Raw genomic sequence first — 72,089 nt, forward strand, 5'->3', positions numbered from 1 at the left:
TTGCATCCATCTCCCCTCCCACACGCGGATCCTGTATGACCTTATTCTGTTCCCGCACCTCCTCCTTTTCCTCGAACAGATACAGATCCTCTACACCTCCCGTAAACTCGATCCTCCTCACCCGCTTGTCTCTTCCATCCTCTCCAGCCCCTGTCTGCTGCCGCACCTGTATTTCCACATCCCACCTGCTCTCCATCCCTCCACTCTCCATACCCTCTCCCAAGGTGGATTCCGCCAGCTCCCCCTCCCTGATGATGCCCCCCTCCCCTCCTACCAACTTTGATCCTCCCTCCCTCTTCAAGTGTTTGTTCCTATGGGCACCCTCTCCCCCTTCTCTCCCCTTCTGTCCCTCCTCCCTTTCTCCCTCCTCCTCCTCCGGGCATCCCCTACCTCCATACATTCATTCCTCCTACCATCTCCTCTGCCATTGACATCTTTTCTCTCCCCTCTCCCTCCCCTCTCCCTCCCCCCTCCCTTCTTCCCCTCTCGGCAGGTCCCCAGACTCGCACACGGTAAGTGGACATTCGCGTGCCAGAGATCATCGCCATCAGTTTCGCGTGTGTGTGCCATCGTGTTTGTGGTTTAGTGTTCTTCGCCGACACGCTCTTTCGTTCACCTGTACCGTCTAAGTCGTCAGTGTTTGTGCCCAGTGCCGACAGTTTTTAGTGTTTTTTCGTCGAGTGTGAACGGCTTCGTGTTATTTGTTTCTGTGTCTACTGTTTTTTGCCCCCCATTTTGTTCAGTATCTTGTGTGTCTCCTTTGTATTTTCATTGTAAAACTTGTGGCTGAAGAGTAGCGTAGTATGCTGCTGCCAGCCCACCTTCTGTAAGGTGTTTAAATAACAATAAAGGAAAAAAAAGAGCAGAGCTGTCATAGTATGCCTGTCCTGTGTAGCGATATGCATAGTATGCCTGCACTGTGTGGGGATATGCAGCCAAGACGCACATAACGTGGCTGCAAAGAACACAAAATATGGCACTGCGACGGGCATTACACGTCCCCTGCCGATTACCCACGGCAGACACACACGAAGCCGCAGGAATATAACTGCTGACACAAATATTTAGAGAAATCGCGGCCGCATTCTACCGAAACGCGAGCAACTCCGAAAACCCACTCATAAACACACTAGAGAACTACCCAAACAACCCAACAAAATTCAGGAGACCCAAAGCAATCCTGGACTAAGCAAAACACGACATCAAAAACCTCTGCATAAAAAGTTAGGCCATAACATAAAGTTACACGCATGCCACATAATTCCACAGTCAACTAGAAGGAAATGTCAGACGATAAAACCCTTCACCACAGGCATTCTCACATATATGAGAAAACCATATATGCAAGGAGAGGAGAGCTGTGATTTGTACTTGGGTGGTTCGTGTGAAAAGGTTTCCGACGTGATTGTGACGTACGACTGAAATTAACAGACCATTAAAGCGGAATGGTAACTGGAGCTAGACGGATGGAAAATTTCAATTCGGAATTCGTTACGGAATTCAATATTTCAAGATAAACAGTGTCAAGAGTGTGCTGAGAACACTATTTTTCAGGTATTACCTCTCATCACGGATGATGCAGTGGCCGACGGCTTTCTTCGAACAACCGAGAGCAGCGACAATTGCGTAGAAACGTCATTGCTGACAGACAAGCAACACTGCGTGAAATAACCGCAAAAATCATTGAGAGACGTACGACGAATGTATCCGCTTCGACATTGCGGCGATATTTGGCGTTAATAGGCTATGGCGGTAGACGACCGACGCCAATGCCTTTGCTAACAGCACGACATCGTCTGCAGCATCTTTCCTGGCCTCGTGACCGTATCAGTTGTGCCCTAAACAGCTGGAAAACCATGGCCTAGTCAAATTAGATCCTATTTCTGCTGGTAAAAAACGAGATGTGGTAGGGTTTGAGTGCGGTGGAGACCCCCACGAAGCTATGGACCAAAGATGTCAACAAGAAACTATGCAATCTGATGCCGGCTCCAAAATAAAATGGGCTGTGTTTACATGGAATTGAGTGGGTCCTCTGGTCCAACTGAACCGATAACTGACTGGAAATGGTTATGTTCGGTTACTTGGATACGATTTGCAGCCATTCATGGACTTCATGTAACAAAACAACAATGAATTTTTTGAATATCTTAATGCACCCTATCACTGAATCACAATAATTTGTGACTGTTTCGAAAAACTTTCGGGGTATGAGTCTCATCGAACATTTATGGCCGGCCGCGGTGGTCTCGCGGTTCTAGGCGCTCAGTCCGGAACCGCGCGACTGCTACGGTCGCAGGTTCGAATCCTGCCTCGGGCATGGATGTGTGTGTTGTCCTTAGGTTAGTTACGTTTAAGTAGTTCTAAGTTCTAGGGGACTGATAACCACAGAAGTTAATTCCCATAGTGCTCAGAGCCATTTGAACCATTTGAACATTTATGGGACATAATCGACTGGCCAGTTCTTGCACAAAATTTTGTACCGGCAACATTTTGGCAGTTATGGACGGCTATAGAAGCAGCATGGCTAAATGTTTATGCAGAACGTGTTGCGTCCATGCCACGTCGAGCTGCTGCACTACGCCGTTCAAAAGAAGGTCCGACAGAAAATTAAGAGGTGGAAACACCGGTTCCCGTGAGATCACCGAAGTTAAGCACTGTCCGGTGTGGCCAGCACTTGGATGGGTGATCATCCAGGCCGCCACGCGCTGTTGCCATTTTTCGGGGTGTACTCAGCCTCGTGATGCCAATTGAGGAGCTACTCGACCGAATAGTAGCGGCTCCGGTCAAAGAAAACTATCGTAACGACCGGGAGACTGGTGTGCTGACCACAAGCCCCTTCTATCTGCATCCTCAACTAAGGATGGCACGGCGGTCGGATGGTCCAGATGGGCCACTTGTGGCCTGAAGACGGAGTGCCATGACTTTAGTCATCATCAGTGAATGATCACTAATTCAGGAGATATCTGTTAAAGAAAGTGATATAGAATTGTGTCTTCCTGTAGTTTTAATCTAACATGCCAAGACGAATTGTTTTCCCAACTATTTACTATAGTAGTTGACAATGTTTCAACATACCACATACACTCCTGGAAATTGAAATAAGAACACCGTGAATTCATTGTCCCAGGAAGGGGAAACTTTATTGACACATTCCTGGGGTCAGATACATCACATGATCACACTGACAGAACCACAGGCACATAGACACAGGCAACAGAGCATGCACAATGTCGGCACTAGTACAGTGTATATCCACCTTTCGCAGCAATGCAGGCTGCTATTCTCCCATGGAGACGATCGAAGAGATGCTGGATGTAGTCCTGTGGAACGGCTTGCCATGCCATTTCCACCTGGCGCCTCAGTTGGACCAGCGTTCGTGCTGGACGTGCAGACCGCGTGAGACGACGCTTCATCCAATCCCAAACATGCTCAATGGGGGACAGATCCGGAGATCTTGCTGGCCAGGGTAGTTGACTTACACCTTCTAGAGCACGTTGGGTGGCACGGGATACATGTGGACGTGCATTGTCCTGTTGGAACAGCAAGTTCCCTTGCCGGTCTAGGAATGGTAGAACGATGGGTTCGATGACGGTTTGGATGTACCGTGCACTATTCAGTGTCCCCTTGACGATCACCAGTGGTGTACGGCCAGTGTAGGAGATCGCTCCCCACACCATGATGCCGGGTGTTGGCCCTGTGTGCCTCGGTCGTATGCAGTCCTGATTGTGGCGCTCACCTGCACGGCGCCAAACACGCATACGACCATCATTGGCACCAAGGCAGAAGCGACTCTCATCGCTGAAGACGACACGTCTCCATTCGTCCCTCCATTCACGCCTGTCGCGACACCACTGGAGGCTGGCTGCACGATGTTGGGGCGTGAGCGGAAGACGGCCTAACGGTGTGCGGGACCGTAGCCCAGCTTCATGGAGACGGTTGCGAATGGTCCTCGCCGATACCCCAGGAGCAGCAGTGTCCCTAATTTGCTGGGAAGTGGCGGTGCGGTCCCCTAAGGCACTGCGTAGGATCCTACGGTCTTGGCGTGCATCCGTGCGTCGCTGCGGTCCGGTCCCAGGTCGACGGGCACGTGCACCTTCCGCCGACCACTGGCGACAACATCGATGTACTGTGGAGACCTCACGCCCCACGTGTTGAGAAATTCGGCGGTACGTCCACCCGGCCTCCCGCATGCCCACTATACGCCCTCGCTCAAAGTCCGTCAACTGCACATACGGTCCACGTCCACGCTGTCGCGGCATGCTACCAGTGTTAAAGACTGCGATGGAGCTCCGTATGCCACGGCAAACTGGCTGACACTGACGGCGGCGGTGCACAAATGCTGCGCAGCTAGCGCCATTCGACGGCCAACACCGCGGTTCCTGGTGTGTCCGCTGTGCCGTGCGTGTGATCATTGCTTGTACAGCCCTCTCGCAGTGCCCGGAGCAAGTATGGTGGGTCTTACACACCGGTGTCAATGTGTTCTTTTTTCCATTTCCAGGAGTGTATATTGACGAGCATTTGACTGTAGGAATAACACGCAAACGAAGCTGTGAGAGGGTCTGGTGAGGGCACAGTTAACCGAGTGACCAACTAGTCATTTAAGTTTTCACTGTCATTTAGCTGTCAGTACGTAGGAGTATGCAGTTGTTAGACCGCACTCTTGGTTGTTAGTGTCGGTCTCGACTAGCAGAGCCACTTCCGCCACTGTAGCCAGCCCATCCAGTTGACCCCACGAGGTATTGTGACACCATTCCAGAGCTTCTATCGTGAGAAATCATTGACGGTAACGGAAATCGAAAGCGGATTCTCCATGTGCCATCCAGCTTCAGTGGTTGACATAGAGAGGATACTACTCACAGTGGTAATTCAATCCAGGCTGGCAGAAATAATGTTTCTAGATTCATGTATTGGTACAGGGAAACATTAGGCATAGACCAATTTTAAATATGGTAGCGGAAATAAGTCTATCTTAACATGCGAGAAAAGTAGAGACTTCCGAAAAATGATGCCGTTGACCACTCTCAAAGGAGAGCGTTCACTGTGATACATGAGATGCTGTAGTGTACATACAGCCCTATAATATCACGTTAGCGGTTACTTTAGAAGCCACGAAGGACGTGGCTCAGCGTCCCATCTGAGTAATAAACGGAAAAAGAAAAGATTTCCACCACTTTATTTGACTTAAATGACGGAACATAACAGTTGTAACAGAGGAAAACAATTTATTTCTCATATCACTACAAGTTCTTTGGGTGCAAATGCTTTCTTCGAAATCAACATTTAATTTAAAACGTTGTAACCCTTTTTATTATGCAATGTTGCAACCTGCCTTGTGGTTCATTACGAATGATTATAAAATTGTGGCCACCAGATATTGGCAATAGAAGTTCAAAACTGGTTCCTGAATAAAGATAAATTATTAGAAAGTGTCTTTTTATTGCGATCGGTTATCATAATGCGTCAAAAAGATTCTCAAAATTAATTAACCATTAAAGGTGTGTAAAACTGTTTTATAAAACCTGTTTGTGGTTTCTGTTGACAGCGGATACCTCACAGTGAGGGAAAAACGTCAAAAAATGGAACGCCAGTAAAAAAAAAACACTTTCAAATAGTTGTGCACCAAAATAAAAAGCATTTGGTTCATTTAAACTGTCTAAGTTAGAAGTCCCCTTGCAAAAGACACAAGGTATTGACTTGCTACTTCAACAATTAGTTACTTAGTTGGTTACTTTAATGTTTCATGCATAATTTGCAAATATATCGTAATGATGAGGAACGAGTCATTTTACATTCATATTATAAATTGTTACTGTAAATATTATGGCATCCACACCATTTGCAGGTCTTCTTTCTGTTTGTTCGATTCCTATGCACCAGCCGGCCGGGGTGGCCGAACGGTTCTACAGTCTGGAACTGCGCGACCGCTACGATCGCAGGTTCGAATCCTGCCTCGGGCATAAATGTGTGTGATGTCCTTAGGTTAGTCACGTTTCAGTAGTTCTAAGTTCTAGGGGGCAGATGACCTCAGAAGTTAAGTCCTATAGTGCTCAGAGCTATTTGAACCTGTGCACCACCTTTTAAACGTCACAATAATAGAAATTGTCCTATGAAATACAAGGAGCTGTCAAGGAAAATCTTTTTCAGTATTTTTGAAATTCAACTTTGTTATCTGTCAGACGTGTTATTTCACTGGGTTAGTGAGCGAAAACTGTGGTGGCAGCATTATGCATCCGTTTCTGTACTAAACGCAACCTTAACAGGTGGAATCAGTGTCATTTTTTTCTGTTATTGTAATTTCGTAAATAATTGCTCCTTCTGAAGTGCAGTGATTATTTACTACAAACTTCATTAGGGATTAAATATTCTGTGAAGCAGTAGTCAAAACGCCAAACTTCGTAAACAGATGGCTCCAAGATAATCGAGTGTGAACAACGCATATTATTCTTATAGCACGTTTTTGAACAATATAGATTTACTTCCTTAAAGATGAAGTCTTATTAAATAAAAATATGCAAAATATCTCAGCTTACTGATTTCTCTCTCCCCAAGATTTGTATTGATTATCAGGGAAAATGTGGCTGAACTAAGAAGTTTTAGGAGCAGCAAAGTGTGGCATTTAGTTTTAATTCTCTCCAATGAGGGACAGCTAAAGATTTTGAAGTTCCCACCCTATTTATTATTTCCACCCTACATGTTACAGTTATGATTGGCGAAGTACCTCTAGATTACAGAACAGAATGCTTTTTGAAATTAAGTGTGTGACCATCAGCAGCATTTCTTCTGTTCCTGTATGAGCTCATAGGCTTCAATTGAATATTAGCGTCGTCCCAAGAAGAGCTAACTCCACTTGTATATTAGACGGACTGTAGTTTACATACATGAGTAACATAAGTGACTTCTCCCCGTTCAAAAAAATCTCCCCTGATTATATTGGTTTCATTAGTTAGTACTATTTCATCGCTAATGAGCCGCCTCGAGTGAGTAGGATCTGTAGCAACAGACAGTCATTTGGCAACTGCCAGGAACTTTCCAGAGAAAGCTCTATAGTCCACGAGATGTTAATAAGATGCGTACTGCTAACATCCCGCGGCCTGATAAGAGTAGCTCTGACGTAGGGCGGCTGGTCAGAAAGTCAGAAGAATCAGTCTATCAACAACTGAGTAAGGAGAGAGACTGTTTAAGGTCGGGAATCTGCCAGGTAAGCCCTTTAGCTGCTCGGCGCGTCGACATGTTGCCTGTGTAGTTCAGAACTTAGAATAGCGAACAGCCATTACCAAGCTTAACGTAGCGTCAGTTTTAGGTAGACATAGATAATTGTATTTAATCTTATTTCAAGCTCTTAACTCTCAAGGGGACAACGCCTACTCGTCATCACAAATTTAGACTTAATTTATGGCATACGCGTGGCTTGGCTAGAAATGAAATTGACAGTATTGGGGGCTCCAGACGGCCAAGCGTTTAAAAAAGTTCGCACGGATTGTGCAAGGCACGAATCATTTATCTTAACGTACCATGCAGGAAACGGTTGGCGTAACGGAAATATACTCCTGGAAATTGAAATAAGAACACCGTGAATTCATTGTCCCAGGAAGGGTAAACTTTATTGACACATTCCTGGGGTCAGATACATCACATGATCACACTGACAGAACCACAGGCACATAGACACAGGCAACAGAGCATGCACAATGTCGGCACTAGTACAGTGTATATCCACCTTTCGCAGCAATGCAGGCTGCTATTCTCCCATGGAGACGATCGTAGAGATGCTGGATGTAGTCCTGTGGAACGGCTTGCCATGCCATTTCCACCTGGCGCCTCAGTTGGACCAGCGTTCGTGCTGGACGTGCAGACCGCGTGAGACGACGCTTCATCCAGTCCCAAACATGCTCAATGGGGGACAGATCCGGAGATCTTGCTGGCCAGGGTAGTTGACTTACACCTTCTAGAGCACGTTGGGTGGCACGGGATACATGCGGACGTGCATTGTCCTGCTGGAACAGCAAGTTCCCTTGCCGGTCTAGGAATGGTAGAACGATGGGTTCGATGACGGTTTGGATGTACCGTGCACTATTCAGTGTCCCCTCGACGATCACCAGTGGTGTACGGCCAGTGTAGGAGATCGCTCCCCACACCATGATGCCGGGTGTTGGCCCTGTGTGCCTCAGTCGTATGCAGTCCTGATTGTGGCGCTCACCTGCACGGCGCCAAACACGCATACGACCATCATTGGCACCAAGGCAGAAGCGACTCTCATCGCTGAAGACGACACGTCTCCATTCGTCCCTCCATTCACGCCTGTCGCGACACCACTGGAGGCGGGCTGCACGATGTTGGGGCGTGAGCGGAAGACGGCCTAACGGTGTGCGGGACCGTAGCCCAGCTTCATGGAGACGGTTGCGAATGGTCCTCGCCGATACCCCAGGAGCAACAGTGTCCCTAATTTGCTGGGAAGTGGCGGTGCGGTCCCCTACGGCACTGCGTAGGATCCTACGGTCTTGGCGTGCATCCGTGCGTCGCTGAGGTCCGGTCCCAGGTCGACGGGCACGTGCACCTTCCGCCGACCATTGGCGACAACATCGATGTACTGTGGAGACCCCACGCCCCACGTGTTGAGCAATTCGGCGGTACGTCCACCCGGCCTCCCGCATGCCCACTATACGCCCTCGCTCAAAGTCCGTCAACTGCACATACGGTTCACGTCCACGCTGTCGCGGCATGCTACCAGTGTTAAAGACTGCGATGGAGCTCCGTATGCCACGGCAAACTGGCTGACACTGACGGCGGCGGTGCACAAATGCTGCGCAGCTAGCGCCATTCGACGGCCAACACCGCGGTTCCTGGTGTGTCCGCTGTGCCGTGCGTGTGATCATTGCTTGTACAGCCCTCTCGCAGTGTCCGGAGCAAGTATGGTGGGTCTGACACACCGGTGTCAATGTGTTCTTTTTTCCATTTCCAGGAGTGTAGTACATAAAGGTAGTCTGAGGATCGTGTGATAAGAGTCCTCACATCGAATATTTTTGTTTCCAACATTTAAATCACTTACGCCCACTGCAATTACTGAAACAATGCTGAACGTATTGTATTCATTAATATTTTCATACAATGCGTGGAAACGAAAGGCAAAGGATAAAGCGGGATTACAAATAAATTCCCAGGAAGTGATTATAGCGGGTATACTAGAACTTCGAATACAAAATTAGATATCTTTATTATTTTGCGATTGATGATTTATATGTGCTGCGGTGGAAACGTTGTACAAAGAGGAAAACAGTAATTTTCTCAGTAGCTTGCACGGAATATAAACGCAACACCTTTACGATTACATGCTCATTTCAATGTTTCTGTAGAAAAACAGAACTCATTTACATTCATAAAAGGTTTTCTCTCACCGAACAGTTTGGCAGCAAACCACGCAGATTTCATCATGTAGCAAAATATTAGCGAGGATAGCTGGTGATATACAATGAAGTGATTGTGATGCAGTCTTCACAAAGGTGCAAATGAAACTGACGGAGTAGGAAGTCCTGTATTCTTTAATTATAATCCCTTCTTGAAATGTTATTTGCAGAGTCCTCGTCGACGCTGCAAGAACAAACACTTCGTGGCACATCAGGAAAATACTCGTATCTCCTACCACACCAGCTCAGCGCTTTCAGAATATTAGTTGAAATGGGTCGCATATGGAAAAAAAACATTTACGTCGTGCCTAACTCTGGTTAACCCCCCACACCCGCCCTTCATTGTTTTAGTCCGTTGTACTTTCTTCCTCTTTTTCTTCCGGCTCCCTTCCGTACCTACAAGAGGTCGGTAGAACTATTGTAGGTCTTGGCGTAGTTATTGACAGAAGGTGGCCGCATGCTCTTCTTACCGCCATCCTTTTGGCCCCAGTAGGGAATTCCTGCAGTCGAATTGTCTGTGTGTGGTGTTTTCCATGTGTAAGTGTGCGAATTTTTTGTGAATATTTCCAAATGGTATAACTCGGGGGGTACCTAAGTGTCACCACTGTGTATTGTGTATTGAACCAGGTACCTAGAAACCACAGAGAGGCTTCGTCCCGCCGTGGCCCTCAGTGGTTCACAACCCCACAACAGGCCACAGCAGTCCACCCACGCCACTGCACTTCACCCCGAACCCAGGGTTATTGTGTGGTTCGGTCCCCAGTGCCCCGCCCCCTCCCCTGCAACCACCAGGAACGTCTCATACGAGACGAGTGCACCCAAATGCTTGCGTGGTAGAGTAATTATGGTGTAAGTGTACGTGGAGACAGTGTTTGCGCAGCAATCGCCGACAAAGTGTAACTGAGGCGGAATATGGGGAATCAACTCGCATTCGCCGAGGCAGATGGAAAACCGCCTAAAAACCATCCAGAGACTGGCCGGCACACCGGACCACGACACTAATCCACCGGGTGGATTCGTTCCAGGGACCGTGCCGGTAAGCAGCGCGTTAGACAGTGCGGCTAGCCGGGCGGGCCAGTGTCACAATGTATTCACCTAGTCGGATGTGAGAAACAACCTAAAAACAACATCTAGGCAGGCCAGTACACTGACCCTCGTCGCTAATGCGCCGCACAGTGCGCCAAAACCTGGACAATAAATGAAAAATGGACATAAAGTCCTAAAAAAATGTTTTATTTTTAGATTGTTTGGGTCGTTCCTTAGGAATCTGATATCGGCGTTACAGAATTCAAAATGGTGGATGCAATTTGGAAAATCAAAAATTATAAATTTTGCGGATTCTATTAAGACTTGGTGTATAACGTATTGTAAGATAGTTGATAACGAATTACAAGTCGAAACTGCAATATTGAAATGTTTTATTCGATCCAAAACGAAATTTTCACTCTGCAGCTGAGTGTGCGCTGATATGTAACTTCCTAACAGATTAAAACTGTGTGCCGGACTGAGACTCGAGCTCGGGACCGGAGTTCGAGTCTGGATCGGGCACACAGTTTTGATCTGTCAGGAAGTTTTATTCAATGTTTTAGATTTTTCATTCGGGACTCCAGTTTGAGTCTCGGTCGGGCATACAGTTTTGATCTGTCAGGAAGTTTTATTCAGTCTTTGAGATTTTTCATTCTAAATGATAGTCGCATTCGCCGCTTGCATCACTCTTTCGTTAAGAAGAGTCGCTGTCGCGTTGCCTATTGGGACAGTTCGAAAACAAGATCTCTTACTTTAGGTGGGATCTGTTCGTTTTCTTCAGTTGTCATTTTCTGGACTCTCGTGATAAAAGGATCCGAAGATGCTACAATCCGATGTAATAAGACATGCTCCGTTTTCTCACGGAAATATTTGCGTGTAAAATTTTGTCGGTAACGCCAGATCTCCTTACTCCAAGCTTCCTACACATATTCACCTAGCCGACCACTCTTCAACGAAGCAATATCTATTATGGCACATCGGTGCACCAAAATTATGGGACATTATTGTTGTGACTTCGGTGATGACGGTATCGGACTTTCGATGGAAAAAATTACCCGGGGAAAATTTAATCTTCTAAAAAAAAATAAAAATGCGGTAAAAGTATGATCACAGTTCTCAATAGCATCCCAAGGACTGTACAGTAAACCCTAATGACATTTTTTGTGCAGATAATAGTTTGAGATAACTGCAATGCTGAGGAACACTATTTTATCGTGTTGATCTACCACATGGTAGAAAAACCACCGCCCACTAAAATCATGCAAACATGTTACGCAGTTCTGTTTCAACACGTTACCTATATTATTAAGATAGCAGGAAAACCTTAACTAAAGTGGAGCCGTGCAGAAGAAATTTTGTAGCCAACGATTTCGGATAACATTGGTAGCAGTTCAGTTTTACGTCAATATTCGTGATTACACAGGCTACAAATGTTGTTGTATACGTACCTTCTGAAGTTCTACCCGTCTTTGTTTATCCTGACAACTAGAGAGGATCGCTGAAGTATATTAAACAAACAAAACAAACAATATCTGCAAAATGCGTCGTTGTCGGATTCAATGTTTGACGTCAACTGTCATGACACGTATTATATCGACTTACACTGCAATGACACCGCTGCAATGAGCAAGTATCCACTAATGACATCTACACAAGGTTACGCAGGACTGAAGGCGGAATGTGTGTATTTTTTTATTTTTTTTTATTTCTCATCTGTCTAGGTTTCAGAGAGAGTTGGACCACTGTGCACGGCAGATTGAGTCCAAAGCCGGTACGTCTCTGCCGTTAGCGGCGTGCTAATAGACACGGTTCTCCAGACCCTTCGAAGCATACATAAGAATGAGAGATAAAAACTTAACATCATACGGAATAATAACCGGGATAATAGTCTCACATGAACTCCCAGATCAAAGTAACAAAAAGGTGGGCGTGGACGTGCATCTGTTGTACAGTCTAAAAGCTCTGCAACAGATGCAGTCCATCAAACTGGACGTCACGTTTGTGAATTGTTGTGACTGACAATTCTCAATTTTTTACAAACACCACTTTTATTGATGTAAGTTCACAAGGTTGATGACTGAACATACAAACGAAAGAAGGTAACAATAACGATGCCAGTAAAAGTCTCCTAATTGAGTCAAACAAGAGTTCACTTCTAATTTTCCACAAAGATTCGTGGTAACACACTGACACACTAGTAACAGTCCAATTCCGAGACGAAGACCTAACCTTCAACGGTCGCAGTACACGAGGTCGGCATCCCGCGTGAACTGAACTTTGTGGCTGGTTGTAGCCCCTATGTAGCTTTCTCCAGCCAGTCAGGTTTTGGCGTAGTGATATTTCCTGCAGGCCATGGTTCGAGCTCCCCCTGCAGGAAGTAGTGCTCTGAATGTCTGTTTCCAGTATCTTGTATGTAAACAGCCAGTGTTTACCATCGTGCTTTTGGTACACCTTCGGCGTAGACAACCTCGTCCTCTGTTGTGTAATATGGGTTGCCGGCCATCAGAGGCTAGCTTGGCTCCTGTATAACATGAATCTTTTTTGTAGGTGAATGTGACCTTTACTCTTCTCCAATCACTGGGCACAGATAAGCAGCAGATTAAAAACTGTGTTCTAGATCAGTAGCCGTGTGACCCATCTCGGTCAAAAAGGAAGATGACAGATGTCCTGTGATCATGGTTAAAATTAAGTCATGTACAAAAGGTCTCTGCAGTGCACCAGAGTTTGTCGCTGGTCAGCAATCTGTCCTCAATCAGCCATGCATTTGACCGCAGTTAACTCCGTGTACTGCAATAGAAAGATGTCGCCAGAGACATTAATTTGCACACGGGCACCTATGCACAGTCGTGCTCAAAAGTATCCGAACGACCTGAATTGCATTTCGCCTGATTCGCATGCAGCCCACATAACGCAACTGCTTAGCAGGTCCTCTAATCGCTCCTCGGTACAGTCGTTTGACTATTGCAAATGGTTCCAACAAGTCACCACTAGAAAACACTGCTCTGTGTCGCAATAACTCAAGATGTAAAGTTATACCACGATTCATAAATTGATACACTTTCTAGGTTAGGTTTAAGTATAGGGCACGGTACACATTCATCGCCATTTTAATACAGTACGTTTACAAAACCCCAGTCATCTCGAGAGAACCAGTCGTGAGAAACGGTCAAATTTAATCGTGAGCAACTCCCTCGTTGAATTTCGATTGAGATGGGTGCAGCAGAATTTTGTCGACTCTATCGCGGTTGACATTTAATCGAAGTTGCTGCACTCCGTCGCAGAACTCGAACCTGGAAGGTTAACTATTGCTGTCAGTGCTTCGAACAAACGACCCTTACAGCTTCACTTCTACCAGTACGTTTCCTGTCCTTTCCGAAAAGCTCACAATGTTTTAAAGCAGCAGACACTTCGCTGCGGGGTTATTATTTCATTCTGATAACCGTCCCCTTGAAATCATCCAGGCAAGGCATTCTGCGCGTCTAAACACTTTGTGCTTGCTAACGCGTATTTCCCCTGCCGCCATCCGGGTAACAGCGCCGGCCGTGTCAGCCAGCTTGGAACACGACTCGTGGGCAGCGGCGAGATAACGCCGAGGGACGGTCCGGCCAGCCGGCCAATGAACTGCCACGTGGACAGCACGTGCTGCCGCCACCCGCCAGTTATCCGCATTAGGACGTGGATCGCATTATTCCTCGCCTCGTAACTGTTTGCAGCGCCGGCCGCACTAACGTCATAAACGACAATCTACAGCGCGTGATGACGCGTCGCCGAGCACGGCTCAAAACGGATTAGGATCGATTCGCGAAATGCACTTTCCTGGAGCACACACACTGCACGTCTCCTCTACAGTACATGAAGTCCAAATACCTACAATGCAAGCAGAAGAGTATATAACTGCTTCCGAGAAGAGATTCTATCGTTTTATTGTACCAAGATAGCCGACGTATGTACAACAAGGGAAGAACCCAGTCTCGAACGGCTCCAGACGAATACAACTGATTTTAAAATAAGGAGATGTGTCCGTTGTACCTCGCCTTAACGCACTCTTCTGTAAAAATCTGCATTTGTGTAATGGAAAATTGAGAGTTAAGGAACATAAAGACTAGGGAAGGACAAACTGCTGAATAAAGAATCTGTATTACTAAGTGACCATCCTGGAACCCAGAACTAGTTGCAGGCTGTCTGTCTAACAGCTCCCAGGGGCAATCAAAATTGTTTTCCTATATTTCGCTTACTTCTTGATCGAATTTAAGTTTTGAAATGACGTCATAGTCTGTTCATTAAGAGGTATAATGTTATGTGAACCCTTTAACACACGGGTGTCCAACTACATTTCGAAGTAGGCTACATTATTAACTCTTTAGCCGGCCGATGTGACCGAGTGGTTCTAGGCGCTTCAGTCCGGAACCGCGCTGCTGCTAGGGTCACAGGTTCGAATCCTGCCTCGGGCATGGATGTGTGTCATGTCCTTAGGTGTGTTAGGTTTAGGTAGTTCTAAGTGTAGGGGACTGATGACCTCAGATGTTAAGTCCCATAGTGCTTAGAGCCATTTTAACGATTAACTTTTATCTCTATGGTGGGCCAGACCAAAAAGATTTATAAAGGAACTAAACGAATGGAAACGAATCACAATTTTCCTGGGTTGGTTTGCACGCCTACCCAGAAAAATTCAATCAGTAAGTAAGCAAAATATTGAAAAACAATTTTGTTTCGTCCTGGGAGCTGTTAGACAGACAACCTGCAACTAGTTCTTGTTTCCAGGATGGTCACTTAGTAACACAGATTCTTATTCAGCAGTTTGTCCTTCCCTTGTCTTTATGTTCCTTAACTCTCAAATTTCCATTACGCAAATAAAACTTAAAATGAGCGAAATATAAAATGAATGAGACAGTAACTTACAACACTTGTTTTTCTTGAACAGTACCTCGATATTTGGAGATATATTCGACGTCGAAATTCTGAGAATTCCTCTTAGATGGCCGCCTGTCAGTGAAGATCTCGTTTCAGATTCTACATTTTTCATTCGTGAAAAAAATTTTCTGCTTTCGGATCTATGTGTTTTCGAACAAGGACGTCTGTTGAAGTGCTAACTTGGATAGGTTGGTATAATGACCAGGTTTGACACATTTTTTATAAAATTCTATCAATCTATTCTGCGATCGTGGGTGATGACGCCATCACGTGTCGCCTTGTGGTCAACGTAGTACGCGAATGGCTTGCTGGTGAGGACTCGCGCGGCAGATAGTAGGTACGAAAGACGACAGTTGGTAGGTTAAGGTAGGAAACCACCCCTCGCCGCACATGCACGCACGTTTGAGAGCGCGTGCAATCTACACTACTGGCCGTTAAAATTGCTACACCACAAAGATGACGTGCTACAGACGCGAAATTTAACCGACAGGAAGAAAATGCTTTGATATGCAAATGATAAGCTTTCCAGACCATTCACACAAGGTTGGCGCCGGTGGCGACACCTACAACGTGCTGACATGAGGAAAGTTTCCAACCGATTTCTCATACACAAACAGCAGTTGACCGGCGTTGCCTGGTTAAAGGTTGTTGTGATGCCTCATGTAAGGAGGAGAAATGCGTACCATCACGTTTCCGACTTTGATAAAGGTCGGATCGTAGCCTATCGCGATTGCGGTTTATCGTATCGCGACATTGCTGCTCCCATTGGTCGAGATCCAATGACTATTAGCAGAATATGGAATCGGTGGGTTCAGGAGGGTAATACGGAACGCAGAGCTCGATCTCAACGGCCTCGTATCACTAGCAGTCGAGATGACAGGCATCTTATCCGCATGGCTGTAACGGATCGTGCAGCCACGTCTGAGTCAGCAGATGGGGACGTTTTCAGGGCAACAGCCATCTGCAAGAACAGCTCTCCGACGTTTGCAGCAGCATGCACTATCAGCTCGGAGACCATGGCTGGGGTTACCCTTGACGCCGCATCACAGACAGGAGCGCCTGCGACGGTGTACTCAACGACGAACCCTTTGACTGGCACTTTATACAGTGGACGTTACATTTCAGATGTGCTACGACCCGTGGCTCTACCCTTCATTCGATCCCTGCGAAACCCTACATTTCAGCAGGATAATGCACGACCGCATGTTGCAGGTCCCGTACGGGCCTTTCTGGATACAGAAAATGCTCGAGTGCTGCCCTGGCCAGCACATTCTCCAGATCTCTCACCAATTGAAAACGTCTGGTCAATAGCGGCCTAGCAACTGGCTCGTCACAATACGCCAGTCACTACTCTTGATGAACTGTGGTATCGTGTTGAAGCTGCATGTGCAGCTGTACCTGTACATGCCATCCAAGCTCTGTTTGACTCAATGCTCAGGCGTATCAAGGCTGTTGTTACGACCAGAGTTGGTTGTTCTGGGTACTGATTTCTCTGGATCTATGTACCCAAATTGCGTGAAAATGTAATCACATGTCAGTTCAGTATAATATATTTGTCCAACGGATACCCGTTTATCATCTGCATTTCTTCTTGGTGTAGCAATTTTAATGGCCAGTAGTGTACATAACAGGTTAATGTTGTCCTCACTCACTACTGAGGTTGAAGAAAGAACTTTTTCGGGCTAAGCGGGTCGGATCCAACGTTAAAAACAACTGGAGCAGCTTTTCATTAATTAACAGTTTCATTTAAAGTCATTGCTGTAATGGCCGGCCGTCTTTTGCAGGCGCACTCCTGTGGGCAAAACTGCGATTGGCATGCATCTGAATCAGTTGGATTTTCTTCCATCGTTGCTGTTAGCGTCAGCTCTTTGTTTCGCTCTTTTGCATAGTGTTCACTATTTTCTTAGAAAAAGAATCTCGCAGTGAACAGAGGTGCTATTAGTGATGGTGGTAAGTTCCTGTAGGACCTAACTGCTGAGGTTATCGGTACCTAGGCTTACAAACTACTTAAACTAACTGACGCTAGGGACAACACGCACACCCATGACCGAGGGAGGACTCGAACCTCCGACGGGGTGAACCATGTGAACCGTGGCATGACGCCCTAGCCCACGCAGATATAGACGACGGCAGAGGTGCAACCAGAACTGGAATTTCATGGGAGCATTTGGACAGCAGTGATATGGTGGATCATGTATGCCATCTACGGGCGTGGAACAAGATCAGTGTTGTCGAAGATGATGCGAACTGTTTGCATGGAGTGCGACCACGTCAGATGTTCCAGCGTTGTAGTGCGGTACTGCTGTTGTTCTGTTTATCTTGCGCAAGTCTGTAGCAAGCTGTGGCTTTTTGATTTTCCCTACCTGTGCTGATTGCTAGAAGGATGCTATAGTGATGTTTTAAACCTTTGTGAAGGAACATGAGTCCAGAATTTAAGCATGTGTGTTGATTTGACAAGGTTTTATGATATTTGAAATTCTTATTGAATTTTTATTTTTTTTGCTGGCGACGCACGGACGATAAAAGTGAGGAGTCTGCTCGTTAGCAGCAGTGCATTCTGGTGGAAAATTTCAGGAAGTGTATTTATGGTCTTGCCACCTTAAGTGCGAGCAGAAAATCGTGTTGCAAGTTGTGAGAAAGCGCAGCCTGCGACGCCTTTTTATGCTGGAGATCAGTGTTGTATGTAATTTAATTACATACGTGAGAACTTTCCTTGAGCCTCCGTAGAACCACTCCCTAATTTTAAGTTTAGATGTTGTGCACCACAGTCCCTTAGGCTAGTATACTTATTAGCTATCTAGCATGAAGATACCTACGAAAACCTAAGAGCTGTTACGCTGACCTCCATCAGAATAAATCTATCTGAAGACGCGCTTAAGTTATCTACATTGCGCTGCGCGAGGAATGAATTGCTGGGGCTGCTGCGTCAGATAGTAGAGAGTGTATCGAGCGACGCCGTACAACTAAGGTGGTTCATTGGGCACCAGCCAGCTCTGTGCTGTGTGTGTTGTGCTCGGTCGTGATTGGGAAACATGGATCATTAGTTGTTCTGTGCGCTTTATGTGTTATGGTGGAGGGATTCTCTTCGACGGAGACAAACCTGAGAGCGATATTAATTATGAAAGCTGAGTGTGTACCATCACAAGAATAGTTTTTAATCTTTTAATAACGATAACATTTAAAGTCAGTTTTGAAAAGGCTTTTTTTAAATATATATTAGAACCTGTCTATTTTAGAGTCACTTCCATTACTTTGGTTCCTCAAGGCTATACAATTTTGTTAACACTGTATTGATGAGGCTTTAAACGTAATATCTCTTCTCAATGTTCTTGATATAAAATTGTCCTACCATTCCGTACCCATCTCATATACTATACTGCGTGCCGTATGTGACAGGTTGGTGATGAGGTGACAGTGCAGTAGTTCACGCACCGATCTCAGTTACAAGTCAATGGGCAGCACTAGGGCATCGACGGTGCTCCATATCTCTTTCCAAGCTGGTAGTCCCGCAGTCACTGCGGAGTCTCCACTGTACGAGGGTGTATACGAATTCCCCCCCCCCCCTCTCCAAAAAGAAAAAGACGCAATAACATTGCCGTGGGCGGAGCTTGTGTAGTACGCTTTCCTTCCGCTATGCGGAACTCGTTGCCATTTCAGTGGCGCCTGTATTGTCTACCTGGGTTGTTCTGTTCATCTGCAGTGAATGCTTTTGCTAGCGCTGTTTTGTTCTTTTTTCGTTTTCTATGATGGCTAGCTTAAGTGAACAACGTCCAGCTGTGGGATTTTGTTTTCTACTCGGTAAAAATGCTGCTGAAATATCACGCTATGGCAAGAACTCATGTGTACAAGTGATTTTCTCGATTTAAAAATGGTGACACGTCGATTGATGACAAAAATCGTTCTGGACGACCGCCCACTGCTCGAATCGACGCAATTACTGAAACAATTGAGAGCTTCTGTTCACAGATTGTCGACAGACAAAGGAACAGCTGTCAGAAGTTCGTGGGTTATTTTGGAGCTCGGTTCAGCATACTTTAACGGAAGATTTGGGAATGAAAAGGGTTGCTGCCAAATTTGTTCCTCGAGTTCTGATTGAAAATCAAAAGGAACGTCAAGTTGAAACACGTCGTGCTTCGAAACACAAGCTTGAAACTGATCCACATTATCTATCGTAGGTCAATACTGGTGATGAGTCATGATGCTATGGTTACCACCCAGAAACAAAGCAATAGTCAAGCCAGTAGAAGACGTCATTGTCATCCCGTTGAAAAAAAAAGTCGCCAAGTCAAATTAAATATCAAAACAATATTGATTTGTTTTTTTGATATCAAGAACGTTATTCTTTCAGTTTCTTCCTCCAAGTCAGACCGTCAGTAAAATCCTTTATCGGGAAGTTTTAAGATTGCGCAAGAGTGTTCGTCAAAAAAGACGCGATTTGGGGCCAACAGGAGATTGGTTTTACCACCAAGAAACAGCCATCTCTGTTAGGCAGTTTTTGGTTAAAAATAGCGTGGCTCGGCTGCCCCAACCGCCTTACTCGCGTAAACTGGCACTACGCGACTTTTTCTTTTTTTCTAATTTGCACGCATGAAAAGGGGCATGAAAGTAGACCGATCTGACAGCATTGAAGAAGTGAAGAGAGAAACGACGGGGAAGGGAGCTGTCAGCAATTTCTAAGGATGACTGAAAAGAATGTTCCGTCAGTGGAATACAGGTGAGAAAAGTGTATTAGTTGTAATGGAGAATATTGAATGGGATAAGGTTGTTCTGTAAACAATTTGCAAATATACAGCTTTCAAAAAGTAATTCCGGTTTTTTATATCCCCTCGTAGCCTGAAAATTATGAAACCTGTCACAGTTAAATATTACCGTAAATGATATTCAGCTCAACCTCTTCAGTCAACGTAAGCCCAGCCGCTCATTCTCAACACTAAAATTTCGGTTCAGTGTGATGACTAAAATAAATTGGAGTGTGTACTTTTCATTACCAGGTTTTACAGGGCTATGTAGTGGCGTAAGAGATAACGCAAGCAGTTCAGACGGGAGAAAGTTCGGAACAAGTTGCAGCGACTAGATAAGCGCTGCGGAACACGTCCGCCGGCGTGTCGGTACAGTAGGCAGCAACGACTACGGAACTGCCGCACCAGGGGAAAGCCAGAGTTACGGCGCCGAGGAGACTTCCACGTCTGTACTGATAGCCAGCCGCACTAAAACTCAACGCTTCACCCAGGCCGCTATCGTTATATTCCCTCTTGCAGTGTTCCCTCCCTTAAGCGCACTATTTAATCAAGTCAACTGCTCTCGGCTACTTTTCATACCAACTCTCGGAACACCGACGACTCTATTCTGGGTCGCCAGCCTCACTATAAAAGGTTCACCCCGTGACACAACGGGGGTTATTCTAAACTGAAATCTGTGTCCCATCTGACAGTCGTGAAGACCCAGCGTCCTCTCAAAAAGGTTGCCCAATCTTAAGGAAACCATTGCAGAATGAGAGACACTAGATATTACACACACACACACCTAAATTGGAAACACAGCTTCTAAGCAGGGTACATCATGTATTGGCAGGCAACCGGTTACGAAAAACACTCCTTGTGGGTGGACAGATGGGCAGAAAAGCTGAGCAACAAAATTTAAAATTAACGAAAGAATTCAAAATTTTAATCTGTTTTACTTTATTGCTACAAGCAGCCCGAGGATCATTCGGATAAATGTTCCTGCGTAAAATATTATCAACAGTTCCTCCCTTGTGGCTCCTAGCAGTATATATTTGAAGTAGTTCATTTGAACTCTGAGCATAGGAACGAATAAATCAGGTCTGAAAGTTTTGATCATATATCCCGTAATACAAAGTGCCTGAAGAAAAGGGAAGTTTATTCTTCACGAAAGCAGCTATTCTGTAAACGATTTCTTCTTTGGAACAATTACATTCTGCTGTTACAATAAACGTTTCTGTTGCTATGCTGAGTCATCTATGGATGGTCAACTTACAGAAATGTTAAAACGATACCTAATTGCCATTCAAGTGTTAGACCCCAGGCCTGTTCCGATTGACCTACTGCTGGCTGTAAGACAATAAGAGGAGCGATCAAAGCTTATGAAAAATGTTCTGAAAGCGGTACACACATCTTGCACTATGTTATTATAATGTTTCAGGGCGTCCGCAGCTCGTGGTCGTGCGGTAGCGTTCTCGCTTCCCACGCCAGGGTTCCCGGGTTCGATTCCCGGCGGGGTCAGGGATTTTCTCTGCCTCGTGATGACTGGGTGTTGTGTGCTGTCCTTAGGTTAGTTAGGTTTAAGTAGTTCTAAGTTCTAGGGGACTGATGACCATAGATGTTAAGTCCCATAGTGCTCAGAGCCAATGTGTCAGGAAGTCGAGACTTCAAGCTCTGTGTCACTTACAGAATTCGTGCTTTAGAATTAAACTCAAACCCTTCATTCAGCACAAAAGGTGTTTCTTGTCAGTAGATAACCCTGTCTTCAGCCTGTCAGAATTTGGAGCAGATGTTTAATCACAAGACGGATGAATAACATTCTGGTAACAAGGCATCGAGACGAATTTCTACTCCATAACTGAGTGAACAAGAGGTAAAAATTTTCTTGAGTAGCTAGCAGGCGTACCTCAGGGAGAGTAACGCTATTACAAAGTAAAATTGCCAATGAATAGTCATGACGGTCCATCGCGTCCTTCCTGCCACGTACATTAATAAAGGGGAATTTCACTGAAATGCAGATAAGATGTTGCTCATTTGCATTCAGACAGAAGGCAAAATAAACAGCGGAATGAGGACACGGTACCGCACGCTGAAGACTGCGTAAAGCTATGCGGTCCTTTCTAACGTAGACTAAGTCACATAACAAGAAGGTAAATGTAACACTAAAGCAAATTTTTCTAATGACGGTGACACGTGAGACTTCAAGCAGACCAGTTAACATCATTTCATCTGTGCTTGTTCTTGGCGAACTGTACGTAACACACTCTAAGGAAAAAAAACCGACGCACAATCAAGATATTATCCGAATGGGACGGAAATTCGTAGATGCGATGTACAGAAGACAAATGATTACAGTGTCAGGAAAATTGAATGATTTATTGAAGACAAAGACATTAACGAATTCAGAAGGTCAATAACGCATTGGCGATAGCATATTAGACCTTCTGGTGACAAACAGACCCGAACTATTTGAAACAGTTAACGCAGAACAGGGCATCAGCAATCATAAAGTGGTTACAGCATCGATGATTTCAGGCGTAAATAGAAATATTAAGAAAGGTAAGATGATTTTCTGTTTAGCAAAAGTGACAAAAAGCAGATTGCAGAGTACTTGACGGCTGAACACAATAAATTTATCTCAAGTACACATAGTATTGAGGACCAGTGGGCAAAGTTCAGAACCATAGTACAATATGCATTAGATGAGTATGTGCCAAGAAGATCGCAAAAGATGGAAAAGAGCCGCCGTGGTACAACAACCGAGTTAGAAAACTGCTACGGAAGCATAGGGAACTTCACAGCAAACATAAACATAGCCAAAGCCTTGCAGACAAACAAAACTTACGCGAAGCGAACTTTAGCGTGAGGTGGGCTTGGCAAGAGGCGTTCAACGAATTCGAAAGTAAAGTACTGTGTACTGACTTGGCAGAAAATTCTAAGAAATTTTGGTCTTATGTCAAAGAGGTAGGTGGATCAAAACAAAATGTCCAGACACTCTGTGACCAAAATAGTACTGAAACGGAGGATGACAGACTAAAGGCCGAAATAATAAATGTGCTCTTCCAAAGTTGTTTCACAGAGGAAGACAGCACTGCAGTTCCTTCTCTAGATTGTCGCACAGATGAGAAAATGGTAGGTATCGAAATAGGTGACAGAGGGATAGAAAAACAATTAAAATCGCTCAAAATAGGAAAGACCGCTTGACCTGATGGGATACACATGATAATCATCGTCAATTTTACACAGAGTACGTGAAGGAACTTGCCCCCCTTCTTGCAGCGGTGTACCGTAGGTCTCTAGAAGAGCATAGTGTTCCAAAAGATTGGAAAAAGGCACAGGTCACCCCCGTTTTCAAGAAGGGACGTCGAACAGGGGTGCAGAACTATAGACCTATATCTCTAACGTCGATCAGTTGTAGAATTTTGGAACAAGTATTATGTTCGAGTATAATGACTTTTCTGGAGACTAGAAATCTACTCTGTAGGAATCAGCATGGGTTTAGAAAAAGACGATCGTGTGAAACGCAGCTCGCGCTATTCGTCCACGAGACTCAGAGCGCCATAGACACGGGTTCCCAGGTAGATGCCGTGTTTCTTGACTTCCGCAAGGCATTTGATGTAGTTCCCCACAGTTGTTAAATGCACAAAGTAAGAGCACATAGACTATCAGACTAATTGTGTGATTGGATTGAAGAGTTCCGAGATAAGAGAACGCAGCATGTCATTCTCGATGGAGAGATGTCTTCCGAAGTAAGAGTGATTTCAGGTGTGCCGCAGGGGAGTGTCGTAGGACCGTTGCTATTCACGATATGTATAAATGAAATTGTGGATAACACAAGGATGATGCTGTAGTATATCGAGAGGTTGTAACAGGGAAAATTGTACTGATATGCTGGAGGATCTGCAACGAATTGACGCATGGTGCAGGGAATGGCACATGAATCTCAATGTAGACAAGTATAATGTGCTGCGAATGCATGGAAAGAAACATCCTTTATCATTTAGCTACAATATAGCAGGTCAGCAACTGGAAGCAGTTAATTCCATAAATTATCTGGGAGTAGGCATTATGAGTGATTTAAAATGGAATGACCATATAAAATTAATCGTCGGTAAAGCAGATGCCAGACTAAGATTCATTGGAGGAATCCTAAGGAAATGCAGTCCGAAAACAAGTAGGTTACAGTACACATGTTCGCACACTGCTTGAATACCGCTCACCATTGTGGGATCCGTACGGGGTAGGGTTGATAGAAGAGATAGAGAAGATCCAACGGAGAGCAGCGTGCTTCGTTACATGATCATTTAGTAATCGCGAAAGCGTTACGGAGATGATAGATAAACTCCAGTGGAAGACTCTGCAGGAGAGACGCTCAGTAGCTCGGTACGGACTTCTGTTGAAGTTTCGAGAACATACCTTCACCGAGGAGTCAAGCAGTATATTCCTCGCTCCTACGTATATCTCGTGAAGAGACCATGAGGATAAAATCAGAGAGAAAAAAACCCACACAGAGGCACACCGACAATCTTTCTTTCCACGAACAATACGAGACTGGAATAGAAGGGAGAACCGACAGAGGTACTCAAGGTACCCTCCGCCACACACCGTCAGGTGGCTTGCAGGGTATGGATGTAGATGTAAATATAGAACAGTTATTCGGCTTCGCATTGATTGACAGAATTGCTGGATGTACTCCTGAGGGACATCGTACTAGATTCTGTCCAGTTGGCGCGTTAGATAGTGAAAATCCTGAGCTGGTTGGAGGGCCCTTCCCGTAATGTCCCAAACGTTTTGGATTGGGGGGAGATGGGGTGAGCTCACTGGCCAAAGTAGGTGTTGGCATGCACAAAGACAAGTAATAAAGACTCTCGCCATGTGAAGGAGGGCATTATCATGCTAAAATGTAAGCCCTTGGTAGTTTGATATGAAGGGAAACAAAACGGGGCGTAGTATATCATCGACGTACCGCACTGCTGTAAAAGTGTCGCGGATAACAGCAAAAGGTGTCCTGCTATGAAATGGAATGACACCTGAGTTCATCACTCCTGGCTGTCGGGTCGTATGACGGGTGACAGTCAATCTGGTGTCCCACCGCTGTCCGAGGCGTTTCAAGATTCGTCTTTGCTGGTCATCAGGACCTGGAATCTCCTTGACTGAAGTATCTTCAGTGATGAGTTCCGCTTCGAACTGAGCCCCGATGAGCAGCGAAGACCTGTATTGAGATACCTCGGACAGCAGTGGTATACCAATCTGATTGCCGCCTGCTATACGGCTCGAGAACCAAGAGTGATGGTCTGGAGAACCACCTCATTTCATGACAAGACCTTTTGATTTTCATCCGCGGCCCCGTAACAGCAAAGCGGTACGTCGACGATATTCTATGCCAGATTTTGTTACCCTTCAGTGGGAAGGCATCCTGAGCTTACATTTAAGGAGGAGAATGTCCGCCCGCACACGATGATTGTCTTCGTGCCTGCCAAACCCTCTCTTTAGCCAGCGAGGTCGCCAGATTTCTTCCCAATTGAGAACGTTTGGAGCATTATCGTGAGGATCCTCCAACCAGCTCGGTATTTTGACGATACAACGCACGAATTGATCTGGCATGATGTCTCTTAGGAGTTTATTTATTTAATCGTACGGGCAGACCGTTCGCCGGGTGTCGGTCTTTCAATTTGACGCTACATCGGCGACTGCAGTCGATGAGGATGATAGGATGATGATGAGGACAGCACAACACCCTGTCCCTGGGCGGAGAAAATTCCCGACCCAGCCGGGAATGGATCCCGGGCCCAGAGGATAGACAATCCGTCACGCTGACCATTCAGCTACCGGGGGCAGATAGGAGGACAGTCAACAACTCTATCAATCAGTGACACGTTATTGACTTGCTCAATTTGTGAAAATCGCTCTCTTGAATAAATCATACAATTTTTCGAACATTTTATTTTATTTTGAGTGTGTGTTCAGATTTTAAGCCTAGTGAGGATGCAGCGCGAACATGCATCGAAACTCATGATAGATGAAACGTTCCTTCCATATAGTTATAGATGTTTGTTAAAAATTGTATGAAACTTGATGAGCAACCGAATTCACAAATTGCCCCCCACTGAGTTCTCGTTAGTTGCAAAATTAGTCTTATCTCTTAATCTTAGTTCCCTCGGTCACAGTGACGAGCTTCAGCTTGTCTGCCAGGGGCTTCAATCCCTAAATACAAACTTATTAATATAGGGAAACAAGCGAATACTTAAAACTAACAACAAATAAATCTCTTACAAAATTTAGATTTACTCCCCATAAAACACAAGACGTGTGAGGTAACCTCTTACATTGAAGAAGACATAGATCCACTTGCAATTGAAGAAATGACCTGGCACGGCAACATTTTGCTGCAGTGAAATACTAAATAAGAAAATAGCTCTGAACATAAGAAATGAACTATGAACAACTTGTCCAGTACCATTGAGAAATTGAGAGAGTGTGCTGACGAAAAAGCGCGAAGGAAATTTAGAACATGTAATCAAAATAGCAATATTTGATACCCATGAAATCTGCATTTGATCGGTAGCCCACACTGAGGGAGCACGAACGAGCTTCCCGCGTCAGCATGGAAAACGTCTTCTTGCCTGTCGGCCAAGACGCGAAAGTTAGCATCGTTTGGAAATCGCGACGGAAATTACGACGAACGTTATCTTGAGAAAATGAGGTACTGAAACGAACTGCACTATCTATGACTGCTACCAAGTAATGGAAGACAGTGCACAGACACTGAAAATGAAGGAAACAGACCCGCAGCTGCTATCAGGATGTGGCTCCGACTAAGCACTGCAACAAAATGGGCCGACAAGAGCATCTCTCGGCACTTTTGTAGACTCGGACACCCCATCAGAGCAAATGTCTATCGCCGGGAAGAGGGTACCGTAGCCAACCTAACGACGGTGGCGCCTCCTATCTGTCCCGTCCATTGACAGCCCGACACCAAGCTCTGCGGGAAAGCCTCATACCCCTCCGCGTCAAGATAGTCGTAGCTTCAAATTCAAAGTAACGGCTCGGAAAGTCTACAGAATTTCGCCATATTACAAATTATTAGCAATGTTTAAACGGCAGTTTTGAAAATTTCTCCACCCAGAGCAGTTCATGGTTATCTATTCAGGTAAACTATGACTGGTCTCAGATTACCAGGGAAAGCTGATTTAATAGCGTTTAATTATCAATTAATTTCATCTACTTTCGAATTAACAACGTGATCGACACGTGGCTGATACCATCAGATCCGAAATTTCACAAGCAATCCGAATCTGTGGACGAATATATAAATTAAACTAAACTAGCAACCCTCACCTCGTCAGGTGTCTGCACAGGGCTGCAATCTTGGCTTCTCCATGCCTGACGTAGCTTTTACCTATGTACATATAATATGTCCCATGGTGAGATCTCTAAACCTTCCTGAGAATAGTTAGACTCTTACAGGCGTTTCATTACTAGCTTTTGAGTAGCGAAGAGTTTAATATTAATACTGCAGGCCAGTGACCTTTGTGTAAAGTGAGTTTAATAGTACAGGTGTGAAGTATTAACATAAGTACGGGCATGAACATTTTCGAGTAACCTTTGCAAGAACTGCTTTCACCCAAACATCAAATTCACAGTGGAGTTCAAAAGGGATGTAAGTTTCCTGTTTTCGAACTATCGGTCTACAGAAAAGGAAGTGCCACTCTGGGACATACTGTTTATAAAACATCAACGCATGCGACTTTTACCGACATGAGAACAGTTGTCGTCCACCCAATGCACGGGTGTCCCGGGGACGTGGGCAAACAGGGCTCACGACTTGTACCATGCTGAATTCTTTACACAAGCGCTAGGACGCTTTAAGCTCGTGTTATAGCAGAAATGCTACGCTGAGTGGAAGTTCGGATATTCTCGAAGTGCAGAAGAAGGTGTAAGTAGATCACGTACATTCCAATCATACGTCGGGATCGTGTGTTCAATCTAGGAAGGATTTTATAAAAATTTAATATTAGAGCTGTGTTTAGTTCGCCAGCCAAGACGTAGGACTGAGGACGACTGGTGTTTACAGAATCCGTTGCCATTGCGGGAAAATGTATATTGAGCAGACATTTGGCACCGTTCACATGTATGTTGAGCAACAATAGCCCAACATGATTACTATAACGTGAGAAGTCTGCGGTGGTGGAGGACTGACTAACTGAGGCACGTGGAATGATGCTACAGCAATTGTGTCCCGGAGTAATTAAATGAATACACTGGCGGGAAAAAATCACAACACTGAAAAGCAATTACAGTAGAGCAACGAAGCTGTGGGAACATATTTGTCTAGGTTTCATATTTAACTAATTAACATAGCAAGATCACAGGTTATGAGCCGTGGATGGCTCGTGTTATGCTTTGCATTAAACCTTGGTTGCTATTCTGTGATTAGTCTCCTGCGGTTATCGCGATTATGCTGTTATCCTCTCTCTCCGCGAGTGGTGGCAGCAGCAGCGTGTATCGATATCCGCACCTTTGTACTATCTTTGGCCACGCGCCTATAGTTTCCGGCTGTGCCGTATACGGGCAGCTGGTTGGTTGGCGTGGAGCAGGGAGCAAGTCTCCATGGCGCGTGTGTGGTCGGGCCCTGGCGGCGTCCACGCGCGGTCGGAGTGTGAGGGGCCGTTCCTATTGCTACGAGGTCCGTGACTCACCGATCCCGGGCACGAAAGCTGAGTCTTTACTTAATCTAGCAGCCAGTCCCAACTGTTCACATTGTGTCATTTGAATTTCTTTGTGGGCTGTTTGGACATTCCCGCGAGCAACAACGTGTGTCTCAAGCTGGCGAAATTCGAGCCGCCCTCCTGTGGAGTTTAACTTAACTTGATTATTTTTTAATTGAAGTGCACCAGCGGAATCTTCTGCGTTGTGGCCGTTAACGTTCCGGTTACCTGCCCTGGCCGTTTACGCAAATTCAGGCAGTGTACTTTCTTCATCGTGTTGTGGCTGTCCAGCACGGCGTGTAGTTTGATAGCTGAATGTGTAATTCGTTGTGGGAGACGATATCTTCTGCGTTGTTGCATTGAACTCCCTGTTGTGTGCTGGTCGGGTCCAGCGGAAGTTATCCTGTCGCTTGGTCCGCTGACTGATTGTCGTTTGGGTTGCCTTCGGATTGAGAATTGTTGGGCCGACTGCCTGTGTCACCTAAGTGAGCGTTAGTGTTTGAATTCCAGGCCGACCCTTGGAAACATCTGAGAGCCGTTTGATGTGCTGCCTTTTCTTGCTTGTCCTTGTTGTTTGTTTGTTTATAGCTTCCAGCCGATATTAAAGTTGTTTTGCCCTTGGGACGTGAGATTGTTTGGGCCTTCAGCGTAATTTAGAGAAATGTTTTAAGATGAGGCCTTATGCCTTTTAAATTTCAAACTCTTGTTTTTGAGTCTTAAGTGATTGACCTTCAGCCGGTTTTAAATTAAAGTTGTTTTTCCCTTGAGGGGTGAGATTGAATGGCGCATTTAGCCGGTAATTAAGTTCTAAAATCAATGTTTGGCTTGCTCTGTTTTTAATGTTTTCTTTACTCTTGTAATGTTTGTCAAATGAATAAAGTAGTATGTTCGAGTGCAACTGAAAGCCACTCATTTTGGCCCCTTTCCACAAATTAAACTATCTGTCCTCTCCTGCTGGTACAGCAGGGGATATCAGGTTATATTAAGCGCGAGGTATGCCGTCAGATATGTGAAAAGCTGGTATATTGATAACCGGTGTAACCATCAGAATGTTGAATGCAAGCACGCAAACGTGCTTATATCCAGTTGTACAAGTGGCGGGTGTCAGTTTGTGGAATGGAGTTCCATGACTACTGCGCTTCGTCGCTCAATACAGAGACGGTTAGTGCTGCTTGCGAATGACGCTGGAGTTATCGTCAGATGATGTCCAATATGTGCTTGATATGAGACAGATCTGGTGATCGAGAAGGCCAAGGCAACGTGTCGACACACTGTGGAGCTTGTTAGGTTACAACAGCGGTATATGGGCGACCTTTATCCAGTTGGAAAACACCACGTGAAATGCTGTTCATGAATGCACGACAAGAGATCGAATCACCGACTGACGTACAATTGGAAGTCAGCGCCCGTGGGATAACTACGAGAGTTGTCCTACCGTCATGTGTAATCGTTCTCCTGACCATAACTGCAGGTGAAGGTCGAGCGTGTGTAGCGCGCAAACAGGTTGGTTGCAGGCCCTCCACCGGTCATAAGTGGCCATCACCGTCACCGAGACAGAACCAGCTTTCATCAGAAAAACGCAACAGACTTCCACGCTGCCCTCCAATGAGCTGTCGCTCGCAAGTGGCGGTGGTTTGGAGTCAGTGAAATGCACGCTACAGTGCGTCGGGCTCGTAGCTATCCTTGAAGTTATCGATTTGTAACAGTTCGTTTGTCACTGTGGTGGCAACTGTTGCTCAAATTGCTGCTACAAATGCAGTTCGACGCGCCACAGCCATACGCCGAAGTCGATGGTGAAACGTAGCCTTCCGGAGACCGGCCTTTCTACTACTGTACATTTCCGTTTCTACCGCTGCTACGATAACGCACAATGGCTACATTACCGCCAAGGCTTTATGTAATGTCGCTGAAGTAACGTGTAGCTATTCTTAGCCCTATCATACGACCTCTTTCAAACTCAATGAAGTGTTGATAGTGGCGTCTATGTCGCCTTAAAGCCATTCTTCAATAACATCGCCACGTCCAGTCTCAAAGGTAATTAATGCTCACGACATGTGCAGCGTGTATTCAAAGCAAACCTGATTTGCATTCCCATAGTGTCGCTACTAGCGCCACTATTATACGACTGGTGCGAAATATGAATAAAAATAGGCTTTAAGATGCAGATACACGGCTACCAATCTTCATTTATTTCGTACAACTCCTTCTTGGTGTTGTGATAATTTTCCTTCAGTTTATTACAAACAGGAACAAGTGCAACCTCTTGAGTAAAATTCGGAATCCAATTTTCTTTTTCCTAATATTGGTAAACAACGGTCTTTGACTCGGCCAGCAGACTTCAAGGATAAACCGAATCAACAGATAGCCCGCCCGGTTGGCCGTGCGGTCTAACGCACGGCTTTCCGAGAGGGAAGGAGCGCCTGGTCCCCGGCACGAATCCGCCCGGCGCATTTGTGTCGAGGTCCGATGAACCGACCAGTCTGTGGATGGTTTTTAGGCGGTTTTCCATCTGCCTTGGCGAATGCGGTCTGGTGCCCTTATTCCGCCTCAGTTACACTGTGTCGGCGATTGCTGCGCAGACAAGTTCTTCACGTACGCGTACACCACCATTACTCTACCAAGAGTGGTTCGGTGTGTGGTGGCGGAGGGGTGAAGTGGACTGCGGTAGTCGTCGTGGGGTTGCGGACCACTGCGGCTGCGGCAGGGACGGAGCCTCTCCGTCGTTTCTGGGTATCCGGTTAACATACAATACAATACATACAATAATCAACAGATTCATTGTTTCTGCCAGCTTCCACCACCAATTCACTGTATCTACAATTTTGCATTAGTGGCTAGTAACAATAATGATTGGCGCATGCGCTATAGGTTCTCTAACGTATTATATTGTCGCTATTCATGGTGGAAGTCGGTTGACCTGTTACCTGAAAATGCTAATTAGTGCCACGAAACACTACAGAAATTCGATCTGCAAGACGACAAACGAAAGTGAAAAATGAGAAAAAGAGAACAGAACACGAATGGAAAGAGTGGAAAAAAGACTGAAATGCCGTAAAACAGCGGGGAAGAAGGAATCCCGATGATGATCCGTCGTCGTAGAAGTCAACGAACAGCGATCTCACCTGTATGCTGTAATATAATGGCAGTCTGAGAGTTTGATCCGGTTGCCCAATCGACAAGAATATTCCGTATCAGTACTTAAGTCAATCGCTGGATTCTAATTGGGGCTACGAATTTTAAAAGCACGTCTGTGGGAAGAGACGAATTTACACACGAAATATTTGAAACGTGATAAATAAATAAGGTATTCATTACAAATTAAGTACTATGAACGGCCGTATCGACTGTATGATACAGCTGCAGGAAAAAAGAGTAGAATTACGTCCCTCAATTATTCTTGCGAAGGAGACGGCGTCTTTTTGTTTTAGGAGCGAGACAAGATTTGTGTGGTTATGGCAGATTTATAAGGTACACAGCCATCATCATTTATACGATGCCCAATCATGCTAGAAGCACTCGAATGTTGCTGCATACTGCCCTAATTTAATGTAAGTCTCATAGTAAATTTATTGTTTATGTACGGTAGTTGAATATAGAGATATTATAGCTGAATATAGTGATATTACTTAATATTTGTTTCCTTTTATGCTAAAAATCATCTCAACTATACTGCGTCTTGACTTGGCGATACGTTCTTGTCCATTAAATGCACATAAATGGCCCAGTTCGAATCATTTGATCGTTATGTAAAAGTTTTTGCAGTCCGACAAAATAAATTTTCATTTGAAGAGATATTCGCGGTCGAGTAAAAAAAATCGGAACTGAGCTTATAAAAAAATGGTTCAAATGGCTCTGAGCACTATGGGACTTAACTTCTGAGGTCATTAGTCCCCTAGAACTTAGAACTACTTAAATCTAACTAACCTAAGGACATCACACTCATCCATGCCCGAAGCAGTATTCGAACGTGCGACTGTAGCAGCAGCTCGGTTCCAGACTGAAGCACCTAGAACCGCTCGGGCACCCCGGCTGGCAACTGAGCTTATACAGAACGCCACTGTCAAGCGCGCCTAAAAAAAGTAACGTATTTAGAAGATTAGTTGTTTGAGGAATTACTTAATTGTTTTTATATGTTGACTCAGTCTCTAGCGTTTATATGGGTATGATCCCGCCAGAATTAATGATAGAAGAAAATTTAAAGAACGGAACCTGCCGCGACGCAACGGAAACTTCGTGGACGGACCACAAAACAATCCAGTGTCAGCATGCTGTGGTGAACGAACTGCTGAAAATGAAGTTTTTGTTTCTGTGGGACGGTGTGGTAGTGTTCAACATCTGGAGCTCAAAAGGCATCGCATGTCATTCGCGTTACTCAGCGACGGTAATGACAACAGCTCGGGCGGCGTGCGTAGTGCAGGCGGGGAACCGCAGTAGCGGCAGATAAGCGGTCAGTGGCGTTGTTAAAACTCCTCCGTCCAGGTGCGATAGCCGGCGTTTAGCGGTGGCGTTGCCACCCACTGGACGGACAGGTCGATGCGGCCACTTGGAGGGGCGCCGGGCGGTGATCTGCCCCAGAGATCTACTGGCCTGGCACGAGCCGGGCGCACGAGTCAGAAATGGTAGCCATTAACTTTTAACTGCCACAGTAAGTACCCCTCATTAGGCCTTGCAGCCGCACGGATGTCATCAACTCTTACAAAAGAACCAAAGGCGGTAACCACGCAGGTAAGCCACGAGGCTGCCCTTACCTTGTACGTGTTGTTTTGCCGTGCGCCGTAGCCGCTTGTTTGAGGCGCCATGTCATGGAGTGCACGGCTCCTCCCGCCGAAGGTTCGAGTCCTCCATTGGGCATGGGTGTGTGTGTGTTGTTCTTAGTATAAGTTAGTTTTAGTAGTCTAGGGACCGATGACCTCAGCAGTTTGGTTCGATAGGAATTCACACACATTTGAACATTTTTTTTGGTGTTGTTTTGGTCTTCACTCCGCGCACTGGTTTGATGCAGCTCTCCATGCTAATGGCCGCCCCGATAGCTGAGTGGTCAGCGCGAGAAAATGCTATGCAAAGGGGCCTGGATTCGATTCCCGGCTGGGTCGTAGATTTTCTTCGCTCAGGGACTGGGTGTTGTGTAGTCCTCATCATCTCGTCCCCATCGACACGCAAGTAGCCGAGGTGGCTTCAATTAAAGACTTGCACAAGGCGACCGGTCTACCGGACGAGAGGCTCTCGCCACACGACACTGCGTTTTATTCCATGCTAATGTATCCTGTGGTAGACTCCTTATCTCTGCATAACTACTGCCACTGCAACCCACATCCACTTGGATGTGCTGACTGTAGCACAAAGTGGTGTCTATCTTTACTCTTCCCCAATCATCCCCTCATTAACAAGTTACTCACTCCTTAATGCCTCATGATGTGCCTTGCCAACCATTCCATTCTTTCACTCGAGTTGTTCCATAAATTTGTTTTCTCCCAAACCCTTTTCAATGCAAGGAATGTATTCGCAATTGTGAATGTGAACCACCATCAGCTGCACTGGTGTCCAAAATTAAAGCAATAAACTGCTAGCCCCGTGTCTGCTTCACGATATAATCATACAAATTGTCGACAGATGTCATTACGACCGTGTTCTGCACGGAAGAAGACATTCCGATCAACGGCCAACCATGCCAACAATGACGTCAGGGTCCCTATCATGCGGGTAGTGTTTGCAGGATAGGTTCAAATGGCTCTGAGCACTATGGGACTTAACATCTGAGGTCATCAGTCCCGTAGAACTTAGAATTACTTAAACCTAAATAACATAAGGATATCACACACATCCATGCCCAAGGCAGGATTCGAACCTGCGACAGTAGCGGTCGCGCGGTTCCAGACTGCAGCGCCTAGAACCACTCGGCCACCCCGGCCGGCTTGCAGAATAGTCCCATATCCACAATCGCTGTGTCACAGACGTAGTCAGTGCAGTATGGCATAGAGAAGACAACTACAGACTCTTTGCTGTGAAGGTTCATACAAATAATGGAAGCTGGAGAGTCGCAAACTGATGTGGCCCGATGGTTTAGTGTGAATCGTTCTGTTGTTTCTCGGATGAGGCGACAGTTTATAGAGACCAGGACAGACACATGTGATATCAGAAGGAATGGGCCGTTATTTGGCTGTAAGGGGACGACAGTACCGCCATAGTACTGCACTGCCCTGACATCTGACCTCGTAGCATCTCCTGGACGTGTTGTATCGAGGCAAAAGGTCTATAGAAGGCTACAAAAAATGGCCTTTGTTGTTGGAGACCTGTTGTCTGTTTATTTTTGTTCAACATGCGATCTGGACGGTCGATCGGTGGGCTTAAAACTTAAAATGGCTCTGAGCACTATGGGACTTAACATCTATGGTCATCAGTCCCCTAGAACTTATAACTACTTAAACCTAAATAGCCTAAGGACAGCACACAACACGCAGTCATCACGAGGCAGAGAAAATCCCTGACCCCGCCGGGAATCGAACCCGGGAACCCGGGCGTGGGAAGCGAGAACGCTACCGCACGACCACGAGCTGCGGACCAAACGGTGGGCCAATGTGGTTTTCAGGATGAGATGCGATTTGGTCTGGGGAGTGGTTCTCAATCGATTCGCATCTGGATGGAACGTGGAACACAATTTAATGATGTAAACATTGTGGAAAGAGACTGAGACCGAGCAGGATCCCCAGTGCTGTGGCAGGGATTATGTTGACCACTCTAACACCTCTTCATGAAACTGTTACGGGTTAATGAGCGATATTTAACGACTGTCGTGTACCCTGAGGAGATCCTGGGATCTCGTGCGTGGCTGTTGCGAGGTGCTGTGGGACCAGACTTCGTATTGATGGACGATAATGTTCGACCTCATAGAGCATGGCTGGTTGATTTTGTTTTTTTATGGGGGGGGGGGGGGGCAGGGGGGGACGGAAAATATTGTGCACATGGCGTGGCTTGCACGCTCTCCCGATTTGAATCCCATAGAGTTTTTCTGGGATGCGGTAGGGAGACGGGTTGCATCACGTCAGCATCCACCAGCCGCTCTCCAAGACCTGTGAGCAGCTCTGCAGGAGGAATGGACGTTATTGCGTCACGTGATATTGATGACATCATTCACAGCATGTCCCGTCGTTGTCGGACCTGTATTGGTGCCAGAGGTGTTCACACTCTGCAATGAGCACATTAATCAGTTGTCAGAATGTGTCTGCACTTCCGTTAAGTTTGAAAAAAATTGAAGAAAATTTTTATCTGTTGTTAATTACGTTCTGCATTCTTTACATCCTTTGTACTTTACTATCACCTGTTCATACTGCTTTGTGGTAAAATAAACGCAACCTTGCAAAATTTCCGTTTGTTACTTTAACTTTGAACATCAGTGAATATATTGGAAAGACGACACTGAAAATATGTGCTGGACCCAGACTCGAACTCGAATATCCCGCTTTACTCCAGCGGTCATACGCACGCATGTCCGAAGGAACATTGAGTCGTACTTCTTAATAATACAGGCACTGCTATTTCACATTTATGCAATGACTTTTCACTAGTTACTTGAAGTACACAGCTAATATTCAGCATTCCTTTCGTTTAGACCAATACATTTAAAAAACTTGTATTCTCATCTTATCTGGATTGTTTACGTTTTACTTCCGTACAGCCTGCCGGGTGGCCGACCGGTTCTAGGTGCTACAGTCTGGAACCGCGCGACCGCTACGGTCACAGGTTCGAATCCTGCCTCGGGCATGGATGTGTGTAATGTCCTTAGGTTAGTCAGGTTTAAGTAGTTCTCAATTCTAGGGGATTGATGACCTCAGATGTTAAGTCCCATAGTGCTCAGAGTAATTTGAACCATTTTTGAACTTCCGTACAAGGCTACATTTCAGACAAATACCTTCAGAAAAGAATTACCAAACTTTAAATTTATATTCGATGATAAGCTCTTTCTCTTTTTCGGAAACGTTCTCCATGCTATTGTCAGTCTGGGTTTATATCCTCGGTACACCTTGGCTATCGACAGTCATTTAGTGACAGAATAGCGAAACTCGTATATTGGTTTTAATATCTCATTCCCTAATCTAATTCCGTCACGGGTGCCTGATTTAATTCGAATATACTGCGTTACGTTTGCCTTACTTCTCTTGATATTAGTCTTACAAAGTTTTTCAAGACCCTATCCATTCCGTTCGACCGCTCTTTCACGGCCCTCTCCGTCTCTGACAAAATTACAATTACATCAGCTAGTTTATTTTCTTTTCACTGAATTTAATCCCCTTGTCAAATTTATTCATTAAACTGCTTCTTTTTGATGTTTTTAGTCTGTTATAACAGCATTCTGGTTTCTGTACAAGCTGTGAATTACCTGTCGATCTCTGTACATTTTTCCTCCAGAAATTAAAAGAGTATATTATGGTCAGTACTCTCAAACTTTTTCGCTAAATATATAAATAGTACACTACTGGCCATTAAAATTGCTAAACCACAAAGAGGACGTCCTACAGACGCGAAATTACCCGACAGAAAGAAGATGCTGTGATATGCAAATGATTAGCTTTTCACAGCATTCACTCACGGTTGGCGCCTACAACGTGCTGACATGAGGAAAGTTTCCAACCGATTTCTCATACACAAACAGCAGTTGACCGACGTTGTCTGGTGAAACGTTGTTGAGATGCCTCGTTTAAGAAGGAGAAATGCGTACCATCACTTTACCGACTTTGATAAAGGTCGGATTGTAGCCTATCGCGATTGTGGTTGATCGTATCGCGACATTGCTACTCGCGTTGGTCGAGATCCAATGACTGTTAGCAGAATATGGAGTCGGTGGGTTCAGGAGGGTGATACGGAATGCCGTGCTGGATCCCAACGGCCTCGTATTACTAGCAGTCGAGATAACAGGCATCTTATCCGCATAGCTGTAACGAATCGGGCAGCCACGCCTCGATTCCTGAGTCAACAGATGGGGACGTTTGCAAGACAACAGCAATATGCACGAACAGTTTGACGACGTTTGCAGCAGCATGGACTATCAGCTCGGAGACCATGGCTGCGGTTACTCTTGACGCTTCATCACAGACAGGAGCGCCTGCGTTGGTGTACTCAACGACGAACCTGGGTGTACGAATGGAAAAACGTCATTTTTAGGATGAATCCCGGTTCTGTTTACAGCATCATGATGGTCTCATCCGTGTTTGGCGACATCGCCGTGATCGCACATTCGAAGCGCGTACTCGTCATCGCCATACTGGCTTATCACCCGGCGTGATGGTATGGGGTGCCATGGGTTACACGTCTCGGTCACCTCTTGTTCGCATTGACGGCACTTTGAACAGTGGACGTTACATTTCAGATGTGTTACGACCCGTAGCTCAACCTTTCGTTCGCTCCCTGCGGAACCCTACATTTCACCTGGATAATGCACGACCTTATGTCGCAGGCCCTGTACGGGGCCTTTCTGTATACAGAAAATGTTCGACTGCTGCCCTGCCCAGTACAGTCTCCAGATCTCTCACTAACTGAAAACGTCTCGTCAATGGTGGCCGAGCAACTTACTCGTCACAATACGCCAGTCACTACTCTTGATGAACTGTGGTATCGTGTTGAAGCTGCATGGGCAGCTGTACCTGTACACGCCATCCAAGCTCTGACTCAATGCCCAGGCGTATCAAGGCCGTTATTACGGCCAAAGGTGGTTGTTCTGGGTACTGATTTCTCAGGATCTGTGCACCCAAAGTGCGTGAAAATGTAAAAACAGGTCAGTTCTAGTATAATATATTTGTCCAATGAATACCCGTTTATCATCTGCAGTTCTTCTTGGTGTTGCAATTTTGGAGGCCAGTAGTGTATAAACGTAAGTTTGCCTTTCTCCAACCTACCTTCTAAGATAAGATATAGGGTCAATATTGCCTGAATTGTTTCTAAATTTTTCTGGAACCCTAGCTGATCTTTCCCAAAGTTTGGCGGCTTTCTCATTCTTCTGTAAAATATTAGTGTCACTATTCTGTAACGAAGACTTATTAAATGTTTGATTCTTATTATCCTTCCTTTCAGAACTTGTCTTCTTTGTAGTAAGAAAATGTGTCCACAGCTAGAAGGTTCTTTTCGAGACTTGCATTTGGCCTCGTCTGACTTTTTTGAAAGTTGGATGTGTTGCCTGTATATATAGCAATAACCACGAGACTAATTTAAATCACGCTTGTAACACAGTGTCAGGCTCTAGCAGACGAAGTACATTCTGAAGCAAAGATACCGTATCTGTGTCAGTACTCCTGAAACAGGAAACTCTTTTGAGCACCTGCAAAACGTGCATTTTTGCTAGGGTAGCGAGGGAAAGTACCGATGATTTCCGACTGCACGTTAACGGATCTGCCCTTCATGAGCTTCACTGCAATATTTAACCAAAGATCTACTATTCTCATACTCTATCTAATCAAAAGTATACGGACACCTATTAGGGAACATTAATATAGGATGAATCCACACGTCGTCTTTATCACGGTTGGTACTCTGCTCGGACACATTACGTGAAGTGTCTGAATGTTAGGAATATTAGCCTATTCTTCCTCAACACCTGAAACCAGAGACAGTGATGAAGTTGAAGCTTTGAGTGCGCATAAAAATCACATTCACATCCCAACGGCGTTTCATTGAGTTCATGTTGAGACTCTGGTGAGGCCAGTCGTTTCAGATATGTTACTGTTTAGAAAGCACTGCTTCACCGATGCTGCTTAATTATGTGGTGCACTTTCATGCTGATACACTCAGTAATCATCTCTGAAGTGTCCCTCAGCTGTTCTGAGTACACAACACTATGTGACGTATAAAAATTTTCGGTGCCTACAATGTCACGTCTTTCAGTGTCACACAATTTTTTATTTTTAAAGGGGATCACTTAAGACTATTTCCATGGGTGCGCCCCTCAAATTTCTCCCTCATATCACAAAATTGTCGTCTGATGTAGTACAAACTGAAAAAATAAAATCCTTTTAAAGCACACTTTCGTATATAATTTATATTTAAAACATTACACCCGTGTCACAGAACAAATCCTACATCGAGAATACTTTACTCAAGTTTAAGGGAAGAAATGCTTCCGACAATTATTACAGTATTTAAAGAACATCAAAATATGAACAGGCTGAAATGAACAAACAGTACATGAGACTATGTTAATCAATTCAACTGTAAAAAGCTAAGGAGCATATTATTAGCAAAATGAGAAATGTGCAAAAGTGAAATGCCAAAATGAGCACTTCTCAATTGGAAGTAAATCAAAACAATCAGAATGGCTGAAAGAAAGCACAATAACATGAGCCATAAACGAATAAAAGCTAAGCAACTAAGCAAATAAGAGATTAGGCAAGAATGAGATGCCAACAAAATGAGAGCTGGCCGAACTCCGTCGGCACTTATATACGGTTGCGCTCGTGGCGGCACCTCGCGGCCCATACGCTTGTGCGATTCCTGTCGCAGGTCGACCCTTAATCTATGATGTTACAACTGTAAAATGTTTTCGTGTCCTACCGCATTTCTCGTTTTGTTAAGTGCAAGAGGAGGACCACAGTCTAACGAAGAAAAACAGCTCTACACCGCAATACGACCTCGTCCTCACTTTACTGTTGGTACTACACATGCTGGCATGTGACTTTCCCAAGATTTTCTCCACATTCATACACTTCCATTGGACTGACATAGGGCACAACGTGATTCATCACTCCTGAGCACTCGTTTACAGTCATCTACTGTTCAGTGGCGTCACTCTTTACACCACCTCAAGCCTAGCTCAGCACTGATTACAGAAATACACTGAAGCGCCAAAGAAAGAGGTATAGGCATGCGTATCCAAAGAGAGAGATATGTAAACAGCCAGAACACGGCGCTACGGTCGACAACGCCTATATAAGACAACAAGTATCTGGCGCAGTTGTTAGATCGAATACTGTTGCTACATTGGCAGTTTATCAAGATTTAACTGAGTTATAACGTGGTGTTATTGTCGACGCACGAGCGATGGTACACAGCATCTCCGAGATAGCGATGAAGTGGGGATTTTCCCGTACGACCATTTCAAAAGTGTACCGTGAATGTCAGATATCCAGTGAAACATCAAATCCCCGACATTGCCGGAGAAAGATGCTGCAAGAACGTGACCAATGACGATTGAAGAGAATCGTTCAACCTGACAGAAGTGGAACCCTCCCGATGACCGCTGCAGATTTCAGTGCTGGGCCATGAACAAGTGTCAGGGTGCGAACGATTCCACAGAACATCATCGGTATGGGCTATCGGAGCCGAAAGCCAATTCGTGTACGCTTGATGACTGCACGATACAAAGCCTCGCCTGGGCAAATCAACACCGACATAGTACTTCTAATGATTGGGAACATGTTGTCTGATCGGACGAGTCTTGTTTCAAATTGTACCGAGTGGACGGACGTGTACGGTTATGGAGACAACCTCATGAATCCATGGACCCTGCATGTCAAAGACCTTTCAAGCTGGATGAGGCTTTGTAATGGCGTGAGGCGTGTGCAGTTGGAAGTGATATGGGATCCCAGATACGTCTAGGTACGACTCTGACAGGTGACACGTACGTAAGCATCGTATCTGATCACCTGCTTCTATTCATGTCCATTGTGCATACCGACGGACTTGAGCAATTCCAGTAGGACAATGCGCCACCCCACATCTCCTTAATTGATACAGAGTGGCTCCAGGAACACTCTACTAAGTTTAAAGACTTGCGCTGGCAACCAAACTCCATTGACATGAACATTATTGAGAATTTCTGGGATGTCTTGCAACGTGCTGTTCAGGAGAGATCCCTACCTCTCGTACTCTTACTGATTGATCGACAGCCCTGCAGGATTCATGGTGTCAATTTCTTCCAGCACTACTTCAGACATTAGTCAGGTGCATGCCACGTCACGTTACGGCTCTTCTGCGGGCTCGCGGAGGCCCTATACGATATTAGGCATGTGTACCAGTTTCTTTGGCTCTTCAGTGTATGTGACTCATAAGGACCTGCTCGATCAATGTACCCGATTCTTGGTAATGCCCTTCACACAGTCATTGTGCTATTTAGACTTTTAGTAGAACTCACGAGGAATCCCTTCGTCTTATTTTATGCGATTTTTTGGCACCATTCTTCAGAATAGTTGGTGGTTCCTATCTCTCAGTACACGGGGGCTGCCTGATCTTTGTATTGTTGTGATTATTTCTTAGGGTTTCCATTTCACAATAACATTCCCCAACTGTGGACTTGGATCGCATTAGAATGATTGAAATGTCCGTGGTGAGGCTGTTATTCAGATGACATCAATGACTAATCCATGTTCGAAGTCAATGAACTCTCTCGACTAGCCCTTACTGCGTCTTTACTGGCAACATAATACTTATAGCGACTTTTTATGCTGGTGCGTCCAAGTGTCTAGACATATAGTGGTCAATTCTGCGTTACCTATGGATGTCCATATTCTGTTGATTAGACAGTGTACATGTTTACGGAAGGCTTTTGAGCACTCGTTTCACATGTGTCAACCGTCAAAATTGAATACACATTTTGGGCGTATTATAGTCTCAGAATGTATTTTACTTCTTTTTCGCGAATCTAAGTGTGTAAAACGACAAATCGGTTTCTCGACACGTGTTATTGTCTCCATGGACGTTTCTCTTTCTCTTACTCGTTCGCTACGTTTTCTTATACTCACTCTCAACCTGTTTTTCATTGCCTTTTTATAATTATCATCTTCGTAAGATTTCGAGAGCCTTGCATTTTCTGTTACATGTGGTCACGAATTTCATATCTTTAGTATTCGACCATGTGTTTCCTTACATTGCGACTGCAAGCCCCATTGTGTTTGCTGCGTTCGTCGAAGTATAGACGTATTTGAAATTGTTGTCGCTTATTTCACTCGCTATCTGCACGATCTTCCGCAATTCGTGGCCTACCTCCCTCACGGTCATAATTTCGCCCTTTTTCAGTGGACTGGACTATTTAAGTTGCATACAATGTTCTTTCTTTAAGAGTATGAGCGACAACTGTTGCTGCACGAACATACTACACGAGGGGCATTTGCACAGAGAGATTCTGTAGCACAAGCCATCATTAGCTGCCGATTCATTTCAGGGCTATAACTTGCATCGTTAACGCACTTAAGTAGTGGGCCGCACTCTGTAGTAGACGTAGTATCTGTTCCCCGTAAGACGGATTGCTGGGCCTCAATCAGAAACTGATCATAAGTATAAGAAGACATAAGTTTCATTTAATTTTGTAGGAAACCAATGAAGCCAGAAAAGTAAGAAGTTTTCGGTTTGAAATTATTTGTTCCAGGGAGCTACTATTTATTGTGTAACAATGATTCAACTTGGGAATTCTCACGTTATCATAACATTTGCCATAGGTGTAAGAAACGATGTATGACACAGATACTTGTAGCACCGACCGTTAATCGATCACCTGTTCTTTCGATTTATAGTCAGGTATTTACCAATTTAGTTCCCATCCAAACTTCCCGTAAGAAATTATAACACATTTGTGGCTCCTTTAGAACCGAACTGTCGCTGCAGAAAGTGTCATTTGAGAGTGTATTGGTATTAGGGAACGGTTTATTCTGACGTCTTCTACAATTCTATCCTCTTCAAAACAGGAAAAATTTCCTTCAGAATTTTTTTACGTATGGGAATAAGCTACCAATGTACTTACTGAAGTAAAGTCTAATATCCAGTTTCTGAACACTAAACTATGTCTAGCATTTACGTTTGGGCTTTAATGATCATATTAAGTTTCCTGTGCAGGAAATTGCTCCTTTGTTTGTTGGTATGACAATAAACGAGCTAGATACGCAGATATATCTTGTGGTTGGTGGAAGTAGGACCTGCAACAACTGAGATGAATTTTACAGCTGAGAGACACACATTGTTGTCTTCGTAGTTACAGAGAGCAGCATGTGTCAGTCGGATTATGTCTTACGATTTTGAAACGCTACTTTCTTAAATGTAGTAGAAAGAATAACTTCACTTAAAAATGAAAATGTAGTAAGAGTATCCGTCAGTAATTCAGGGATGGTCATCAACATAGAGGTTAATATTAGTAGAAGCTGCTAAAATAGTATCGGTAATAATTGGATTCTTATCGTATTTGTAATTTGAATTACTTATATTTTAACTTCTGTCTCAGACGGATGTTTTAAAATAGTGGCCACTAACGCACAGACGCTAGCGCACATATTGCTTATACGTATTTCGTAATGTTCAGTAATATTAAAGATTCTGAAAGTCATCAATATTAACTGATAATGTGAAGTAGTAAATACCTGTATATGAGATTTAAGCAACGATGACTTTTTTGTATAATAAAGGGTAACAGTAACAACACACTATACATATACACATGACTAAAAGTGATGAAGTATTTAACAAAAAGAAACTGGGTGACGTTTGCTCAATCAGAGGTGTAATTATTTTTGAAAATGTATACAACTTATATTTAAATGCGAACGTCGGCCACGGTAGGAAGTTGAGAAAAAATCAGGGAGCCGGACATCTGTTTTACTCGTTACCGCTAAAACGTTCACTAATGAAATTGACATGTATCATCACATTGTTTCCACAATTCATGTTATCAACATGTCTATGACATTCATCAACAGATGGTAAAATTCGTCCAAACACGCTTTCCTCTTGAATTAGAAGCATTATAACTAAGCGCCTAAAAGCTGTGGAAGACTGTCTCCGCCGTTCTGCAGCATGAAAGCGTACCGGATTACGTGATAAAATTTAGTTCACAAAGTTAGTTAACATTAGAGACTAAATGTATTCAACGGTTCGGGGTATGAGATTAAGAGACTTGCTTAATTCGCTGTACTGTAGTTGTACAAACATTTTGGAAACCTAACTTTGCAAATAATTCCTTTAAGAGATTTTGCCTGTTCATCCCTTACAAAAATAACAGCTTTGTGGGCGTCCATAATGCTGAGTAATCCATTAAATCCATTTAATGTTTCATTTAAGTTTCTCTCTCTCTGTCGGTGCCTCGAAGTGGAACTGCTTTAATTTTCCCCTGCTCTTTAGTTGATGGATCATCGCTCCATCCCTTCTCCCGTGACCCTCCCCGAATTTCGCATATTTCACTTCCAGACTCTTTAGTGTACTCGTTATTCATTTGCAATGTCGAAAATTCATCGCTAGATCTTTGATTTCGATTATATAACTGATTCTTTTTTCATTTTTCCTTTTGACGCGAATGTTGGACTGCTGTTATTATGGAATGAGGTAGGCGTACTTGGCTTCCTTTTCCATTCATGCTTCGGTATTCTCATAGCTTCACAAAGAATTCACGGTCTGTTACACACAGCCTACTGATTGCATACTAGTCTCTTCCAATAATATAAACTACTCTGACGTTTTTTGACACCTATGCAGCCACTTAATTATGGTAAATTTCAAATCACTGTTTTGACAAGTACAGAAAGTATTAGATGATCAGTAGTTATATTTACACAGTCCTCTGATTAGAACAACAATATCGTAACGATGACAGTTTGACGATCAATTTTACTCTCCGATATCTGATAGAAGATTTTTTATGTAAAGAAAACTGGAGTTCAAAGTTCATCGAAACTGCAATAAAAATATAAGCCATTACTATCCAACTTTATTCATCATATTAAGACATATTATGGATATATTATGTATATGGTGGGTCCTCTGGCAGGTGACGTGTGAAACAGTGATACGTCCATAGGATACATGATTTCATCTATCGTGTGCCGTCTCCCTACAGCAGAGTCACCCAAAACCTCGTGCGGGTTGTATGTAACATGTTTTTGAAATATTACACTAAGCTGTCTTGATTTTTGAATTCATGTCTACTTTCTGCTGTCGAGAAATCGATAAACAGATATTTCTAACAGAAATACAATGTCTTAAAGAAAGAAAGTGTATTACATAACACAATCGTTTCTGATAGACAGCAATATGTTACTCGCCATCAGCCGGACTGTCTTGTGTTATCCACTACTAACGTTGGCCTCCACAATTGATCTCCCATGTATTCACAATTTACTTTGCTCAGTTCACTCCGTGATACATTGATTTGTATTGCCTTATAAACATCTTATGAGTACAAAATCTATAACATAAAGAAAGTGTGTGACTATAAATAAAGTATGCTGAGTAGAATATTCCATGCGTATATTATTAGTACATATAGCTTAAAGTCCAGCAGCTAGAAAGGTGTACATTGTTTTCGTATACTTTCATATGCTTAGTATTTCATAACTTGGATTTGATTTAGTTTTGCTTGTAGTATTATCTTTTTGTTGCGTGCCGATACCTGAGGGAGGGAATGTGCTGGACATTTTTATTGTGTTTTATTCATTCACTGAGATCAACAACCTCGCTCTTTCCAGTATCAAGTCCTGCTTTAGGTTCTCTATGAGACAGCGGCATGGCTCTGTAGCTGCAAAACAGAGCAGCTTTTTTTTTTTTTCATTCTCTGTGGAATGACTTGGGAAAGTTCGTTAGCTTTCCGTGCAAACCTGGGTGGAATGCTCGGGTCCGCTGATAAGGACTAGGTTTCCCGCCTTTCTAGAAATACTGCCTTGCGATTGGCCATGTAAGACCCAACTCAGAATATTCTGTAGGGATTTAGTTCGTCTTCGTGCCCAAAGACGTTGTCGGCTGAGGCCAGGGCAACGGTCTCCCGCGTCTTTCCTATCCCTATGTTTGGTCGAGCGCTTCTTCCTTTCTGGTAACTCTAGGACAGTCTTTCAAAGCCACCGTGCTCCCCGCAAACAGATGGTGAGCGGAGGCCTGTGAGATGCGAGTGCTGTACCCCCTCCATGGTCACAGGGAATGCTGTAGGGAGACGTGTCAAGACTTATGTAAACGAGCAAATCGATGCTGAGGGAAATGCTCGGAGGAATGTAGACTGTCTTTACAACTCACTATCACACTGCAGATCAATTACTTCAAGCTGCAGATGAGCATGAACTGGGTGCTGAAAACTTTTACATTTTCCTAGTCGCTTGCTCTACGTATGATACTTCGTTTTCCAAAATGCCGGGCGCTCCGTCTGTACACACATAAATTAATAAATTCCGTAACAAAGCAGTATTTTCTACACTTCCCTCCACGCTGCTAAGAATGTCACATTCCGCTGCGTGACTGTTGTATCTACACTTTCCTAAAACGCTAAGGAATTTCCAAAAAGAAACTCTTTCCAAATATTGTGAAAGCTAGTTCTGAACGTCGTCTGCTATAACATGTGTGGAACCCATGTCTGATAACGACACCACGCGAAAGTGTTTCACCTGAAGTGGACATAAATGTTACGTTGCAGCTATCACGTTTTCTGTTATTAAATCACCATCCGTGATAGGCGCAAGGACTTTGCTGAAAGTAGTACAATGTCGTAGCGCACCAAACGGTACACTCACTTCATGTTTTTTTTCCATTTTTTTTTCGTCTTCTTCCTCCTCCTGAAAGAGCTCTCTTTTGAGCCAAAACTTTTTGGCCAAGCCAAGATCTTTCACATTTTTCGTTTCCGTATTGGTTCAAATGGCTCTGAGCACTATGGGACTTAACATTTGAGGTCATCAGTCCCCTAGACTTATAACTACTTAAACCTAACTAAGGTAAGGACATCACACACATCCATGCCCGAGGCAGGATTCGAACCTGCGACCGTCGCAGTCACGCAGTTCCGGACTGAAGCACCTAGAACCGCTCGGCCACCGCGGCCGGCTTTTCATTATTGTTTGACTTCGTAAGACGAGTAGTACATATTTAAATTGAACTTGCTGAAGGCATTCAGTGTCTTGTGATGTACTAAACATTTGACTGTACCTATGTGTTTATGTAAAAAATAAGATTCCGAGCATTGCGGAGTGAAAGGCGAAGACATTGTCGGTGTTACGCAATGCTGACTTGTCACTGATGTTCCGCCACGAAGAGGTACAGGCGCAGATTTGGGGAATTCTTGTAAAATTTCGCACAGTTACGGCTGGAAAGCAGTGGTTAAGGGACCGACTCGCACGTCGGATGGCAGGCGCGGGTGATGTTGATATTTTGCAAACGATTATGCGAGGCAGGTTTGCGACAACGCTCGCAGGCTAGAAGGCACGGCCCGGCGGGCACTGTATACAAGTGTGAAGCAATCAGGGCAGCACAAGGAAACGATGTGCTGTGAAAAAGAAAAACATACTTTGCAGCTACAACAGCACCTATTGACCTGTGTGTAGGGGCAGAAGCGGGCTGAGGAAAGCTGAAGTTGTAATTACTAAAGAGCACTCCACTTGTCCCCTCCAGAGAAATTACGTCATAGTCATTTGGAAAAGATACATAAATAAGCGAGTCCGGAGGCACCATTTTGTCCGCGTCTAGAACCGGGGGTAATGACGATTGAGTTGCAGGCCAGCGATGACCACCTTTTCAAGATGGATAACGGGACGCGTTTCACCTTAGAGCTACACCGACTCGAGGAGCGAGAGGGCTTCTGGCTTCCGCTCTCTGGGTGGCATCGTCTGCTGACTGCAAACTGCTTTCCGCAGGGGCGGGGCCGGGGCGCGAACTCGCGGCCTCCCGGGTGCAGAGCTGTCTGCAGGCACCGAACCAGTTGTCCTGGCTGCCCTGGACGGACAGCCGGAGCTGCTAAGGCCCACAACAACGACAGCGGCCGGCTATATGGTTCAGGGTGGCCACAGGAAGGGAATCCGGCCACCCTCTGCAACTAACACTGCCAAATCCATAGGACTACGGCCGACCACGCCTTGAAGCGGAACAAAGGCCCAAAGGAAATGGTAATAAAGTGAATTGATATTTGATACGCTGTACTTACAATAAGACGTCTCCCAGAGAACTACCTGTTATGGCCGGATGAACGTGGTTTCGTGTCATCGTAACACTAACTGTAACTTAAGTTATCTGTTTTCTTACATTCTGCGCAGGAGGGAATATAAGTGTGGGACTTCGTCTCCTGATAGAGGGAAAGTGATTTTGGGATGCTGTTCAAATGGTTCAAATGGCTCTGAGCACTATGGGACTCAACTACTGTGGTCATTAGTCCCATAGCACTTAGAACTACTTAAACCTAACTCTACCTAAGGACATCACACACACCCATGCCCGAGGCAGGATTCGAACCTGCGACCGTAGCAGCAGCGCGGCTCCGGACTGGAGCGCCTAGAACCGCACGGCCACCGCGGCCGGCTGGGATGCTGTTGTCTTGTTCTGTTATGGCAGATACTACGTTGCCGAAACTCTGCTTCAAATGCAGTGTTCAGCGCCACAAAAGAGAAAGTTTCAGAAAAGAAAACAATGTCGGTCTAATAGTTCAGCAGCTATAGACTTTAAACAATACCTGCGCAAGTCAGGAAATTGGAAACAATGTCCACTACAGATTAACTGAAACTGCATCTCGAGATGTTTAGTCGTTCTAAATGTATCTGACTGGCCTGTTTTAGCTGCTTTGCCCTGTGAAACATGCTGTTCCTGTCCAGGCAGTCACGAGCAGGAAGATATGGACTTAAGGGTGAGAGTGGGTCGGGGTAAACAGCTGACACACTGGCAGTCTTGCATAAGGACTGTAGCTGTACCTTGGCCGAGATCACGGGAAAGGGGTAGTCAAATGCCTGTCGGGGAAGCATAATGTACCTGCACCTGTCAGTGAGGGATGGCTGAAGATATCCTTGCCCCTTGAAGTATCATTGTAACAGCCTGCTGTCAAAGAAATTCGGAAATGGGCATGTCTTTCTGTGGCCACCTTAAACGGCGGAATCAGCAAAGTCGCACAACTGATCTACACACGGAGAGGAAACAAAAGGAAAACTCTAAATGAGACGGAAATCGGCACATATGACATTCACCTCTGGCCATTATGCAAGCATTTATTTGGATTGGCGGGGATTGATGGAGTTGTTGATGTCCTGTTGAGGCATGTCGTGCCAAATTCTGTCCGATTGGCGAATTAGATAGTCAAAAATCCATAGCAGGTTGGAGACACCTACCATGATGGTCTAAACGTTTTCAGTTGTGGAGAGACCCGGTGACCTTGCTGGTCAAGGTATGGTTTGGCAAGCACTAAGACAAGCAGCAGAAACTCTCGCCCTGTGCAGGAGAACACAATCTTGCTGAAATATAAGCCTTGAATAGCTTGCAACGAATGGCAACAAACTGGGCCGTAGAATAGCTTTGAAGCACTGCTGTTCTCTAAGGGTATCGTGGATGGCAACCAAAGTGGTACTGCTGTGAAACGAAATGGCACCCCAGACCAGTACCTCTGGTTGCCGCGTTGTAAAGCGGGCGACAGTCATGTTGATATCCCACCGCGCTCTATGGCGTCTCCAGACAAGTCCTTTGGCTGGAATCTCACATTTTGGAATAGAACTGTCTTGAGTTATGAGTGTTGCTTCGAATCAGGCTCCGATCGCCAGGAAAAACGTATCTGGAGAGCCCCGGAGGGAGGTGGGATATTAGCCTGATAGTCGCCGGCTATATGGTCCGACGAACAGGAGTGATGGGCTGGAGCGCCATTCCATTTCATAGCGAGACCCATTCGTTTGCCACTCGAGGCACGCTTCCAACACAGTGGTACGTCGACAACTTTCTGCGCCCCGTTTTGTCAAGACAAAGCCCGCCAGCGGGCGGTGAGAATCTCGACTGCTGGCTAACAACGTCACCGGATCTCTCACTACTGAGAACGTTTGGAGTATTATTGGCAGTTCGGGGTTTGGACGATCTAACACGAGAATTGGACTGAATTTGGCTGATACGTCTCAGGACAGCATTCGACGTCTGTATCAAGCTATGCCAATCCGAATAATTGCTTGCATAAGGGCCAGAGGTGGACCAGCGTGCTATTGGTGGGGGCTCAGTTTTCCAAGCTGTTGCTCTTGAATAAATCGTCCCACTTTCTGAAATTGTTCACATTTGTTAGTCTGTACATGTACACGTACATCACATATGCCGATGTCCGTGCGTTTGGGACTTTTCTTTTCTTTCTTTTTTATTTTTTGTCTCAGAGTGTGTTATCAAGATTCTAAGTTACGAAAACAAAGTGGTCAGTATCCCAACTGAAAAGTGACCAGCAGTTACTAGAGACCTTCCAAAGTAATGCTTCTAAGTGCTTGAAGTAGGTTAAACCTCAACGAAAATCCAATAGAAACACTGCGATCCCACAGCTGTCTGAAACTTAGAAATATGAGATTAATGGGCGTATGAGCGACAAACGCGTCATAAAATGGACTGCCGGCACAAGAACGGCAATAAATTTCGCCGTGTGCCGCGTCGATGGCATCTCAGCGGCGGCAGACTGTATGGGACCAGCACAGAGGGCAGTGGCGGCAGCGGCTGCGTGCCCTGCGTTTGGGACGAAGCATCGAGTGGGGGGCGGGGCGGCCCGGGCCCTCGTGACCACTCGACACGTCATCACCACGGCCCCTGACGTCACAGGCGCGCCGCCAGCACTTGTCACGCTGTCCGCGGGGAAATCAATGGGCGCAGCACGGGACGCGCCGCAGCAGTTTAAAAAACTTCACCGCGGTGCCGCGCTGCGTTAACGAAAAATCCACCAATTACGGTTTCCAACTTTTACTAAAATTCGACAATTTCACCTACAATGACTTATAACCGAGTGGTTGCCTCTCACTGAATTTCGTCACACCAGCTTCCAAGTATTTGTGTTGCTGAATAAACAGCGCCCACATTGTATCGAAACCATTAAAGTGTCGTACTATGAGATGCAACGTAATAATAAAATAATAGTAATAATAAAATCTAGCGGAAGATTTCCCGCCAACAGAGCTAGAAGTTCATGAAACCATCAAAACACTCACAAAAAAAAAATAAAGCAAGTGTTGAAGACTCCATTGCAGCAGAATGATTGAAGTGGTCAGAACCAAAAATCATAAAGGATCTACAGCTGCTTTTTGAGAACATTTGTAAAACTGAAAACATTCCAGTTGACTGGAAAATAGCATTAATCCACCCGCTACATAAAAAGGAAGACAAACAAAATGTCAGTACTTACAGAGGAGTGTCACTTCTGCCAGTGGCATACAAAATATTATCAAAATTTCTCCTCAACAGAGTGGTAGATACTTTAGACAAATAACTAGGAGAATATCAGGGGGGTTTTCGAAAGGGAAGATCCTGCGCAGAACAAATTTTTAACTTAAAGTCAATAATTCGCCATAGAATGTTAACCAGCAAACCAATACTACTGTCATTTATAAATTTCAAGAAAGCATTTGAGTGTATAGTCAGAGAAACGATAGATAAGGTAATTAGTGTTTCACGAATTATGTTTGCTAGTTTTGATTTAACACCAAACTCTCTAACAGGTACAGTATCTAAAGTCAAATTTATGGGAGAAGTATCTCAGTCTTTTGAAATAAAAACTGGTATTAGACAAGGTGATTGTTTATCACCTTTGCTGTTTAACTGTGTTCTAGAAAAAATTGTAAGGATCCGGAATTCGGAGCTAAATAATCACAAAATTGAACCAATAACTCTGGGAACGGGAACAAATGGAATTAAGGTAAACTGCTTGGCTTTTGCGGATGATTTCGCAATACTTTCAGAAAACCTGACAGAAGCAGTTACTCAAATAAACATTCTGGAAAAATTAGCAAACAGAACTGGTCTCAAAATTTCAGCTGAAAAAACAAAATTCATGACAAATATAAAAAATGCACCAAAATACATAGAAACACAAATAGGTAAAATAGAGCGAGTAAATAAATTTAAATATGTTGGAGAAACTATACAACAGAATGGACTAGAAAAATCTGCAATAGATGTAAGAATTAACAAAATGGAAAGAGCATATAGTTTGACCAAAAATATTTACAACAAGAAATGTATATCTAGAAAACCAAAACTGAAACACTACACCACAGTGGTACGACCAGAATGTTTATATGGATCTGAATGCCTAACGATGAACTATAAGATGGACAAACTAGAGGTACTGGAAAGAAGGATTATTAGAAAAATAATCGGTGGAATGAAAACTGCAGATGGTTGGAAAATGAGAAGTAATGAGGAGATCTACAAAAATATAGAGAAAATATCTGAAGTAATGGCCAAACGGAGATTAACCTTTTTTGGACACCTCTACCGAATGGATCGAAATAGACTAACAAAACAAATACTCCTATATTTCTGGAAGAAGAAATCGACAATTGCATGGATTACAGAAGTAAGAAAAGATCTTGAAAGAAAGAACTTCAAAGAATCAGAATTAGCAGAAAGAAACCGTTTTAAAAACAAAATACTAAATTTGGAAGGCTTTCAAAGCAGAAGAAATAAAAAATCGGGAACAACATCGACAGAAGACAGGAAGAGACTTCATGGGGAGAAAATGAGGGAATACTGGAAAAATAGGAAACAACAACAAAGGAAGAAGAGGAGCTGAAGTTGTTAACGTGATCCTAGTTAGTCAATAGGATTGTAAAAAATAAATAAATAAATAAATAAATAAATAAATAAATGGTAATAATAAAATGAAATGTGCGTGTTGCTAGGGCCTCATGCTGCGTCCTGTTATCTAGGAACTCCTCAATCCAATCACACAATTGGTCTGATAGTCCATATGCTCTTACTTTGTTCATTAAACGACTGTGGGGAACTGTATCGAACGCCTTGCGGAAGTCAAGAAACACGGCATCTACCTGTTATGGAACGGCTGTGTTGAAACGTTTCAACATACTAGACAAATTGTGGAAGAGTGAAAAATTATGTACATCGTAAACAGAGAGTGCCGGATGACTAACAGTGTTCGAAACCTAACTGTCTATTTACGTGGTGGCATTGCAGCAAGAGATATAATCCTTATGTTCTTCGGCTGTAAGATCTATGCCATTCCTTCACTACACACGGAAGCAATTCTCGTCTTCCCCAGTTAAATTTAAAACTTCTCTTCCATTATTATTAATTTGTACACATTCGTCTGGTGTCTTGAGGAACAGACTACCTATCACAATAAATGACAGCAGTTCCACAAAGCAACATGAGGAGCTGTTTTGTGAGAATCGCGCGCTTCAGTGTCTATATTTGACATTAACGTCTGGGAGATTGGCGGGTCCAACAAATATGCCTCCAATGCCGAGTAACCTAAAGGCTCTTTTAATTGGTTTCTGATGTATTTACCAACTATGGTCTATTATTGGAAACCTCTATATAAGAATATGCTTGCCTATACCAGTTCCTTTGACCCTTCTGTGTATGTTAGAACAGGAGTAAAGCAAACGTACCAACAGTCATCACAGGCGAATCGTTAACAGTCTAGGGCGTTCTGGACCTCCTGGGGGAACAGAGCGAGCTGAGCTTCGTAAGATCCCCGTTCGCAGAACTTGTGTTCAATATATTACTATTATTATTATGTCGTCTACCTCCATGGCTGAGTGGTCAGCGCTGCAGAATTCATACGTGAGTTCCGGGTTCGTTTCGCGGCCATGCTGTAAGTTTTCTCTGTTTGGGCGCTGAGGGTTGGGTTGTCCTCATGCTCGTTCATCCTTTCCGACACTCAAAGCGCCGAAATGACGTCATCTAAAAGAACTTGTACCAGGCGATCGGTCTACCCGACGGGAGGCCCTAGCAACACGCACACTTCATTTTATTATTACCATTTATTTATTTATTTATTTATTTTTTACAATCCTATTGACTAACTAGGATCACGTTAACAACTTCAGCTCCTCTTCTTCCTTTGTTGTTGTTTCCTATTTTTCCAGTATTCCCTCATTTTCTCCCCATGAAGTCTCTTCCTGTCTTCTGTCGATGTTGTTCCCGATTTTTTATTTCTTCTGCTTTGAAAGCCTTCCAAATTTAGTATTTTGTTTTTAAAACGGTTTCTTTCTGCTATTTCTGATTCTTTGATGTTGTTTCTTTCAAGATCTTTTCTTACTTCTGTAATCCATGCAATTGTCGATTTCTTCTTCCAGAAATATAGGAGTATTTGTTTTGTTAGTCTATTTCGATCCATTCGGTAGAGGTGTCCAAAAAAGGTTAATCTTCGTTTGGCCATTACTTCAGATATTTTCTCTATATTTTTGTAGATCTCCTCATTACTTCTCATTTTCCAACCATCTGCAGTTTTCATTCCACCGATTATTTTTCTAATAATCCTTCTTTCCAGTACCTCTAGTTTGTCCATCTTATAGTTCATCGTTAGGCATTCAGATCCATATAAACATTCTGGTCGTACCACTGTGGTGTAGTGTTTTAGTTTTGGTTTTCTAGATATACATTTCTTGTTGTAAATATTTTTGGTCAAACTATATGCTCTTTCCATTTTGTTAATTCTTACATCTATTGCAGATTTTTCTAGTCCATTCTGTTGTATAGTTTCTCCAACATATTTAAATTTATTTACTCGGTCTATTTTACCTGTTTGTGTTTCTATGTATTTTGGTGTATTTTTTATATTTGTCATGAATTTTGTTTTTTCAGCTGAAATTTTGAGACCAGTTCTGTTTGCAAATTTTTCCAGAATGTCTATTTGAGTAACTGCTTCTGTCAGGTTTTCTGAAAGTATTGCGAAATCATCCGCAAAAGCCAAGCAGTTTACCTTAATTCAATTTGTTCCCGTTCCCAGAGTTATTGGTTCAATTTTGTGATTTTTTAGCTCCGAATTCCAGATCCTTACAATTTTTTCTAGAACACAGTTAAACAGTAAAGGTGATAAACAATCACCTTGTCTAACACCAGTTTTTATTGCAAAAGGCTGGGATACTTCTCCCATAAATTTGACTTTAGATAGTGTACCTGTCAGAGAATTTGGTGTTAAATCAAAACTAGCAAACATAATTCGTGAAACACTAATGACCTTATCTATCGTTTCTCTAACTATACAATTAAATGCTTTCTTGAAATCTATAAATGACAGTAGTATTGGTTTGCTGGTTAACATTCTATGGCGAATTATTGACTTTAAGTTAAAAATTTGTTCTGCGCAAGATCTTGCCTTTCGAAAACACCCCTGATATTCTCCTAGTTGTTTGTCTAAAGTATCTACCACTCTGTTGAGGAGAAATTTTGATAATATTTTGTATGCCACTGGCAGAAGTGACACTCCTCTGTAATTACTGACATTTTGTTTGTCTTCCTTTTTATGTGGCGGGTGGATTAATGCTATTTTCCAGTCAACTGGAATCTTTTCAGTGTCCCACCACTCGTGCGGTGATTATAACACCACGTTGAAACTCACTTAAATCTTGATAATCTGCCATTGAAGGACCAGTAACCGATCTAACAACAGCGACAGACAGTTATTGACTTATATAGGCGTTGCGACTCAGTGCTGTAGTGTACCGATCGCCTGGTACAAGTTCTTTTAGATGACGTCATTTCGGCTCGTTCATCCTTTTCGACACTCAATGCAGAGAAGTCTTACGAAGTAAGAGTGATTTCAGGTGTGCCGCAGGGGAGTGTCATAGGACCGTTGCTATTCACAATATACATAAATGACCTGATGGATGACATCGGAAGTTCACTGAGGCTTTTTTCGGATGATGCTGTGGTGTATCGAGAGGTTGTAACAATGGAAAATTGTACTGAAATGCAGGAGGATCTGCAGCGAATTGACGCATGGTGCAGGAAATGGCAATTGAATCTCAATGTAGACAAGTGTAATGTGCTGCGAATATATACACAGATAGATCCCTTATCATTTAGCTACAAAATAGCAGGTCAGCAACTGGAAGCAGTTAATACCATAAATTATCTGGGAGTACGCATTAGGAGTGATTTAAAATGGAATGATCATATAATGTTGATCGTCGGTAAAGCAGATGCCAGACTGAGATTCATTGGAAGAATCCTAAGGAAATGCAATCCGAAAACAAAGGAAGTAGGTTACAGTACGCTTGTTCGCCCACTGCTTGAATACTGCTCAGCAGTGTGGGATCCGTACCAGGTAGGGTTGATAGAAGATATAGAGAAGATCCAACGGAGAGCAGCGCGCTTCGTTACAGGATCATTTAGTAATCGCGAAAGCGTTACAGAGATGATTGATAAACTCCAGTGGAAGACTCTGCAGGAGAGACGCTCAGTAGCTCGGTACGGGCTTTTGTCAAAGTTTCGAGAACATACCTTCACCGAAGAGTCAAGCAGTATATTGCTCCCTCCTACGTATATCTCGCGAAGAGACCATGAGGATAAAATCAGAGAGATTAGAGCCCACACAGAGGCATACCGACAATCCTTCTTTCCACGAACAATACGAGAATGGAATAGAAGGGAGAACCGATAGAGGTACTCAAGGTACCGTCCGCCACACACCGTCAGGTGGCTTGCGGAGTATGGATGTAGATGTAGATGTAGAAGAAATTCCCACTAACGAAAACAATTATAAATTATGTGGCCCACCGTTTAACTGTGGTTGAGCGTATGAACCACACCACAAGGCTTGAGTAGGTGGACTGACGGCAGAAAAATGTTTTTCTTGCCACAAAACCAAGTTTTTTGCAAAAGGTCATCATTGTTTGATTATATCATGTCATTTAATATGTTCCACGTTTCCACACGTATACCTATTCCATTCCCTGCACCATATTGTGTGTGTGAATGTGAAAAAATGAGTGTTTCAATATCTTTTCTGTATATTTGTGGTGAAAGTTGAGTTGGTCGTGGTCTGCTGGAGCGAGAGCTGTGTGCTCGCTTCTTGGAGGGGAGAAGAGGATGATCAACTTAAGATCCTTGTACTTTCGAAAGGAGGTCTATTCTTTCTGGAGGTGGTATTGTTGGTCCGTCAAGTTGGTGACGGAAGCTCTCTCCGGTTTCCGTTTTCACGTAGTAGCAGGTGGAGCCTTTGGGGAGAGGAAGGTTTCTGCTGCTGCTTACTGATGAGTATAGACGTAGTCCTATGTTGCTCTGCTAAAAACTTACAAAATTTACGTTTTGTCCGTTGTAAGATAGCCTGAAATATTTAAGTTCCGTTCATCTGAAACTCTATGGATCTCTTTTGTGCTATGAGGTAGCAGTAATAGCTGACGATTATGTGCAATTTTTGCACTGATCAGACTTGGCTTCGTTACAGTGGCTCACCACAGAAACTGTCCATAATGTTTAAGCTAGAATAACTTGCCCGCACTTCGTGCGGAAGTAAGGGAGATTGTTTCTTCGTGGGTGTGCGTTTTTCAGTTTCTTTGCTTTACGCCCTTGATTTATAAACTGATCGTCATGCCCTTTGTTCGCTTTGTAACGGTTGTCGTTATTTTAAGAGCCATCCTGCTGAGCCTTTCCTGTATAATAAGTTTCTTTCGTTGTGACCTTAAGTAATTACGTGTCATGATATTATGTGTGAATTCTCGAAGTTTTCATGAAAGTGCGGATATCTGGCGTAACACATCTATTGTGTGGGAACCACGTGGGTGTGGAATAGGGCCGGCCGGGGTGGTCGAGCGGTTCTAGGCGCTACAGTCTGGAACCGCGCTAGCGCCGCGGTCGCAGGTTTGAATCCTGCCTCGGGCATCGATGTGTGTGATGTCCTTAGATTAGTTAGGTTTAAGTAGTTCTAAGTCTAGGGAACTGATGACCTCAGAAGTTAAGTCCCATAGTGCTCAGAGCCATTTTTTGTGGAATAGGTGGAGGCCTTCAGATTATTCCCCATCGATAAGATTTATACGGTTGCTATTCTGTGATAGAAATGTTCTCTCTCTGCCCACTTTTCCTCCTTTGCATGTGAGAGCTAGTGATGGATGCTTACTTGAGTCCATCTTCTGAGTCTGAACTGAGTGTATGGCCATTTCCTTATTACAACATGTCCTTTTCGAACCGGTGAATTTTACAAATTTTACGATCTTCTAATTAAAGAGAAGCAGGTTATTTCGTTCCAGTATCAGGCAGCCGTTTACTCTTATAATGTAACTGATTCCCTCGATTCTTGAGCACTGTTAACTGAATAAACCAGTGATAATTTGTATGCCATCAATCTTGCGTATTATTTCGTGATCGTTAGGCTAATACCCAATTTCAGCTGCAAAATAAATATGAATGCTCTGTTTATTTTTATGTCTTTTGACGAGTAATTGCGTAAGGGCAGTAATAAAAGAGAAGGTGAAAATCACCAGAACAATTTAATTAAGTGATCAAAAAAAGGGGGAAAACAATTGTAAATCCCTTTTTTGTAAACATTATCCAGTTCGTTCGGTTCTCTTTTCTTGAGAGTCGGAAGGGCTAGTGGTGACCCTGAAATTCTACCGTATTAGTTTTAAGTCTGAATGCCACCAATTTACTAAAAATAGCATACCGATTCATGGGTCCTAAGTCAAGTTGCTAGTGCAGACTCCGTGCGAAGCCTAAGCATCCTACTTGCAACGTTATTGATACAAGAGCGCACACATCAAATAAGTTATTCAGTACACAGCCGCATCGTTGATTCGTATTTCATAAAATGTAGCCTTATTTTGCGGCAAAAACTCACATGTCAGGACCCGTAGCTGGCGGTACTAGGGACGATGAGCAACTACGAAGCGGAACGGTAGACGGTAACTGCTGGATTCCACGAACAGCGTTCCGGTACACAAACAGGTGTTGATGTCTGCTGTTGTGGCATTCACATGCAGATGACGGGGCCCTCTACTGCGTCATGAATGTGGTCATTTGCAGTGCATCCGCCCTCGTTACAGTCACTGACTGAGGTACAAAAGCAGAGGCAGTGTAACGTTGCGTCCTCATTAAAACTGGAACAACCGAACAGCGACGTGCTGTGCAGCCACGAAGAGTTTTTTTTACAGCAGGAACTATCAAAGGGGTGTCAATAACTGCTCAAATTGTCACTGAAAGACAGCATTCTGTGGCACAAACAGTAGTATTTGTTTAGGTCACTAATTAATACCCAGCTTAGCCCAGTTATCCCAGTATTAAGGAAAACAAATATTGTGTTAACTTGATGTCTTTGCTCTTCTTTGTTTATGTAAGTGTCACAGAAATACTTTTCGTATCGATTCTTCTCTCTCTCTCTCTCTCTCTCTGAGGTGTGTGTGTGTGTGTGTGTGTGTGTGTGTGTGTGTGTGTGTGTGTGTGTCTGTGTCTGTGGTTTCTGCTTGTATATACCTGTGCACGAATTTTGTTTTTCACTTCAGAGATGATATCATTGGTAGCTTAGTGACTGGTCGAGGATGGAGAATCAGAAATTTGAATGTGGATCTAATAGCTATTAGCGAGTGGTTAAGGAGTTCCAGGTGTTCGGATTGTTGGATTTTTGGTTTAGAAGTTATTTTGAGGGAAACACGCAGAGTGATGGTGGAGTAAATGAACTGTGTAGCATTGTTCTGGTGAAGACTTGCGGGAATGTTACTCTACTGTTCGATCAATTAATCTAAATAGTGGAGTGCTTAGTTACGTACAAATGGTCATTTAAAAGGATTATCTATTCGGTTTTAGATTTCTGTATATGATAAACTTTTTGCAAGATTAGGCGGCATCTTTTATTGTCTATTCTGATTATTTTCATGTCTTTCCTGTAGATGTTGGCTTCTGATTATGTTTTCTGAGATGCTCTGCAAATGTGGTCTTTTGTCACAAACTTGCAGACCCCAATATGTTTTTTACATCGGACGAAGAACTTCACATCTGTTTGACGCAAATAACTCCTCTCCCATGAGTTACATTGTAATTGATACATAATTACTTTTCCGTTTAGGTCTGTCTCTTCTTAGTTCTGGATGTGTGTTTGGATAGAACCGTCTATCGTGAGTGCTATATTTGTGCCTTGTGATCCGCAAATTTTGTTAATTTTATGTGAGACTCTGTGTATTTATGTGGCTGCGGACCATTTTGGGTCTTCCCTTATATATATCTGATTATTCTGTATTGTTGTTTTGGTGCTGAATGTGTATTTGAGTTACGTTGTGCTGTTGTATGTGGCTATGTGTTTACTGTTGTTGTGTTTCTGTCAATGTTGCTGTTTACATGACTGACGCTTTATTGCCTTCCAATGGTCATTTACCCTATCATTATTATTATTGTATCGTAGTATACCTCCAGGCCCAAAATATCAAAGTCCATGCGATGCTCCCCCCAATATCCCGAACACTTCAAGGTTCTTCCTATGAGATTGTTAATTTCGTTCATTCCAAAACGCCTGCTTGGATAGCTTATTGGCGGAAAGTTTTATAAAATTAAATTAATCGTATGCCTCACTGGACGAGTTTGTAAATTACATTGGTTTCTTGGTTGATTTGGGAGAGCGGACCAAACAGCGAGGTCATCAGTCCCGTCGGATTAGGGAAGTGTGGAGAAGGAAGTCGACCGTGCCCTTTCAAACGAACCGTGCCGGTATTTGCCTGAAGCGAATTATAGAAATCACGGGAAACCTAAATCAGGATGGCCAGACGCGGGTTTGAACCGTTGTCCTCCCGAATGCGAGTCCAGTGTGCTAACTACTGCGCCACCTCACTTGGTAGTTTGTAAGTTAATGGGTACTAGAATAATACTTTATCCACACGGGTTAAGCCTAGATTTGGAAATAATACCCCAAACCATAACAGTTATGACAAGTTCTAGTTAATGTTGGACCGATCATTAGGCCAAACTATAATGCTATCACGTATTTCTAATGTAATATATTGTCAATAGCTATCCTGCCTGGCCTTAATTAAGGAATGAAGCCTAGACCTTAGTAGATTGAGAAATCATCTGAAATACAAGTATCAGTTGGAGAAATTCGGTATCGTTTAAAAAAAAAAATCAGATGGAAAACATAAAACTTAAAATTTCATCACAGAAACATCTTTGGTTTTTCACATCTAGAGTACGTAGTTTCGAAAATAGCGGGGAATCCGGGTCAAGAAGGAAATTTATGGCGAGGGAAATGAGAAGATACATCGGGAGGAAGAAGTTATTTCAAGAAAGAATGAAAAGTATAAAGGAATATCTTAAAACAGCAATGCAACTGCCCAAGAAATGTAGTAAATCCATGTTCTATTATTGATTCTTCCGATTATAAAACACCTCCATTTCTTTTTGAGATACACAAACGCACACACGCACACACACACACACGCGGGCGCACACACACACACACACACACACACACACACACACACACACACCGACACAAATCCATTCCATGATGTTTCTTTTGTGCAAATTTCTAAATAGAATAGATGATTTATAAAGTTGATAGCCAGGTACGGCAGCGTTGGGATACTCGTCGAATACATCGCGCCCAGTAAGCTTAAGAACGCCAAAAACATTGTCATTATGACAATAATGGATTGTAATTCTCTACAGTTAAATCCATTGAGGCGTGCCGAACATTTAAATAGCTTTCCACCCTGATTCGTTTCCCATGAAATAATTACCAATTGATCGGAGAGCCGTACTAACTTAGGCAAATGAGCAGGCCTAAGATAGAATCGACCTCCATGCTGCAACATAGTAAAGGGCAAAGTAAATGTTTAGCCTTCCACATTTATCTCAAGTTTACGCATTAAAACTTCTGTGGCGCTTCTAGCTCCAAATTACCTGCATACTTCGTTCTAAACTTTGGAGCAGTATTTAAAAAAAAAAGGAAAAAAAAGTCTTGTAAGTGGAATTTTGCGTGCACGCTCACGAATACTCGAACGGGATTGTGAAATAGAAAAAGAGGACAAGTGATCGTAATCTTTCTCCACTCTTTCACCTCTCTTCCCTCCTTCTCCCTGAAGAGAATTTTCCAATTACGGCGATCTCCGCAAAGGCAGCTGGCTGTGAAACCGCCGCGTGTAAATGAGCTGAAGAATACGGCCCGGAAACTTGTCACTAGAAGGGGTGCTGCGCCGCAGAGGGGTGGGGGCAGCGGTGGCCGCCCTCACGACATCCCCCCTCTCCCCCAACCTTGCTGCGGTCTAAATCCGCCAGGAAACAAGCCAGTGCAGCGACTCAAAGGGGACGCACCAAATGTCACAGGCACTCGTTGCGCCCTCCCCCCCGCCCCCCCCCCTCCCCTCCCCCCAAGACTCGGGCACGGACTCTCTTATTGGAGCCCCGTCTGAACTATTGCTTCTTAAGAATTCCTCGCTGGCGAGTTTCTCGTAAGATATTCACGAGACTGCTGCAATATTCTTTGAATGAGACTCGCCTCCGAAATTTCCGCTACCCTATCGTATTTTTCGGGCATGAGCGTAGTTGTAGTGCTCGTATAACTTCTATTGGCGTTTCTAAACAAGACGAATGCGAATGTGTCTCCAAAAACGGCAGCATCAATAGACTAAGGAATTCTTTCGTGAGCTGTCTGAGGCAATCAAATCAGTATGAGAGCGTAAAATCTTCAGATTCGTTCAGAAGGGGAAAAAAAAATCCAATATCTGCTGCTTTTGGGCAGTGAAAGAATTTACTGGGGACAAATGGAAGATTTTATCAAGGCCAGGATTCGAACCCGGGTCTTCCGTTTACTTTGCAAATGAGTTAACCATCTACGCCGCCCTGGCACAATGCGTACACAACTGTACCGATTACCCAAGCATGCCTATCCCATCAGCCCATGTTCCCATTTACTGCACACTGCGAAAGTAGTATCCTCTAGCCCAGGGCTTCCCAACATGTGGTCCGCGGACCCCTTAGGGGTCCGCCGGCTCTTTCTAGGAGGTCCGCTGCCACCTTTCACCAAATCGTTTAAAATAATGAGTAAAATTATTGAATAAAAATATGAAAATCAAACTCATCACTACCTTTTTTTCGTGAGAAAAACATGTGTACTTTTACTCCAGGTCGTATTCCCAAGCAGCCTTTGCCGTTCCTAATGAGAACGCATAAACAGTTTAGTGCCGGAGAATGCGGCTTCTCTGATCGACTGTTTCGCAATAATACGGGGGTCGTTTGTGCGCCGGCTCACGGCGCTAGATGCGCTGAAACCTTTTACGCATGCGCGGAGCGAGCTTTGTCGACCAATCACAGCGCTCTCTGGCACGTATGCGGCCCCAGGCATCGTTAAATGTTAAATTTGCTTTGTCAGTGCACTACCTATTTCATAAGTCAATTTTTGACCAGTTTATTACTTCTAACATGGATCCGTGGCTGAAGGCAGGGTCATTGAAGAAGGGTGCTGTTTCTCCATCGCTTTCACAACAAGGGAAGTTTCCAGTTGAAATGAATGAGGAGGGAGGACGACCAAAGGAAGAACAATCACAAGAAGCTCCAAAGACTATTGATACTTCGGAGAGGGGAGGAGGGGTCATTGCGAACATGGCACTTGCATTAAGAAGCTCTCAGATCCCGTGGGTTTCGCTCTGAAATTTAAAGTTACTGTGCTCTTCACTGACTAGGGGTCCGCCATGGATTTTCGACTGTAGAGGGGGTCCGCCAGCTGAAAAGGTTGGGAAGCCCTACTCTAGCCCTTTCTGCTCTTTTTGCTCATCAAATCATGCTAAGTCCCACACACGGTTGGTCAAAGAGTGCTTGGCAATCAGCGATCATATTAGCCTTCACGGTACATATATATCTATATGACTGGTGTGACAACTCATAGGTATGTTCGTATTTCCTATGTTCATATTTCCTTGTTAGATACATTATCCCAATATTATATAGTCCCCTTTTTCTTACTTCAGTCTGTAAAGAAGATTTATATTGAAAATTGCTACTTAGGAAAAGAAATCTGATTAATTTAGAAAAAAATTCGAGGTAAAGTCCTTTTTGTTTATCCTGCCCACTCGCCTAATATAGGGTATCTAGGAGGCTGTTTTCTCTGTTCGCTACACAACAATTCAAAAAAAGTCTTATTAATGGAGTTTATTACAGTATGTTAAATTGACAGTACTTCGAGTTTTCACAAAGAGGTGTCGCAGGCAATTGGCAACATGCAAATAATCAATGCCCTTTGGTATATACAATTTTAACGCAAGCAAAATACAACAGTTCATAAGCCACGACTAAAGCGTTTGGATGACGGTTAGTCTTCTAGTCCGGCCGCGGCTATTTTTTTTCCTTTATTGTTAATTTTCATACCTTAAAAAAGGCAGACCGGCAGCGCCCTATCTACGCCGCTCTTCGGACACAGAAAAACAGGAAGACATAAAAACGACATACAAGAATGGTAAAAGCAGGAGAGATACAGAAGAAACCAAAGAAGGCGTTTCACTGGTGGGACAAGTAAGTTCAGCACTGCACACAAACGTAGATAAAACTATTGCACACGCAAACAAAGGAGCACTGAAGAAGAAACACCGACGCAGATAAACGAAGAGAACACTGTAGCACATGGGTGATGATCTTCGGCGCACTAGAAACACTATTGCACAAAAAAGGGGGGGGGGGGGCTGCGATAGGGAATAGGGGAGGGTAGGAGGGAGGTGGTAAGGATGTCAGTGGGAGAGAAGAAGGGAATGGAAGTGGAGGGGAGAGGGTATGGTGGGGTGTGGAAGCCCAGGGGGGGGGGGGGAGGAGAGGGAGAGAGGAGGCCTAGGAGGAAAAACTGAGGAGGAGGAGGAGGAGGAGGAGGAGGAGGAAGGGGAGGGTCAAATCTGGTAGGAGAGGTAGATGGAGGGGACGAGGGCATCATCCGGCGGGGGGGGGGGGGGGGGGGCGAAGTTGGCGGAAGCCACCTTGGACAAGGGTGTGGAGTGTGGTACGATGGAGAGCAGGTGGGATGCAGGAGTACAGGCCTGGCAGCGGACTGGGGTGAGAGAGGATGGGAGAGACAAGTGGGTAAGGGGCATCAAGTTTATGGGAGGTATAAAGGAACTGTATCCATTCAAGGAAGAGGAGGAGGAGGAGGAGGAGTGGGAAGGGAGTTAAGCCGTAGAAGAGCCACATGGGCGGATGCGATAGGCGAGGCAGAGAGTGTGGCATTCCAGGATTTGAAGGGGTTTGTAGTAGGTAGGAGGGGCGGAGATCCAGGCGGGTTGGGCATAACAGAGGATGGGGCGTATGAGAGATTTATAAGTGTGGAGGATTGTGGAGGGGTCCAGACCTCATATGCGGTTGGAGAGGAGTTTGAAGAGGTGGAGTCAGGAGCATGCCGTGGCTTGGATCATCTGGAGACAGGGGTTCCAGGAAAGGCGACGGTCAAGGGTGACGCCAACGTACTTGAGGGTGGAGTGAGGTTGATAGGATGGCCGTAGATAGTAATATAAAAATCAAGGAGACAGAAGTAAGGGTGGTTTGGCCTACAATGATCGCCTGGGTTATAGAAGGGTTGACCCTGAGCAGCCACTGGTTACACCAAGTGGTGAACCGGTCAAGATGGGTTTGAAGAAGGTGCTGAGAGCGTTGCAAGGTGGCAGCGAGGGTAAGGAAGGAAGTAACATCGGCGTATTGGAGAAGGTGGTTGGGGGCTGAAGGCGGTGGCATGTCCGCCGTACAAAGAAGGTAGGAGAGGACGGAACGGTGGGACACACTGCCGGAGGGGTCGAAAGTGTAAGAATCTGTGTTATGGTTGGTGATATAGGAAGGACGTTGAGAAAGGAAGGAGGCGATCAGACAGACGTAGTAAATAGGGCGGGCGAAGGTTTGGAGCTTGGGCCGCGGCTGTTCGTAGCGGTGCTTGTATTCTCTTCGTATAGATTCCGCTCCTGTCGTGGTGTCGTCGTGCTCAGCGTACTATTGGCTGACGTCGCCTCACAGCCCCCTCTGCTGTAACGTTCCAGGCCGACGTGGCGGCGCATGATATTACGCCGGAACATTTTTAACTCTTTGTATTTCTTGAGAAAAATAATCAAATAATAGTTTTACGCCATGGCACAAATTAATGTATAGAGCCTTGTTCAGTACTGTTAGAGTTGTAATAAAAAGTGCGTCACCTTGAGGTTTCAGTAACTTCGTTCATTTAATATACGCTCCAACACAAAAATATGAAACGAAAGCATAAGCGGTTTTACAAAGATATTCAGAACGAATTTTCACTCTGCAGTGGAGGGCGGCGGAGGGTGGGATCTTCTGAAACTTCCCAGCTGATCAAAACTGCGATCGGGACTCGAAACTGACACCTACACCTTTAGCAGCCAAGCGCTCTACCAACTCAGCTACCCCAGGATGACTCACCACCGGCCTCACAGCTTCACTCCGACAAGTTCCTTTCTCCTTTCTAGAGCTGTGACTATGGGTTGTGAGTGGAAGGCGGCTGTCACAGTTTCGACTGCCAGTCCGGCAAACAGGTTTGATCTGCCGGGAAGTTTCGAATCAGTTCGTACTTCGCTGAAGAGTGGGAAATTCGTTTTGTAATCAATCCCCCAGGCTATGTCTAAGCCATTTCTTCGCAGTATCCGCCCTAAGAGTGCTAGTGGCGCTAGCTATGAAGAGCACTTCTGCGAAATTCGGAAGGTCGTAGTAGATGTGGGCAAGGAAGAGTCCAAACACAGCGGAAGTTTCTAACAGAGTATCAACAATACATGTATAAACCTGTTTAGATATGAATATGTAGACCAAACGTCGCACTCTTTTTTTTTGCGACTGGCTAGATAAATGATGTGAAGGAAGGAAGACGACAACGGAAGATCCTTTCTTTAAATGACTTTAGTTTATAGCAGTCGTCACACTGGCACTTGTGAATTTTCTTAATCCTTTGTCGCAGTGTGTGAATCATCTGTTCTCAAAGTAGGATCATACAACATACGTAACGCTCCTCATACGTACTGTCGCTGCTGAGAAGCCCAACCAGTACTAAAAAAGTGCAGCCTACGTTAGAAAAAGAATACTGTCAGAACATATCCTTAGCACATCAGTTATCCATCCTGTCTCAACAGTAACTCTTAACCCAAGTATGAAGCACCAGTGATAGTGAAATATACGTAGAGACGCTGAATTAGTTTTTCGTTTCGAAACTATGAACTTCTCAAAATATAGTAGCGGAAAAAATTTGAACTAGCCTAACGACTTTCATTATTTTTCTTAGCTGAGCGGTCTAAGGCGCTGCAGTCATGGACTGTGCGGCTGGTCCTGGGGGAAGTTCGAGTCCTCCGTCAGGCATGGGTGTGTGTGTTCGTCCTTAGGTTAATTTAGGTTAAGTAGTGTGTGAACCTAGGGACTGATGACCTTAGCAGTTGAGTCCCATAAGATTCCACACACATTTGAACCTTATTTATCCTCCTCCTTTCGCGTAGTCAGAACAACTTCCTCGTTACTCATTTCAGTAAAGTAACTTGGCCGGCCGCGGTGGCCGAGCGGTTCTAGGCTCTTCAGTCCGGAACGACGCGGCTGTTACGGTCACAGGTTCGAATCTTGCCTCGGGCATGGACGTGTGTGATGTCCTTAGGTTAGTTACGATTCAATAGTTCTGAGTCTAGGGGACAGATGACCTTAGATGTTAAGCCCCATGGTGCTTAGAGCCACAGTAACTTGCTATATAAGCTATCTGTGTAACAGAAATGAAAGTAAATTTTAATTATAAGGGTAGCTACATGTGGCGCATGGTGCTTCCAAACGTGAAAGCGATAATGCTGTGTGTGAACACAGTGAAGTCCATCAACATGCCTCGAAGGTTTCTTTTCAACTGAAGCCCTGCGTGCATTGCTGTTTTATGGTAAGAAGCAATCATTATGAAACGTTGCCCACCGAACGGGCACACAAACACCGCCATTCGAATATCCCGCTCCTATTGTGCAATTCAAAGCACTGAAGGTCTGCCTTTGGTGATCACCATCAGGCGAAGGTCGCTATCAACAAGTTAAGGGCCATAGGTATCCGAGGGGAACGAAACTGAACTGCATTCTGCCTCTTTGGAGCCAACAGGGAGGGCCTCCTCACCTCAGACAGTAGGCAACCGTCTCCATATGATCAATTTGGCCTCCAACATCCCGCAGAATGGTGCGCGAAGATGGTGGGAAAGTAACACCAGGAATGGAACCTGGATCAGTGACGTCGGGTTCTCTTGAGCAAAGAGAGCAGAATTTGTCTGACCCGTGGTGGTTGTCTTGGGAGAGTGTGGAGGTGGTCAAGTAACAGTGCATGCCTCAGGCATTGAGCCCCACATGTTGAAGAGAGCTGTATTGGTTACGTTGTGACGTGACTGCCACGTATTGTTTGGCGATTATGTTTCAGTTACGTCACAATTAATTGCGTGGCACTGATATATTTTGCCGGGACTGGCAATTATTCGACTTCTCGCCAGAAGGGAAAGTTCCGCAAATGTCCGCAGAAGTTATTGCACTGTGCGTCAATAACAAGGGATGTGCACCCTCTGGATTTCCGCCAGTTTTCGTGTAACTGGCCGTGTCTCCTGAAAGTTTAAAGTGGACACTTTCTGGCGCTAATACATTGCCATCGGCACAGGTGCCACTGGACACCAAAGCTTTCCCCTGGGTTTGCTTGGGCATGAAACCAGCCTTTCTGCTTGCACATCAAAGAGGAGCCCACCTGGCGTGATAAAGTTCGTTAACTCCCTCCAAACTTACGGCTGTCCAATCCAAAGTGATGCCCCCACCAGCAGAGCATCGCGGTTGGTGCTGACCAATGAAGAGAGACTCTTCAAAATCGGTACCAAGGTCACGGAATTGGAATGATGCTTAGGAAAGGTTTGAGACGGAAATTGGTGTTGCTTTCCCCTGTTTTTATGTAGATTGGGGGTAGATAGGCAGCAGCATGCAATCTTCCCTCCATGAGAATCTCTGATATTGCGAGGGTTCTGCAGAGAACTTTTTTGAAGAGAGAGAATTCGCTTCCTGGCGCTCATATAGTGCTGATCAGCAACCTATCGTGTTTTTCTTGGAGACCGTATGTTTCCCTCAGGCAGGAGCGTAGCGTAATACATCTTTTGAGTAGTTCGCATCTAACTAATCTGTTAACGCATCTTTCACGCTCACTTATTTATATTGATTATTTGTCTCATTTATCTTGCTTTTGCGAGATGCTCAGATGTGGAAGTTTTATTCATTTTGATTCCTGCAGCCTTTCAATTGAATATAGGATCCAAGCAGTTTAGAGTCGTTTTATTTTAGTTGGCAACAATTTTCAGAACATTGCCTGTATTATTTATTGTCAAACGTCCACTTGATTAGATTAAATTAAAGTTTTGTATTCTCAGTATACTTTACATTTTGAGTTCTGATATGTCCTACGACGGCTAAGAAAGTGAGGCCCGGTTCGGCGAGAAATGAAAACCACAGGGAAAATTCAATGAAGTTTTCACAGATATGTTGAGCAGTGTGTCTAGCTCGCCCGTCGATGGCGTCATGTTGCTCTTTTCAGTTCTGAGCGCACAGTTAGCACGTAAAGATGCGTTGAAAATAGTTTCTGGCGCCAAGTATGAGGGCGCGATGAGAGGCTTCGTTTGATGCCAAGCGGCCCACATAACACGACTGTCATGCGTTTCCTTCTGCATCACAGTTCCCGGCCGCACTCGGGTGGCAATGAAGATGGCCCCAGCATTTTTGATCAGAAGTGTTTTATCACCCACAAATCTGCATGTAATAGCCTCATCCTGTGTTTCTCCTCAACCCACGTGAACTACTGACTATGAAGACAACATTTTAGCATAGAAAACGAGCTGTAGACCAGTGTAGATAATTGACGGAAGATACAGGCGCCAACTATTTATGATCAGGGTGTTGGAGAGTTGGTACAACGCTATGGCAAATGTCTAAGTCGAAGTGGTGACTCCGTAGAGAAGTAGCCGCCAGGTTTAGCTAACTGTTTCAAACAAAACATTTTTGATTTTCACAGTGGTTTCTAGTTCACGACCGATCAGACCTTAATTTCCGAATAGCCATCATACAACGTCCAACTTCCCAGCGATTAGGATACCCTGGAATAATAAATATAACGAGCTGATTTTATAGGCTGTTTGCTTCATCGTGCTGAGTTTCAGATGTGTACAGGACCAAGCATAAGAAATGCAGAGATAGTATAGATTCTCAGACCCTCACGGGCTATAGCAGAAGTAGTTGATGCACGAACTATTTCGCCTGATTAGGGCTTCCGCTAGTTTTCCTAATTGTGTTACTATTCAAGATAATTGTGTCACGCGTCCCTTGCGTGCTATGCATTTAATTTATGCAGGCACTAAATGAACTAATTACGAATCGGTTTCAGTATTAAAACACGATCGATAATTTTCAGTTTTAACATTTCAAATCGCTACCTCATTCTACAGTATTGTTCAGCCATAATTTTCTAACGTAATACGGGGTGGGGAAAATAGAACTGGCCCAAAACATTTCATAGCAGCTCATGTTAGGCAAAGCAACTTGCATCATTTACCCTGTAAGAGTGCGTGAAATGATTTCGGACCCAGTTTTATTTTGTCCACCCTGTACGAAAATGTTCAAATATGTGTGAAATCTTATGGGACTGCTAAGGTCATCAGTCCCTAAGCTTACACACTACTGAACCTAAACTATCCTAAAGACAAACACACACCCCATGCCCGAAGGAGGACTCGAACCTGCGCCGCGACCAGACGCACAGTCCATGGCTGCAGCGCCTGAGACTGCTCGGCTAATCCCGTGCATCTCCACCCTGTACGTTAGTGCATAAGTTAACGGAATCCACCACCTGATCACCTTCGTCCAGGAGGCAGGAATCAGTCGAATTGTGATACTCCGTGTGCATAATTGCGGCCAGATTAGACCTGCAACCCTACGTCATTAGTACACTTGTCAAACTCTGGATGATCTCAGGAAGGGTACCTTCGAAGAGCGGCCGACGCTTCAGCAACTACTTATGGATCACAATGTGGACAGCACGCCGATAACAATATATCCAGGAGGCAGTACGCGTTATTGAATGCTACCCAGCGGCAGATTTTGATTTTAAAGACGTGAAAAGATGTATGATTTTGAACATACTACCGCAACTGTAGTTACTGGTTTGTTTGTCTTTCAATGTGAAGTTACTGTTGTTAAGTCTGTAAGACTTATTGTTCATAGCCGTTTTCCCTCTTAGCCCACATGAGTTTGTTGATATGGAGGTAGCGCTTTTTTATTTATTTTTCATTTATTTATTTAATTTTCATTAATTTGTTTTTCATTTATTTATTTATTTATCTACTTATTTATTTGCAGCATCGTAGTACGCTTCAACCAAGGAAAATTCAGCTCTTCCCATGCCGACCTATTTTTTCTTTGTCTTATATTGACGATGTATTGACTTGTACGCTGTTTAGATTAAGTCTGTTGGAAACCATCCAGGGCACTTAAAGACAGCAAACCAGAGAGGTAATGCAGACAGCAGGTAAAAGTGGCAGCATTTAGGTCACCAGAAGTAAACAACAACGCCAGAGCCCTGCGAATTGCAGACGCTCTGGATAGCTGTCCTAGAGCAGAAGTTTCACTTCAGAGAATTAACTGGTAACTCCATTTATCTACTAGACGCTGTTGTAAGGAACCACAGTAGAAGATAACCACAAAAAGGAACGGCTCAACGTAGGCAGTAAGAATGATACTGAGAACCGC

The sequence above is a fragment of the Schistocerca americana genome, chromosome 3 (genome assembly GCF_021461395.2).
Source record: "Schistocerca americana isolate TAMUIC-IGC-003095 chromosome 3, iqSchAmer2.1, whole genome shotgun sequence".
Taxonomy (NCBI): Eukaryota; Metazoa; Arthropoda; class Insecta; order Orthoptera; family Acrididae; genus Schistocerca; species Schistocerca americana.